The 72089-nt window shown below is 45.5% G+C and overlaps 5 protein-coding genes and 1 pseudogene across 5 annotated transcripts; 2 read left to right on the top strand and 4 right to left on the bottom strand.

Moving 5' to 3' along the window:
- The first annotated feature begins 1690 nt into the window (after positions 1 to 1690).
- On the top strand, positions 1691 to 3506 carry LOC109746679 (anthocyanin 3'-O-beta-glucosyltransferase). The gene has a single exon (XM_073498310.1). It carries the CDS (start codon positions 1846 to 1848, stop codon positions 3316 to 3318), a length of 1473 nt encoding a protein of 490 aa, XP_073354411.1. The 5' UTR covers positions 1691 to 1845; the 3' UTR covers positions 3319 to 3506.
- Positions 3507 to 14733: 11227 nt separating this feature from the next.
- On the top strand, positions 14734 to 23799 carry LOC109746668 (anthocyanin 3'-O-beta-glucosyltransferase-like; annotated as a pseudogene).
- A 2730-nt stretch (positions 23800 to 26529) lies between these two features.
- On the bottom strand, positions 26530 to 27332 carry LOC109746670 (non-specific lipid transfer protein GPI-anchored 5). The gene has a single exon (XM_020305781.4). The coding sequence runs from the start codon at positions 27193 to 27195 to the stop codon at positions 26677 to 26679; it is 519 nt and encodes a 172-aa protein (XP_020161370.1). The 5' UTR covers positions 27196 to 27332; the 3' UTR covers positions 26530 to 26676.
- A 1024-nt stretch (positions 27333 to 28356) lies between these two features.
- LOC141023085 (protein MAINTENANCE OF MERISTEMS-like) lies at positions 28357 to 31238 on the bottom strand. The gene is made up of 4 exons (XM_073499393.1): positions 31132 to 31238; positions 29172 to 29268; positions 28500 to 29087; positions 28357 to 28413 (listed from the first exon to the last, which is right to left on the bottom strand). Exons 1-4 carry the CDS (start codon positions 31236 to 31238, stop codon positions 28357 to 28359), a joined length of 849 nt encoding a protein of 282 aa, XP_073355494.1.
- A 5571-nt stretch (positions 31239 to 36809) lies between these two features.
- LOC109746667 (non-specific lipid transfer protein GPI-anchored 5) lies at positions 36810 to 37671 on the bottom strand. Its single transcript, XM_020305779.3, has 2 exons — positions 37205 to 37671; positions 36810 to 37129 (listed from the first exon to the last, which is right to left on the bottom strand). Exons 1-2 carry the CDS (start codon positions 37557 to 37559, stop codon positions 36978 to 36980), a joined length of 507 nt encoding a protein of 168 aa, XP_020161368.1. The 5' UTR covers positions 37560 to 37671; the 3' UTR covers positions 36810 to 36977.
- Positions 37672 to 46476: 8805 nt separating this feature from the next.
- Positions 46477 to 47554, bottom strand: LOC109746666 (uncharacterized). The gene is made up of 2 exons (XM_020305777.4): positions 47109 to 47554; positions 46477 to 47007 (listed from the first exon to the last, which is right to left on the bottom strand). The coding sequence occupies exons 1-2, from the start codon at positions 47461 to 47463 to the stop codon at positions 46814 to 46816; spliced, it is 549 nt and encodes a 182-aa protein (XP_020161366.1). The 5' UTR covers positions 47464 to 47554; the 3' UTR covers positions 46477 to 46813.
- Between the last annotated feature and the right edge of the window lie 24535 nt (positions 47555 to 72089).

Here is a 72089-nt window from a genome sequence, read left to right as displayed (position 1 = left end):
AACATAGCTAGTGACTCATAGTATGAGTAACATCGCAAATACCAAGGCAAAATAAGTCTACAAGCTAATAAATGAAGTATTGCATGACACCACACATATGTTACTCCCCACTATAAAAATATTAACATAGACTAGTAACATGTTTAACATATGTATGTTACTACCAGTCTAAATTACTACCCATTGCGGCTGAAATATGCATGAGAGCATGGTTAATAGTATAGCCAACATCCGGCTATATGAAGTTGCCACATCATTTAGAGCCAACCTAATAGCCTGCTAGTACAGTAGTTAGTCATACTAGTATAGTATACCATTAATATGTGGCCCCATTTTTTGTCTTTGAAGTTAGTGCTAGAGCCAACTACAAGTTTACAGCCCGCTTTTATTCTCTCTCCTTTAACTAAGCACAAATATTATAGTTAAATTTTTATAGCCTGTTTATGTCACATTATTGTACTTGCTGTGAGAAGGCGATGCTCTAACTCGCGGGCGGCCCACTGCAGGGTTTTGATTAGAGTGCCTTCCCCACTCCTCACCTGAAATCACGGGGTGGAGAGATTAGATGTGCACTAGCAATTGGATGGGCCGGCATGCATGGATGTGCTGACTAGCCGTTTCGCTGCGCGTACGACTGCATCCACTTGACGGGCCCCAACGAAAAAGGTTGGTCGGCTGAGTACTTCGCGTTGGACGAATCGCTCGCTACAATGCGCCCGCGTGGAAAAGTCTTTTTTGCATGAGAATGTCACTAGAATCAGTATGATGAAGTCATTAGTGACATAAGCATGCAGACACGTCAAACTTTTTGTATACCCCCATGTGTTCTCGATGGGAACCCAGGGAGGAAGGAACTAAAATAAAGATTTGCAGAGGTAAATGCATGCAACATCCATGGTCTTGGCACAGACAACTTTTTATGTCGGGCATCTGAACCCTACATGTAGGATTTTGTTTTTGATGGAATTCCGAATGGATCGATGGAAAACCAAGATAGTTAAGGCTAATTTTGCACACATTTGCATTACAAATATTTATTCGTTCATGGTTTCAGGTGTGCCAAAAATGTGGAAACGCCCAAAATCTACAAACTGCAGTACTCTATATGAGTATTTCATCCAAAAGCTTCCTAACATGTGCCGTTTTCCGGCCACACAAAAATAGGTGTTTACGTCTGTAGATACGCTGATGGTTTGTCTACATATATCGTCCAAGCTTATCGAATGATGCATATAATTAATTAAATTTCCATTTGATGACGATCTTTGAAGAAAATGACAGTGGCACTTTTTAAGCCACAATAACAGTGAACATTGCTGTATATGCTTTGCGGTATGAAAATGAATTGTCGCGATGGATGTTTTTTCCACATCAGTTATGTTTGCTTGGGGAACATTGTCATGATAGAGAGTGATTTTTCCTTCGATGAGAGAAACAGACAGTGACTGATTTAATTTGTACTAAAAAAGATCATTATGGTACATCCGAACAATTGCAGATTGAGTGGATTTGTCAACGTTGTAGCATATCCATCACAAAAGGGGTTCAAACCCTCATGCCAAGATACCAAAATCTTGAACGTCACTCCAAAGTCCAAACGCTTCGCTTCTGGAAGACGGAGATCACCAAGCCTGAAGCCACTTCTCCCGCCCCCCTTCCTCGTTGGTTCCATCAGACAAACGAGAGCCCAAACTTTTACGTATGACTTTATAAATAGTCCTCTACACGGCTCTTGTCTTAATCGCACCGAAACTTTGCGTCTGATCTGCATTTGTACTCGATCTCCTCCTCCACGTCGGCCGCAGTACTCTTCGTCGGTCACGGGACGCGGCTAGCTCACCAGCCATGGCTGTCCACGACGAGCCGCTGCACATCCTCTTCTTCCCGTTCCTGGCCTCCGGCCACCTCATTCCGATCGCCGACATGGCCGCACTCTTCGCCGGCCGCGGCGTCAGGTGTACCATCCTCACCACGCCCGTCAACGCCGCCATCATCCGCTCCGCCGTCGACCGCGCCAACGACGCCTTCGCCGGCGCCGGTTCCCCGGCCATCGACATCGCCGTCGTGCCTTTCCCCGACGTCGGGCTCCCGCCGGGCGTCGAGAACGGCACGGCCCTCAAGTCCCAGGACGACCGCGACAAGTTCTACCACGCGGTCAGGCTTCTCCGGGAGCCCTTCGACCGGTTCCTGGCCAACCACCGCACCGACGCCGTCGTTTCCGACAGCTTCTTCCAGTGGTCCGTCGACGCCGCCGCGGAGCGCGGCGTCCCGCGGATCGCGTTCCTCGGCAGCAGCATGTTCGCGCGCGCCTGCAGCGATAGCATGCTGCGGCACAACCCGCTGGAGAACGCCCCCGACGACCCCGACGCCCTCGTTTTGCTGCCGGAGCTGCCGCACCGCGTCGAGCTGAGGCGGAGCCAGATGATGGACCCGCCGAAGATGCCGTGGCACTGGGAGTTCTTTAATAGCATGAACGCCGCCGACCAGAGGAGCTTCGGCGAGGTGTTCAACAGCTTCCACGACCTCGAGCCGGACTATGTCGAGCACTTCCAAAAGACGCTCGGCCGGCGCGTGTGGCTCGTCGGGCCGGTGGCGCTCGCCAGCAAGGACATGGCTGTGAGAGGCACCGACGTGCCCTCGCCGGACGCGGGCAGCTGTCTCCGGTGGCTGGACGCCAAGCCGTCCGGCTCGGTGGTGTACGTCTCCTTCGGCACACTGACCAAGTTCGCACCCGCGGAGATGCACCAGCTCGCCCGCGCCCTCGACCTCTCCGGCGTTAACTTCGTGTGGGTGATCGGCGCCGCCGCAGGCCAAGACTCTTCGGAGTGGATGCCCGAAGGCTTTGCCGACCTGATCGCGAGCGGCGACCGCGGCTTCATGGTCCGTGGCTGGGCGCCTCAGATGCTGGTCCTGAGCCACCCCGCCCTCGGCGGGTTCGTGACGCACTGCGGCTGGAACTCGGTGCTGGAGGCCGTGACCGCCGGCGTGCCGATGGTGACGTGGCCGCGGTACGCGGACCAGTTCAACAACGAGAAGCTCGTGGTGGAGCTGCTCAAGGTGGGCGTCAGCATCGGCGCCAAGGACTACGCGTCAGGCATCCAGGCCCACGAGGTGATCGCCGGCGAGGTGATCGCCGAGTCCATTCAGAGGTTGATGGAGGGCGACGACATCCAGAAGAAGGCCAAGGACCTCGGTCTAAAGGCAAGGAGCGCGGTGGAGAAGGGAGGATCCTCGTACGATGACGTGGGCCGGCTGATGGACGTGCTGACGGCCCGCCGGAGCTCCGTCAAGATTGGAGAAGACATCCAGGCCAGCTGATTGGTATTGGTCCGACGCAGTGGCAGAGCTTGGCTGACATAACAAGGGGTAAACATGCAAATTATAAAAGTATGGAGGTGCCAAATGAGAATAGTTTCTTCCATCTATACACAGCTGTGTTTCGGGCAGCTTTGGCGTTCCTTTTGGCTGATTAAGATCATGGTTAATATTATAGCCAACATTCGGCTTCGTCTCTGCTACGCCGACATGTTCTCCGGTGTTGATGGGAAGCCGGTGGAGTCATGCACAGGAGTTCTCGGGCCGGCATTGGTCACCCGTGCGGTGGCCGCGGCGGCTGGCGAGAGATTTGGTGGCCCGGCACTCGGGTGGTGGTTTGTGGCGGCAGATCTGGTGATTCTCCCTCGACTTCATCGATCGGAGGTGCCGGAGCTTGAGCCGAGGATTTGCACGGGGACGTTCCTTGGTCGACGTGCCACAGCGGTTACGCCTCACCGTTCACGATGGAGCTCATCTTCGACTCAGAAAGCCGTCTCTGGCAATGGTGTGCCCTTGGTTTAGGGCTTGGTGGTTTCCGGTGTCTTCCGTTGTTGTTCGGCTCGACGGCGGCAGCGGCTGGTGTTGGCTCTTTCTGCGTTAAGGCCCCCTGGGACCGGATTGTACTTTCTCTTTCTTTGGGGTCTTTTTGCATTTATGTTGGCACACCTGCGGTCTCGCGGCGATGTTGCGTATGTGCTATGTTTGTAACCTCTGCTGGTTAAGAAATATGCAGCTATCCTAAAAAACCCGGCTATATGGAGTTGTCATGTCACATATAGTCAATCTAATAGCCAACATGTGTAGTAGCTAGTTGCTAAGTAGCACTACTTTGTTAATGCATGGTCCACCGTACACTCTCACAATGTTTCTTGGAACCCGTGTTGTAGCTGGTTGTTAATCTATAGCCCGCTTCCCTTCTCTATTCTCTTCTCTCATCCAACTCAACACATATATAATTGTTTAAACCTTATAGCCCGCTGATTTTACCTTATTATACTTGCTCTAATGGTCCCTAAATCCAATGGCGATCTTTGCCACGACAGCCATGACCCACGGCGTCTTGTTTTTCTTTGGAAAACAAGCTGCCTTTATTATTGGACGCTGATAATGTTGGGAACGTAACATGCAATTTCAAAAAAATTCCTACGCTCACGAAAGATCTATCTAGGAGATGCATAGCAATGAGAGGGGGAGAGTGTGTCCACGTACCCTCGTAGACCAAAAGTGGAATCGTTAGATTAACGCGGTTGATGTAGTCGAACGTCTTCGCGATTCAACCGATCAAGTACCGAACGTACGACACCTCCGAGTTCAGCACACGTTCAGCTCGATGACGTCCCTCGAACTCTTGATCCAGCAAAGTGTCGAGGGAGAGTTTCGTCAGCACGACGGTGTGGTGACGGTGATGGTGAAGTGATCCGCGCAGGGCTTCGCCTAAGCACTACGTGAATATGACCGGAGGCGTAAACTGTGGAGGGGGCGCCGCACACGGCTAACAATTGTTGGTGTGTGTTCTAGGCGCCCCTCCCCATGTATATATAGGTGGGAGGGGGAGGGGAGCAGCCTTGGGGCACCCCAAGTAGGAGGAATCCTACTTGGGGCCTCCTCCAATTCGGCCTCCCCCTTTCCTTATCTCCGGAGGGGGGAAGGAAAGAGGGGAGAGGGGAAAGGAAGGGGGAATCCTATTCCCTCTATTTCCTTTCCTCCTCCCCTTTTCCTTTCTCCACTTAGATCTGCCCATATGGGGGCGCACTAGCCCACTAGGGGCTGGTTTGTCCCACCCTTGGCCCAATAAGGCCCATATCTTTGCCGGGGGGTGCCCGGAACCCCTTCCGGTGACCCGATACGTACCCGGTACCCCCAGAACACTTCCGGTGTCCGAATACTATCGTCCTATATATGAATCTTTACCTCTCGACCATTTTGAGACTCCTCGTCATGTCTGTGATCTCATCCGGGACTCCGAACAACATTCGGTCACCAAATCACATAACACATATAATACAAAATCGTCATCGAACGTTAAGCGTGCGGACCCTACGGGTTCGAGAACTATGTAGACATGACCGAGACACCTCTCCGGTCAATAACCAACAGCGGAACCTAGATGCTCATATTGGTTCCCACATATTCTATGAAGATCTTTATCGGTCGTACCGTAATGACAACATACGTTATTCTCCTTGTCATCGCTATGTTACTTGCCCAAGATTCGATCGTCGGTATCTTCATACCTAGTTCAATCTCGTTACCGGCAAGTCTTTTTACTCGTTCCATAATGCATCATCCCGCAACTAACTCATTAGTCACATTGATTGCAAGGCTTATTATGATGTGCATTACCGAGAGGGCCCAGGGATACCTCTCCGATACTCAGAGTAACAAATCCTAATCTTGATCTATGTCGACCCAACAAACACCTTTAGAGATACCTATAGAGCATCTTTATAATCACCCAGTTACGTTGTGACGTTTGATAGCACACAAGGCATTCCTCGGTATCCGGGGGTTGCATAATCTCATAGTCAAAGGAATATGTATATGACATGAAGAAAGCTAACGGATGGGTCTTGTCCATCACATCATTCTCCTAATGATGTGATCCCGTTCATCAAATGACAACACATGTCTATGGTTAGGAAACTTAACCATCTTTGATTAACGAGCTAGTCTAGTAGAGGCTTACTAGGGATACGGTGTTTTGTCTATGTATCCACACATGTATCAAGTTTCCTGTTAATACAGTTCTAGCATGAATAATAAACATTTATCATGATATAAGGAAATATAAAATAACAACTTTATTATTGCCTCTACGGCATATTTCCTTCAGATAAGTACCACACGTTCGGTCTGGGCACCTCTTAGACCAAACGATTGTTCAGTACGAGGGGATCGATCCCCCGAACGGGTTTGTTCGGTAGGGGGAATCCACAGCCCGAATGCCTCCCTCACGCCAGGTCTTTTCCGTGTAATAAACAAAAAAAGAACAAAAAGCCTGCTAATAACGAATTAAATGAAAAAGCCCAGATTTTGGTTTTTTTCCTATGTCAGAAAAGCCCAGATTTTGGGTTTTTTTGTGACAAATAAAAGCCTATTTTTTGCTCAGCTGTGAAAAAATGGCATCAGCTTTAATAGCATAAAAAATGAAAATTCCAAAATAAAATTGCCATTCAAGTTTGACCAAACTATTTATAATTTGCCATGATATATTTTTTACAATGGCAAGGTTTATAAAAACATATTTGATTCCCTAATGAAAGCATGGCAAATGTGCCATGACAAAAAATCAAATTGCCATGGCAAAATATATGTTCGGAAAATGACATGGCGATTTTCCATGTGTGTCCAACACCAAACATCGCCGTGGAAATTTTGAAAAACACAATGCATGTGTGTCCAGGATCAATTTTGCCATGGCGAACTTCAGAAACACCATGCATGTGTGTCCATGAAAGTTGCACAAACAAAAAAGATTGATCAAGTTAGCACAAAACCTATCCAAATCATGGAAAAAATGCCATGGGAGAAAAAAAACTAAAGTGGATCACAATTTTGCATGGCAAAAAATCATCAGTAGTTGATGTTGTGTTGTTATAAACTTTTCCAGAATTGCCATGGCAACAATATTATGGCAAAGAAATAGAATAAATAAAAATAAACATTACATGAACTATATTTGCCCATCTATGTGAAGAAAAAATTTCCATGACAATAAAAGGTAAAATTGCCATGGAAGTTTAATTAAAATTTTCATGTTTTTAATGAGGAATTTCCTGTGTGTGAGAAAGACACAAAAATTTGAAAATGAAGTATGAAAACAAGAAAATTGTCGTGGTAGGTTCGTATCAAAAATTGCCATGGCAGATTCATATCAAGAATTGCCGTGTTTTGTTTGAGGAAATTGCTGTGTGTGAGAAAAAACACAAAGAGTTGAAAATCACGCATGAACAAGAAATTTCCATGGCAGATTCGTATCAAAACTTGCCATGGTAGATTCATATCAACACTTGCCACGGTGAAATTCATGTAAACTAAATTTGCCATTATTTGTAAACTAAATTTTCCATGATCAATAAACTAAATTTGCCATGGTTAAGTAAGAGAAAAACATATAGATTGCCATGGGAGTGTTGCAAAAAATTCCTAAATTTTCCATGTTTAGAATACAAAAAATGTTGTGGATTTACCGTGTGAATTTAGAAAATATTTCTAAGTTTTCCATGGGTAGAAAAAAATTGACATGTGAACATTACAGGAAAAAAAATTAAAATAGCCATTTGACAAGTTTTAAATATTGTCATGTGAACATTCCCCATGTATTTTCCCATGGTCTAATTACTAAATTTGCCATGGTATAATTAAATTATTTGCCATGTTTGAGAAATTGCCATAGTGCTAAATTTGTATGGCCACCTCTAAAATAGTTTACATGTGAGAACATTTATACAATTTGCCATGGATAATTTAAAAGCAAAGTGCTATGAGTTTGCCATGGGCAAATATAAGAATCAATACGATGAAGTTCCCTAAAAAAGAATCAATATGATGAAGTCACTAGTGATGTAAGCAAGCAAAAAAGTCAAACATTTTGTGTATCCTCCATGTGTTCTCCATCGGAACCAAGGGAGGAAGGAACTAAAATAAAGATTTATGTAGATAAATGTTATACACCATCTATGGTCTTGGCATAGATAACTTTATGTTGGGCATGTGGATGCCTCAAACTACTTTTTGTTATGGGCCATCCAAAACAATAAGGTACGCATCATGGGCGCCTCCTCGCGCTACCCACATCATCACGCCCGCACTGTTTGTGGTGGCGAATGGTGAGAGAACTTTGCGCTGGTCAATAGACAAGCTGGGCGTGTCCACGTCAGACAAGGTAGAGACAAAAACGCGTTCGCTTCATCCAAAAGAAAGACCGAGGAGCCTCTGCCACTCCACCCCCACACGCAATCTCTCCTCGGCCTCTTCCTCCGGGCAGCGAAGGGCGGGGTAGGATGGGCATCCAAATCTCCGCCGGATCCGGCAACGCCGGTGAGTAACCAACCAGTTTCCCAATCCTTCTTCCCCTCATCTCTTGATCTGTCTTCATGCCCATCTAGCGGAGGCCCGGGGAGTGGCGGCGGTGACCAGGCCTGGTGTTGACGGGATGATGAAGTGGTCGGAGGCGCTGCATCGGTGGCCAATCAGTCTGCAACGACAGCAAGACGACGGAGATCGGGTACCAACGGTGCTAAAGGTGCGCCGCCTTCCCCATACCCCCTTCCTCGCCCTCCATCCTCGACTGCCCGTGGTCTCCTTCCTGTCCCAGCCTCGACCACGTCATCCCTGCCGGTGAGTCCGGCCTCTGCGGCAGCAGCCCCCTGGCCGCCAGTTTGTGGAACGGGAATGTCCATTTGTTCTTCCAACACTAACAGAGGTTCCCTGTTTTTTCACTCCATTGGAAAGTCTGGCCACACCATTTACTTGTCTAGGCGTGCGGAGATATTCTTCCTTCTCTTGTGTTTATATGATTGGATATTTGCAGATGCCCAAATGTTTTTACAAAACCCATGACGATGGGATGGTTTCGGCAATGAAGTTGACTTGCAACCCAGATTTATTTATTTTTCATTCCCATCTGTTGACGGGTCTTTTGCGTAGTGGATTACTGTTGTTGTTAACCTTGCATAGTTAATTGCATTTCAAAGAACAATTCAAATGCTCAAAACGACTGGCATGGGGCTTGGCGGTACAGTCCCTGACCTTCCAGTCAGGCAAATCATTCAACACTAGATTTACATTGTCCTTGATCTTAGGATATTTTAATCATACATTCATGTCATATGGTGTTCAGAGAAACTGACAAACATATCTCTGCTGAATAAAATAAGTGAATTTGTGAATTGGAGGATATATTCTCACCTTCTTAGTGCTCACATCCTATTCCCTTTCATTTGAATGCTACTTAACCAGCTTCCATTGCCAGCAAATGAAACTGTCTCTTGAGCATTAGACTATTTTAGGCCATTACATAGTGTTAAATTGATTTAAAGGCAAATTTGACCAAGGAAAACTAAACCATCTTACTATTATGTTAAATCTATAGATTTTGTAGATACGAAAAACATGATGACAAGGGCACATATTACATTTGAGTTCTCAAGGCCCACAAGAAACATGATTTGTTCTTGGTTCTAGAAAACACTAGAAGGAATTTTAGCTATGTATGAAGCACAAGAAACATGGCATTTAGATATGTGAGTAATTATCCATAAAATTCTGTGTGTGCCGAACTATCGAAGCAATCATCATTTTTCTTTAATACAAAGTACCTCCTATAATGTGCAGTTGGCCCGTGAATTTGTGGATATGAGGGTTCAACATTCTCACTGCACATTTGCCTATTTAACTCCAATTATAATTTAACTCATTGCCTTATGTTATTCCGACTGCACGATATGCAACAGCCTTCAGCTTATAGGATCTGAAATAGCTCGGTGATATTTCTTCCCACATCATCTCAGAATTCTTTTGATTTTTCTATCATTCTCACTACCAAGGGATCGATATATGAACTCACTGAAGCATGTGGGGAAATTTGTATTAGTCTTGTAGGAATGCTAAAAGATTCAGGGCTTTGCTGTATGTCTCTAGATGATGATTTGCAGTTTTGCACTGTTGCCTTCTGGAGAATGCTCAATGGGTTTTTGTTCTTTGCTAATAACACCTATGAGTGCAGGGAGGTATAAATGATGCTCTTGGAAACATGAGTGAAGATGACTGGAGCTGGCATAAGTATGATACAGTCAAAGGAAGTGATTGGCTCGGTAAGTTTACATGGAGAAATAGTTTAAGAAATGCATGACAATGTTTCAACAACATAACATATTTTTTTCTTTGACCCCTTGACTTTGAAGCTCTGACATGATATTGTTATTCATCTCCAGGTGACCAAGATGCATTCAATATATGTGCAGAGAAGCACCAAAGGCTGTTATAGAGCTTGCGAACTATGGATTACCATTTTCAGAACTAAAGAAGGAAAATTATCAACGCGCTTTTTGAGGCCAAAGCTTAGATTTTGGAGAAGGTAATTTGCCTTCCATCATCAATCTGAGGTTGCAAACAGGTAGCTGCCATATATTTTTTATCTTTCTTTGTCTAATTAATCTTTAGGTGGTCAAGCCTATCGATGCGCATGCTCTGCTGACAGAACAGGGCATGCTATGCTACACACACTTTATGGTCAAGCGATGAAGCACAATACTCAGTTTTTTGTTGAATATTTTGCACTGGACCTTATCATGGACAAAGAAGGTACATATTTGTTTATCGTGTTCTGGTACCATCCAAGGCCCGGGATATGTATCCCTCTACTAGATTTGCCTACTTTCATGTGGTATATCTTAATTTTTATGTCTCGATATATCTTAATTTGAGGTACCACTACTGTGTTGTAAATGATAGATTAGATTGACATATGTGTTGGACGTTTCTCATCTTCGCAGCTTCATCTTTGTTACCCAATACCTAAGGTCCAAACCCAATTAATTTTTTGTGTGTGCTGCAGCAACTGCTCACATCCATCCTCTCTTTATTGATGCCCTGAAGATTTTTTATGAGGGGAATCAAAGGGCCGCAATTTCTGAAATTTCTTCCCCAAGTGAGCTGCAACTCATACAGCTAGACAATGTGGAAGTGTAACACCGTGATTCACTTACAGAGGTGATTGGCAGGCCAGACAATCGAGCACTTCAATATCACCATACCATGTTTTCCTCTCTAACCCATTCATAATTGATTCTGAAGTCCTGGCTTACATGGCATATATGTTAGTTGGAGCCCGCACAGTGAGGTAAACCATTATACTTGAACTTTTTGCAATACTTAGCTCTAACCTTTTTAGTCATACTATACCGTCTTATGTAAATCGTTGTGCCAAAAATTCAGGATACACTCAACTATTAGCCTCACAAGCCCGAGAAAGAATGTTTTTGAAATTATCCTGTTCTTGTTAGTAATCCTCAAGCAATGTGTAATGTATATACACATGTCAATCTTTACGCAGTATGTTCTGCAAATGTGTTCTGGTCGTCCTAATTTTCTGCTAGATAAGTTAACCATTTCCCTTTCTATGTTTTACTGAGAGGCCTATAATGTTTTTGTTGTTGAAATCTGCATTCCTTATAACTTAGTAAGCATGGTTTGCAAGAGATTGTTGTGGATCATCCATGACAATTAATAATCATACATTGAGCACGGCTACAGTATATTGGTTATGTAGTTTTGTGGATAAGGGTAGAGTTCATGCCGTTGACAGTTTCTTGCAACCATATTATCATAAGTATCATGATGTGGCTTATCTAACTTTTCATGTAATATCCTTTTAGGAACATTCTTCCAACTTCTATGCATTACAAAAAGGAGCAGCCCCATTTAGTATTTATAAATGAAAAGGTGTCTTTTTAAGGCATGGTCGTGAAAGATGATATATCTTGGACAACAGACAATGTCACCGCTAGATAAATGAACTAATATGGAGCTCATGTGTTCTTTTCTAATTGTCTTGCAATACTTTTCTACTGAATCAGGGAGTTGCTGGACTACGAATTAGGATGCTTATTTGAAGCTTCCATATCTCAATCCAATTTCTGAAATGTATTTTTCATCTGCACCTTACGCAGATCTTGAGCTTGATGGCTTTCGTCCACGACCGCCATCACCACCATGATCCAGCGGCTGTTACCAGAGGAACTGGCCGAGTTTCGAATGTTTCAAAAGTTTATTGTCAATCCTCCTTTTACTTTCAAGGGCATTTATTAGTAATTGAATTTTTTAGGCAACCTAGACTATAGAAATAATATGTTACTGGCAAAGCTAGCTAAATCATAGTCTTAAGAGCATCTCCACTCGTTTGCCCCCCCCCCCCCAGGAGCCATTTTTTCAGCCGGTTGGGGGTTCATGCCGGCGAAAATTTTGGCATGGGGTGAAAACGTTTCCCAGCCGTGCCCCACCCAACAGTAAAAGACAAGAGAGATGAGAGGAAAAAGAGATGAACAGTGGGCGAGCTGGAGGCATGCACATGGGTGGGCCTGTTGCAGTGGGCCTGTTGCATGCAAGGGAGAGAGAGGGAGTGGGAGGCTGACAGTTGGCCTGCTGCGTGTAAATAATAGCGTCGGCGCCCCCGGCAGACCCCCGACTCCTTGGGTTTGGGTTGGGATCGCCAGATGTAATTTTGGCCAAATCCGACGCAAAACGAGATGGCGGGGGCGTGACTGGGGTAATTTTTCACTGCCGGCGCTAAAAAAGGCTCCGGGGGGCGTCCTGGGGGGCTGGGTGGAGATGCTCTAACAAGTGCCATCCCAATGATAGAAAAATAAATATTATTTGCATTAGCATTCCATAAGTTGATGCATTTTGTATTTGCATGCATCAGTTTAAGTTATGATACTCACATGCAAGCATCAGTATGTCTTTCTCCTGACTTAGCCTTGCTTTCTGAAATCTGATTTTTTACATCAAACCTGAACTTCAGTTTAAGTTATGATACTCACATGCTGCTGTCACCCAACAATGCAAATGCCCAGCTCAAAGAAAGAAATGTCTTTTTTCTTTTCACATGCAAACATTGGTATAAGCCTACTAGGTTTGCCCTTTATGTATTTGAATTACATATGCCATTAGTTGCATTTATATATTCTACTGGATAGAATTGATTGAACCTTTTGTTTGTCTCTACTGCTCCCCTGATCGATGCAGTTCCAAGGACTCGACGAACGCCTTTTCGCTGATGACATCTACCTTGCCAAGCTCGCTGTAGAGTGCAGCATCAGGTATTGCCAAGGTCTACGTCGACAACCACTAATACTTCTTCTATGACACCCGTGAGAGGGACGTTGTCTACGTCCTACTATGATGGTGAGCCACGATGGTGCCAATGAGAAGTTGCTTGAGCGGGTAAAGGCGAGTGTCGGGGGGCTGCTAAGGGTAGTGACAGTTATAAAAGTTGTCTGTAATGCATTTGACTTGCCATCAGGTTGTATCTCCATATGTGCCACACATGCCTAATGTCCTCCATACATGTGCACAAAGTATGTTTGCTTTCCTAAAAAATATTAATCCATGATGAACTTACAAGGCTGCTGATTGGGTGGCAGCAAATCAGGCACCGCCCAACTCCCTTTCAGGAGGCGTCACCGGGTGGCGCCCCAACCACTAGTCTCTATCCATATGCCACCATTGTACATGCCCTTAGAAAGCTTTTGGATGAAATACTTGCTCATAAAAAGTACTGCGGTTTGTAGATTTTGAGCGTTTCTGCATTTTTTGGCACACTTGAAATCATAAACGTATTAAGGATTTGTAACGCAAATGTGTACAAAAATAGTCTTAGCTATCTTGTTTTTTCCATCGATCCATTTGGAATTCCATCAAAAACAAAATTCTATACGCAGGGCTACTCTATCCGAACTTATGTTTTCTGACATCCGATCCTACATGGCGTATGAGGCATCACCCTGGGGCTATGCATTGTACATGCCCTAACATGTGTCGTTTTCTGGCCCCACCAAAAAGAGATGTTCACAGATGGTTTGTCTACATGTATTTTCCAAGCTTATGAAATGATGCACATAATGATCTACAATTCCATTGATGATGATCTCTGAAGAAAATGACAGGGGACACCTTTTAAGCCACAATTAGAGTGAATATTGCTATATATGTTTTGCGGTCTAAAAATGAATTATCGCGATGGATGGTTTTTCTACATCGGTTGGGGAACATTGCCACGACAGAGAGTAGATTTTTCTTTCGTTGAGTCAAACAGACAGTGACTAATTGATTTGTAAAATTAATCATTATGATACATCTGAACCATTCAGATTGAGTGGATTTATCATCTGTCAACGTTGTAGTAGTATATTCTAACAAGATCCATCAAACAGGTGATGCCAAGGTACCAAAATCTTGAACGCCACTCCACAAGCTTCTGTTCTGGAAGATGGAGATCAGCAAGTAAGTAGGAAGCCACTTCTCCTGCTCGCCTTCCTCGGTGGTTCGATCAGACAACGAGATCCCAAACGTTTATGACCTTATAAATAAATAGTCCTCTGCACGGCTCTCTTTAATCGCACCGAGGCTTGCGTCTGACCTGTATTTGTAGTTGTACTCTGTTGTAACCGCTCTCTCACACGGATGAATGGAGGTAGAAGAAGGAGCACTTTTAGTGATCAACGCCCCGGCGTGTGTTCTTTTCTTCTCACGATACTAGCTGCGTCCCGCGCGTCCCGCCCGTCCCGCGCGCCACCGACACGCCCGACGAACCCGACGGCACAAGTGTGCCCGCCCGTCCCGCGCGCACCCGACGCGCCCGACGAGCCCGACCACACATGCCGTGGCTTATTCCAACATACTCGATCTCCTCCCCCATGCCGGCCGTAGTACTCTACTCTCCGTCGGTCGGTCACGGGACGCGGCTAGGCGGCTAGCTCGCCAGCCATGGCTGTCCAGGAGGAGGCGCTGCACATCCTCTTCTTTCCGTTCCTGGCGTCCGGCCACCTCATCCCGACCGCCGGCCGCGGCGTCAGGTGCACCATCCTCACCACACCCGTCAACGCCGCTATCATCCGCTCTGCCGTCGACCGGGCCAACGACGCCTTCACCGGAGCCGGCTGTCCGGCCATCAACATCGCCGTCGTGCCCTTCCCCGACGTCGGCCTCCCGCCGGGCGTGGAGAACGGCACGGCGCTCACGTCCCATGACGACCGCGACAATTTCTTCCACGCCGCGCAGCTGCTCCGGGAGCCCTTCAACCGGTTCCTGGCCAACCACCGCACCGACGCCGTCGTGTCCGACAGCTTCTTCCACTGGTCCGTCGACGCCGTCGCGGAGCGCGGCGTCCCGCGCATCGTGTTCTGTAAAACTTAGGTTTTGGGGGAACTGGCCCAACCCTCAAAGGGGTGGCCTATCACATATATATTGATGACATACAAGTCCAATACCAATATGGTATGGTTTACAGAGTAGGGCTACAATAAAAAGTCTAACACCCTCCCTCAATCAACTCACTCATGTAGTATTTAGGAGGTTGAGATTGCGCCTACAGACCTCAAACATGGGAGAAGGTAGAGGCTTGGTGAAGATGCCTGCAAGTTGATCTTTTGAAGAGATAAATCTGACTTGTAGTAGCTTCTGTGCAACACGTTCCCTCACAAAATGATAGTCAATCTCAATGTGGTTAGTCCGTGCATGGAACACCGGGTTTGATGACAGAAACGTAGCACCGATGTTGTCCCACCAAAGGACCGAAGGATGTGGCTGAGCAACTCCTAGCTCTCGAAGTAGGGACTCAATCCATATAAGTTCGGCAGTCGCATTGGCAACCGACTTGTACTCAGCTTCTGTGCTGCTGCGGGAAACAGTGGCTTGCTTGCATGCACTCCAGGCGATCAGATTAGGACCCAAGAACACAGCATGTCCCCCCGTGGATCGCCTGTCATCTGGACACCTAGCCCAATCAGCATCAGAGAATGCAGAAAGAACTCCGGAGGAACTAGGGCGCAGGTGAAGACCAAAGGAGACAGTGAGACGCACATAACGCAGTGTGCGCTTCACAGCAGACCGGTGTACATCAGTAGGAGCATGAAGATATTGGCAGACCCTGTTAACCGCAAAGGAGAGATCAAGACGCGTGATCGTCAGATACTGTAGGCCACCAACAATACTCCTGTACTCAGTAGCATCCTCAGGAGAGAGAAGAGCACCATTAGCAGCTGAAAGAGTGTCAGTGGAGGACATGGGCGTTGGCGATGGCTTGCACTTGAGCATACCAGCACGGCGCAGGAGATCAAGAGAGTACTTCTTCTGGGTGAGAGCCAAACTACCATGAGACTGATGAGCAACCTCAATATCCAGGAAGAAATGAAGCTGTCCCAAATCCTTAACTGCAAAATCACGACCAAGCGCAGTCACAAGAGCATTAGCAGCCGTCGGGGATGAGCTCACTAGGACAATATCATCCACATACACAAGGAGGTACATGGTCACACTCGGTCGCTGAAACAAGAACAGTGAAGTATCAGCCGTCGAAGGAATGAACCCATGAGTGCGTAGAGCTGAAGCCAGGCGAGCATGCCAGGCACGAGGAGCCTGCTTCGGTCCATATATAGTGTTCGTCAGACGACAGAGATGATAAGGCCGAGTGTGATCAACAAATCCAGGCGGCTGCCGCATGTAAACCTCTTCTTCAAGCAATCCATGAAGAAAAGCGTTCTGCACATCAAGCTGGCGGAGAGACCATCCGCGAGAAACTGCCAGAGACAGAAGAAGTCGAATAGTGGTAGGCTTAACAACTGGGTTGAATGTATCCTCATAGTCCAGGCCCTGACACTGTTTAAAACCCTTAGCCACGAGGCGCGCTTTGTAGCGCTCAATGGAACCATCTGCATGTTTCTTCACCTTGAACACCCACTTCAAATCAATGATGTTGACGCGAGACAGAGGGGGAACAAGTGTCCAGGTCTTATTCTTCATAAGAGCATGATATTCTTGTTCCATAGCAGCCCTCCAGTGTGGAATACTCATAGCGGCTTGATAACTGCGTGGTTCGGTGGTTGGATCATCCACAGCATGAGCCAGACAAGCAGCAAGATATGTGATCGTACCATCATGGCGCTCCTTGGGACGAACAATGCCACTGCGGCTGCGAGTGTGAGGATGCCACGGAGGAGCGAACACCGGGGCCGGCGGTACGCCCGGAGCAGGTGAGGCCGATCCAGGGGACTCCAGCACCGGTGAGACGTCCGGACCAGGTGACGGCGGGCCAGGCGACAGTGAACCAGGCGACGTAGACCCCGACGGCGTGTGAGCCTCGTCAGACCCGGGCGAAGGAGGCAGCGGGGACGCCCGCGCGGATGGCGGTGGCGACGATGGAGTGGAGTCCGGACGAGGAGGCGGCGACGGAGGCTGCTCAGAGGAGGCCGTCGCAGGCTCCAACCCGGTCGCAGTAGTCAGCATGGGCTCCGGCCCAGGTGTGGTTGGAGACGGGCTGCCCGGCGCGGGGTCGAGGGCAGGAAGCGGTGCATGCACATGCACCGGCCGATCGACGTGCGCCACGGGCGACGTAGCGGGTCCGTCAGGGAGGAGTTCCAGGCAAGCTCCACGTCCAATTCCTGCACCATGATTAGGTAACAACACAGGCGAATATGCAACATCTTCAAATTGGCCAGGCATAAGAGGAGATGAATGCATATATGGTGCTGTGGTGGATGACTGAGGCATGGCAGAAAAGGGGAAGACGGTCTCATCAAAAACGACATCCCGAGATATGTAGACTCGATTGGTTGGGACATGGAGACACTTGTAGCCTTTATGGAGAGAACTATACCCTAAGAACACGCACTTTTTGGAGCGAAACTCAAGTTTCGATCATTATAAGGACGAAGATGAGACCAGCAGGCACACCCGAACACCTTAAAAAAGGTATAGTCAGGAGTTTCACCTAAGAGAAGCTCAATAGGAGTTTTCATATTAAGAACATGCGTAGGTAATCTGTTAATGAGAAAACACGCGGTAGCAAAGGCATCACTCAAAAAATGAAAGGGTAAAGGAGCATGTGCAAGATGTGTGAGGCCGGTCTCAACTATATGACGATGTTTGCGCTCAATAGCGCCATTCTGCTGATGTGTATGCGGGCATGATAAACGATGAGAGATCCCAAGCTTATTAAAGAAAGTTTTGAGGTTGCGATATTCGCCCCCCCCCCAATCTGACTGAACATGGATAATTTTATGCTTGAGTAGACGTTCAACATGCAATTGAAACTGAATGAATATATGAAACACATCCACGTGAAGCGACTATAGGCATCAACAAAACTGACATAATAGTTGTGACCACTAATAGACATTTGTGCTGGACCCCACACATCAGAAAACACAATTTCAAGAGGGTTCTTTACTTCTCTAGTAGATGAAACAAAAGGTAGCTGATGACTCTTGCCTTGTTGACATGCATCACACACGGACATCTCTTTATTGCTAGACACTAATGGCAGCTCATGACGATGGATTATGTGTCGAATGATGGGTGAGGCGGGGTGACCAAAGCGAGAGTGCCACTAGGAAGGCGACACACGAACACCGCTGAAGACACACGGGGCAGATGGATCCTCCAAACGGTACAAGCCTTGGCTCAACCGACCACTAAGTAGAACGTCCCGAGTTGCTCGATCCTTAACAAAAAGATTAAAAGGGAGAAATTCACATAGGACATGATTATCAAGGGTGAGCTTAGGGATAGATAAAAGATTACGAGTTACCGAGGGTACCCGTAAAACATTACGAAGATGGAGCTGCCTAGAGGGATGACTAGTTAAAAGAGATGCTTGACCAATGTGAGAGATGGGCATACCTACGCCATTGGCGGTGTGAACCTGATCGTGCCCGTAGTAGGGCTGGTAGGTGGAGAGTTTGTTGAGCTCGTTCGTCATGTGATCCGTGGCGCCAGTGTCCATGTACCAGGCTGGATCAACAGGGTAAGATGGTGTGTATCCTTGCTCAATGCACTGGTCCTTGCCCTTGGCGGCGATGTGGGCAGCCGGGGCGGCCGCGATGTGGGCGGCCGGGGCGGTGACAGGGGGACCAAAGTCTGCCATGTCAAACTGGCGCTCATTGCCCTTGCCGTCATTACCGATGCCGAGAAAGCTCCTCTGAAAGCGGCGGTGACACTTGGAGGCGACATGGTGTTCACGACCACACAACTGGCACACCACCCTAGTGTTAGGGCCCCACCTAGGGATGATGCAGGGGGCGGGGGGATCTTGCCAGACGACGGGGCAGGAGGGCGCTGGCCGCGAGAAGCCCAGAAGGCCGCCGGCTGGGCGGTGATGTTGGTGGAGGCGCGACGAGCCTCGACACGTTGCTCGGTGAAGAGGAGACGTGGGTAGAGCTCGTGAGGAGGCATCGCTGGCTCAGCGTTGTGAACGGCCTCAGCGAGATTGTCATACTCGGCGTTGAGACCTTTGATGACGAAGCTGGCGAACTCCTCATCGCTAAGCGGCCGACCAATGGAGGTGAGCGTGTCCGCCAGCACCTTCATCTTGTTGAAGTAGGTCGTGGCGGAGGAGTCCAGCTTCTTGATGTCGGCGAGCTCGCTGCGAAGGGCCATCGAGCGGGAAGTGGAGACCTGGGAAAAGGCGTGCTCAAGAGTTGTCCAGGCATCCATGGAGGTGGCGGCGAAGAGACATAGGCCAGCAACTCCGTCGCCTAGGGATCCCTGGATGGCGGAGAGTATCGCCTGGTCCTGCTGCACCCACATACGGTGTTCGGGTTGATGGCCGGGCCGTGGACGGTAGGGATGACCTGCGGAGGACACGGTAGCGAACCATCAACAAACCCTAGAAGAGACCGGCTAAGTAGCAGCGGTAGGACCTTGGCGTGCCAGAACAAGTAGTTGTCCGGCGTGAGTCTGATGGCGATCAGGTTGTCGAAGTGGAACGGCCTGGCGGGCGTGACGACGCCAGCAGCAGGGGCGGCGATTGGCAGAGCCGCAGTGGGGACCATAGTTTCGACCGATGCCGCGGGTGGCGGCGCTGGAACGATCAGGAGCACGGTCGCGGGCGGTGCCATGAGCGAGGCCGCGGGTGGCTCCGCGGGCAGCGTCTCCCCCGAGGTCGCCGAGATGACGGCAAGTGTTGAGGATGATCCAGCGGGGGGCATCGCGGGCGGCGGCGGCGCGACTGGTGCGGAGGCCGTCGCAGGCGGTGACGGTGGGATCGACGCTGAAAATATGGAGCCGACGGTGGTGGTGCCGAAGAACTCATGCACTGACGAATCCAGAGGGCGAGGGGGTTGAGGAGGGCGGCAAGCGACGCAGGGATAGACCCGGAGCTGGCGGCGCCCGAAGCGGAAGCGGTCATGGTGCCGACGGCGGCGGCCCTAGGATTTAGGGTTTCAGGTGCGGCGGCGGCGGGTGGGGTGGAGGTGGAGGACCTAGGTTAGACTCGATACCATGTAAAACGTAGGTTTTGGGGGAACTGGCTCAACCCTCAAAGGGGTGGCCTATCACATATATATATATAATAATGACATACAAGTCCAATACCAATACGGTATGGTTTACACAGTAGGGCTACAATACGAAGTCTAACACGTTCCTCGGCAGCAGCATGTTCGCGCGCGCCTGCAGCGATAGCATGCTGCGGCACAACCCGCTGGAGAACGCCAACGACGATCCCGACGCCCTCGTTTTGCTGCCGGGGCTGCCGCACCGCGTCGAGCTGAGGCGGAGCCAGATGATGGACCCGGCGAAGATGCCGTGGCACTGGGAGTTCTTTAATAGCATGAACGCCGCCGACCAGAGGAGCTTCGGCGAGGTGTTCAACCGCTTCCACGAGCTGGAGCCGGATTACGTCGAGCACTTCCACAAGACGCTCGCCCAGCGCGTGTGGCTCGTCGGGCCGGTGGCGCTCGCCAGCAAGGACATGGCTATGAGAGGCACCGACACGCCCTCGCCGGACGCGGACAGCTCCATCCGGTGGCTGGACGCGAAGCCAGCCGGCTCGGTGGTGCACGTCTCCTTCGGCACACTAACCAAGTTCGCACCGGCGGAGCTGCACCAGCTCGCCCGCGCCCTCGACCTCTCAGGCGTGAACTTTGCGTGGGTGATCGGCGCCGCCGCCGGCCAAGACTCTGCTGAATGGATGTCTGAAGGCTTCGCCGAGCTCATAACGCGCGGCGACCGCGGCTTCCTGGTCCGTGGCTGGGCGCCGCAGATGCTGATCCTAAGCCACGCCGCCCTCGGCGGGTTCGTGACGCACTGCGGCTGGAACTCAGTGCTGGAGGCCGTGACCGCCGGCGTGCCGATGGTGACGTGGCCGCGGTACGCGGACCAGTTCAACAACGAGAAGCTCGTCGTGGAGCTGCTCAAGGTGGGTGTCAGCATCGGGGCCAAGGACTACGCGTCGGGCATCGACGCCCACAAGGTGATCGCCGCGCGAGGTGATCACAGAGTCCATCCAGAGGTTGATGGAGAGCGACGCCATCCAGAAGAAGGCCAAGGACCTCGGTCTGAAGGCAAGGAGCACGGTGGAGAAGGGAGGATCCTCGTACGATGACGTTGGCCGGCTTATGGACGTGCTGACGGCCCGCCGGAGCTTCGTCATGATTGGAGAAGACATCCAGGCCAGCTGATTTGTATTGGTCCGACGCAGTGGCCGAGCTTGGCTGACATAACAAGGGGTAAACAAGCAAATTATAAAAGTATGGAGGTGCCAAATGAGAATAGTTTCTTCCATCTATACATAGCCGTGTTTGGTGCGGGAAATCCAATTTGGCTCTCGGGTCCAGATGCTCCCGCAATCTGGACCACACATGTGCCTCGCGATTCACGCATAGGAAAGTATTCTCTTGCGTATTTGGGTTTAGAAAATGTACCCTGACCCACGCGTGAAATCACGTGGCTCGCTAACGCCGTTTCGGTACAGACCGGGGGGTGACGGACACGTACGGTTCTGGGTTCTTCTCCCCCACTAGTCTACCTCCGCCGCCCAGCCGCACCACACGACGCTCCCCATCGCCCCCGCCGCACACGCCGCCTTGATCCCTCCTCCCCCCAGGCCCATGCCGGAGCCGCCTCCTTCCCCCATGTTGTGCCGCCGCCGCCTGGTTCCAGATCTGAAGGTTGGATTTTGCGCGGTGGACCAACGGCGCGTCCATCCCCAAGGGCCCCTGGCCATGGCAGTCGTCGTTCATGTCCACCTCCACTACCATTACCCCCCTCCTCCGCCCGTCGCCTCGCCGACCCGGCCTCTTAACCTCGCCATGGCGCTCCCCCCACCCCCGCGCTCCTGACTACCCACCTGCGCCCGCCCCCACCTGCCACCTCGCCGTCACCAGCACAGATGAGCGGGAGGCAGATGAGGAGTTTGTGGTGGTCACATACAATCTGGTGCCCGTCGACGACCCCCGCGCACCACTCCACTACGAACAATCACTTATTCAGGTACTTGGATGCTTTTCAGGCTTCTCCGGCATTAACCGGGCATGCTCTCCAGTACGAACAATCACTTATTCAGGTACACTCAGCATTTTGTTGTTGACGGGACTCACGAACACCCACTTCAGTATCTTCATACATTTAGAGCTGCTGATATTAACACAACAACCTGTTAGGATTCAGGACCTTCAGGTTTGTGTCGAAGTTGATGTGGGTGGATTCAGTACCTTGACAAATTTTAGAGCTGTTGATATGGGTTGGGTACTAGTTTCAAACAACATCTCAGCAAAATGACAATGGCAGTTTAACTGAATCAGGGAGAGTTGTTTGAAAATTGGTACTGTGAAATCAAATTCTAGTGAACCTAGACTGAATCATGCACACACAGAAATGAATGAAACTTGATAGTCAAGTTTAACTTGTCATTCTGGGTGAAACTTGACTAAATCACAATGTGTACTGCAAAATCAAATTCTAGTGAAACTTGACTGAATCATTCAATGACAATGACAATGACAACGATATGGATGAAACTTGACTGAATCAGTCAGTGACAATGACAATGACAATGATATGGTGAAACTTGACTGAATCATGCAAACACATTCAGTACTTCACTTGTTCTCATCTCACTTTAATTGCAAGATGACAATTCTGGTCAAACTCAAGAACCCTTATTTGTTTGCTGGTTCGATTAGCCAGCAGAAACTTATTTTCCTGAAACCACAATGACAACGACAATTCTTGTGGTTGTTCTGATCTCACTTCCACTCAATTCTTGTACTAAAACCACAATGATAATTTGGTTCGGAATAACCTCTGCTATATATGTCTAGTAGGATGTACTCTTGCAAGCCAGAACCAACTCAAGAAGTAGATTTATTAGATCTCAGATTTTTAGAACCGTAGATTTTTGTTGTGAGTTCACTAGTTCATTAGCATATGTTCAGTAAATTCAGTCACTGTTTTAACACTCTTGACTGTATATTTGACTGTTCATTGTATATTGACTGTATATTCAGATCATACACTGACACTCTTGACTGTACAACAATAATCTGCGGCACGGGCAGCCGAAGCGGACGAAGTGGCTGGTCCTGCGAGTGGCGGTGGTGGTCGCCTACGTGGCGCAGGCGGGCGGCGGGTGTCGCCCCCGTGGCAGCAGCGCAGGTGGGCGGTGGCGTTGGGCCCGACGGTGGATGCGTTGGTCGCTCCTGTGGGTGACGGTGGTCGAGCTGCGCAGGTGGCCGGAGGTGGTCGCCTCGGTGGCGGCGATGCAGGTGGGCGGCGGCGTTGGACCCGATGGTGGCTCACGCGGGCGGCGGAGGCGGCGGTGTTGGACGATTTTTTTGTTGTTGTTGCAAAAATCACAATGAACTACGGTCTGCGACAAGCTTTTCTTTAGTTTTTATGTCTTGACTCATACTCGTATCATGTTTTTAATTTATTTAGTTGAACGAGAAACCGAATCAGTATTTCTATCTATTATCCTTTATTGCATTCACCTGACATGTGGGGATGGCTGACGCAGGGGCGTCCAAACAAACTAGCTGTACCACGTGACCAGGTACAGGTCTAGAGTACAGGTGCGTCAGAGCCCTTAACAGAGCCAACGTCCGTCCGCTCCCCCGTCAGGAATCGTCTGTACGTACGCCGTGCGCCTGCACTGTATAAATCTTTTTCAATTCCTGTATTTCTTTGACAGTGACCTGCAGCACAGATCTGAATGCTTGTCTGGGCGGCTCAGATTTCGGGTTCATCTGGACCCGAGAGCCAAAACGCCACTCAGGCACAAGTTTTATTTTAGCTTTTTTTCACTTGAAACAAATGCATCAACTATTTTATAAGTTAAAACACTTATGGTATATTCTTATAAGTTTGTATTTCCTTCTCAATCAAAATGTATTCACGCACCTTTACTAAGGAAACATAATGTAGTGATACTTATAAAAAAGTTCGTGCATCGTCCATATTACAACATTAGAATATGAACGGCTCAATATGCTAGAGAATAGTTTGGCCATATTAAGATACTTAAGGCTCCGTTCGGAAGCTCTCCAAATCCACAACTCCAGCTTCACTCGTCTGATTCCAGATTGAGATAAATGCACTCGTGGTCATTGTATTTGAAGCGAAAGCACGATACGGTCGCTGAACTTCGAAATACGCTCATTACGGTCACTGCATACACGAAGCGGTGATTATACAGTCGCTGACTCGCCGTATAGCATCGCATTGAAATCTGTTGACCAGTTAAATGGCTCTGCTGACCGGTCAAATAATCTGTGTGGCAAATATTGTAGTGGGCCATGCCTGTCAGTGGGTCAAGAAATTAAGCAAAGAGGATTCGAACCGGCGCCCTTTCACACGAGCCGACTGCGCGGAACCGCTGTGCCAGATAAGTCAACTTGTCATTTAGTAAGCGCTTCATCACCTTTTAAACAGCACAATTCACACAATGCACACAAGCGATCCAAGCAGTCCTAAAAAGTAAAACACGCACATATTCCGGACAGAGGCATGTTTATAAAATTATTTTCGTTTTATAAAATTATATAACTTTGCCAAAACAATGAAACCTTTTTTCATTCAACTTTGAAAGTGTTTGCATCTTTAAAAAAAATCATGCAATTTTTGAAAAAAATGTTTGCATATTTTTTAAACTTTATGTAATTTTATATTTAAAATTCATGAAATATTTCTTAAAAACACATGATTTTTATGGAAACGGACGGACATTCTAATAAAGGTAACACTACTTCACATTACATGAGTATTACTCGCAATTTTTTTTACATTACATGAGTATTCTAAAAATGCGTGCACAATTTTAAAAATCGTATGAACATTTTTTTTAATTAAAGAAGCACCTTTTGGACTGCATAAATATCAATATATTAATATAAAACTGAATATTTTTAATCAATTATGAGTTGGCGTGAATATTTTTTGCTTGTGAATTCTTTTACGTGGCACATGCTTGCGTGCATGTGTGCTGTTTCAAATCAACAAACTAAGCTTCTGCATGTTATCTTAACAGGGTGTGGCTCAGTTGGCTGGCGTGCCTCGGATTTTTGCGCGAGGATCAGGTTTTCTTTATTTCTTCGGTCCATTGACAGGTCGGACCCACAGGACAGCAAGAAATGCACGGTGACGAGGCTGCGCTAGGCTGCGGGCATGCTTTTTATATAAACGTGAGCGCCTAAGCGTAAACAAACCGTTTCGACGGGTGTACTGGCTACCACGCGCGCGCCTGGTGCGCGAAATGCTCGATGGCTCAGGTGCGTAAATACACTTGTTTGTTTCAAGTTTATTTCTTTGACCCACTGACAGACAGGGCCCACTGCAATATTAGCCACATAAGTCTTTGACTGGTCAACAAAGCTAGACCATTTGACTGGTCAACAGACTTCAATACGATGCTATACGGCGAGTCAGTGGCCGTATAATCACCACTTCGCGTATATAGTGACCGTAATGAGCGTATTTCAAAGTTCAGTAACTGTATCGTGCTTTCGCTTCAAATACAATGACCACAAGTGTATTTATCTCTTCCAGATTCTGCAAGGAGCTGCATGCGTTTGGGAGGCTGTGGCAGCTTTTCTCCATGTTGCATGGGCTGGCGCAGCTCGGGATAAAATGAATCGAACCGGTACGTAAGCGGTGGCACTCCCGGTGTAATTTGGACCAACTCCACGATTTGGTCTTCGCGAAGCTGGACTTTGCTCGCTCCACGGATTTGCACTACGTTCGGCTTAGCTCCTCGCGTGGAGCCGGAGAGTTTCCGAACGGCTCCTTAGTAGGTACATAATTTACAATGAGTCAAAACTACACCTATTATTTACAGATAGATCAACAATACTTCCTCTGTTCCTAAATATAGGTTTTTTTAGAAATTTCATTACGAACTACATACGGATGTATATAGACATATTTTAAAGTGTAAATGTCCGCTGTCTTGTTTAATTTAGTAGATAGGTATTTCTGAATATTTCAGACAACTTCTGTGTTAGAATTAAACAAGGTGACAATGTCCCCTGTCTTGTTTAATTTAGTAGATAGTGTGTTTGCTAAAATATAGGAAAAATGCTGCAATCACAATATCATTAGGGGCATTCTACCACATATAATCCTATTGGTTTTGTCATCACTCTCATTTCTTCTTGAAAAAAAAAATTCGATGTTTACCGTTGTTGATCATATACTGAGACTCAAAGAAAACAACCAATAATAATATTACATATGTGGAACAGAGCACCCTACAATATAATCTTCTCGGTCCTCACCAATCACCAATGCCCAATGCTAAACCCAATAGTAATACCGAGAAAGAAATACATTTTTGAACTACCATCCAGCTAGCGCGCCCCCAGACGCTCACAGAGAGGACACGGCGTAGACCGCAGCAGCCGCGAGGGCGAACACCAGCCCAGCCGGGCCCTGGAGTGACGAGCCGCCGTTCTCCTGCAGGTACGCCGACGGGGTCGTCTTGGATCCAGAGCCAGCCGGTGCCTGCACCTCGGGAGTGGTCGGCGTGGCGGCGCCCGGAGCACTGCCACCACCGTTGCACTTGCTCGCCGGCGGGGTCTGCACGTTGCACGCCTTGGGGAGCTCGAGCGCGCGCGTCTTGTTGATGGTCATGCCGCCGAGCGACGACGAGTCGCCGCCGAGCGCGCTGCAGAGGCACTGCGGCTGGGACTGCACGACGGAGCTCAGCTGCGAGCAGCAGGACTTGGTGGGCGCCGTGTCGTTGCCGCTGATGTAGTTCAAGCACGGGTAAAGGCCGACGAGCGCTGCCGTGCACCCGGACTGCGCCGATGCCGACGCCACCAGCAGCGCCGCCACAGCCGCTGCCAGGAGGATGCTGCTGCTGCTTGACATGGTTCTCGGCGCCATTCGATGAATCCTCTCCTTGGATTACTAGTGGAAGACAGATGCTTTTTCTTGGCTGGAGGCTTTGGGGAGCTAGATGCTGTTTGTGCTTTTGGCATTCGAATTGGTGTGTTCTTATAGGAGTGGTTATTGTTGGGGAAGGTGGATTTAGTTGGGTTTGTTGTTGAGCTACTTCCTACTCTTGCAACGAAATGATTTCTTTCTCTGAATTCCTGCAGTTGTCGTGCACTACTTCAGAAAACTATTTGATATGTGGCTGCTAAAATAGTTGTGTTCAGACAGAAAGATGGATCAGGCCGGTGCTGGTCCATGCCGTGTTACACGAAGCTAACAAAGGTAGTGAGTGTCGTGGTGTGGTTTTTGTTGGCTATCTCTTGTATTTTCCTTCCTGTTAGGAAGTGCTCCAGTAACTTGCTTTGTTATCCCGACATGCAACCAATGGATCTGATGCTTGCTCGCGGCAAAATTTCGTGTCTTGACCCTTTTCCGATAGAAATTTAGGATCTGACCCTGGTTTGAAAACAATTCGGGATTTGACCATTTTGCTACCGCCAGGGGCCTGGCGTCAGGGTTAGACAGCCTACCGCCAGGGCCTCTGGCGGTAGGGTGCGACGGAGGGGGACGGCGGCCGTTTGCTTGTGCTGACGTGGATAAGTACCCTACCACCGTCCCCCCGGCGGTAGGCTGTCTAACCCTACCGCCAGAGCCCCTGGCGGTAGGGTGTGGTTGGGTTTTGCCGTACAAACCTTCTGTAACGAAATATGCAGGGGCCCTGACAGATCATGGGCACGATGCACCGCCAAAGACCTCTGTCCGCATCGCACATCATGTTCAGATCGAAGTCCCACTCTCGGTCATACGGCCACCAGTTTACCTATTACATATACATTGGTAAGTTCCCACTCTCGGTCAAAAGTGGAACCAAAGAGAAATGTGTTTAGCGAGTTCATATACCTGTGTATGCGTCAAAGCGTCCAACTCGTTGGTGTAGGTCTTGTACAAAGTCTTGTTTAGGCCCGTGTAGAGTTTGACAACGTCCCGCTCGTAAGCTACGGTGGAGTGTCGAGTCTCGTCACCGTCTTCGCTATAGGCACCCCATGGGCGTCTTGGCATCTTCTCCGGACACCCCACCGGCAGCCGCTCCCACATCCAAATGGAGAAGGCCTAGACAAAGCCACCCATATTGGACTTGTCTCCCGTCCTCTGCATTGCGTTGTCAAGCTGCAAAACATCAAATGAGGATCAGAGATAACAAAATGTCATGGACACACTTTCGTAGGTAGGTAGGCAATTAGATACTCTCTTACCGAACGGTATAGGTAGGCGAGAGATGCGGTCCCCCAACTGTACCCTGCATCCCAGTCCGCTAGGAAGAAGAGATACGACCAGTTGGCAGAGTTCCCGGAGCTATCTGGAAACACGACCTCCGTGAGAATATACCACAGGTAGGCCCTCGCGTACCACTCCACAGTCGTCTCGTCGGCGCCTTCGGGCCATGTCTGCCGGTGCTCCGAGAGCCAGGTCAACGGCACACCGGATGTACGGTTACCCTTAGCAGCGGGGCAGTCGCCGATGAGGGTGGCAACCCTCTGCTGCCAGTTGGTCCTCTCCACTTGCCCGGTGAGTGCATGACCCTCGATCGGCATGGCAGTAATCATCGCCCAATCCTCGAGGGTCACCGTCATCTCCCCGCATGGCAGATGGAAAGAATGGGTCTCCGGTCGCCACCGGTCAATCAACGCTGTCAGAGCTGCGTGGACAAGCGTCGGCGGCTGACGCTTGAACTGCAACACAAAACCCAACAGACGGGCTTTCTTGAAGAACGGCGCATAGCACTCGTCGTAGTCCATATGCCCATGAACCCCGTGACCCCTCATGCGCAGTGGTTGGAGCATCTGTCAAAAAGTGAACGCCAAAAGTTAGGAAATTATTTTCATCAATTCGAAAACTTTGATGAATATTTCATTCATATCACTTACCTCTCCGTTCTCTATGAAACGGGCACGATGACCCTTGTCGAATGCCCAGTCCAGCATGGAGTACCGTGGGCCGATGTTGTCCGCAAGAGGTGGCCGCCTTAATAGAATTTCATAAACAAAAGCATCATAAGCATAAGCATACATAAACAAACAATGAAATCAAATCATATCAAAATCATATCAACATGCATCATATCAAAATAAAATCTTAAGCATATTCGTCCAACAACATCTACTACACATGATGGATCAAATCATATCAACATGCATCATATAAAAAAAATCCTCCAACATACATCATATCATCATATTTTTAAATATTTTTTCCAAACAACATCTTCATATCATCATATCAACATGCATCATAAAACTAGGGTTCATCTTCACACTACATCATATCATCATATCAACACGCATCATCAAACTAGGGTTCATCCTCATATCAACATTACATCATACTTTTTTTAACAAAAAAAATTATGAACTAGGGTTCATCTTCACACTAACATATGAACTATTGATTAGAGTTCATATTCAATACCACTAGTTACTAAAGAACTAAGAACTAGAACTACAATCAAGCTAAAACAATCTTAGGTAAAAAAAATCCAATCTAAGTTCAAAGATATGAGGGATTTCAGGCAAATAATGCGTCGAATCGGAAACAAGTTTGCAAAAACTAATTGGAGGGATTGGAGGAGCTTACGTTTCTCTCTTCGGGGCCATCTTGATCCGCAAAAACGATGAAGAAACGGTGAAGATCCGAGGGGGAGAGTGGAGGAGATGAGAGAGGGAGAGAGGGGCGACTTGGGGGAGAAAAAGAGGAACTGCCGACGGGGGGGGGGGGGGGGGGGGGGGGGAGGGGGAGGGGTGGGGAGATGGGCAGGGGCGTGGGGTCTCGGGCGAAATAACTGCCCGGACCCTACCGCCATGGGCTCCAGCGGTAGGGTTAGACAGCCTACCGCCAGGTGTCCTGGCGGTAGGGTGCGACGGAGGGGGACAGCGGCCGTCTTCGCGTGCTGACGTGGATAAGTACCCTACTGCCAGGGGCCCTGGCGGTAGGCTGTCTAAACCTACCGCCAGAGCCCCTGGCGGTAAGAAAAAGGGTCAAATCCCGATTTTTTTTAAACCGGGGTCAGATCCTGAATTTCTATCGGAAAAGGGTCAAAACACGAAATTTGGCCCTTGCTCGCTAGACAAATGCAACCAATGGCGAGAGGAAAAAGTTTTTTGAACTCGACCGAGAGCACAAATCACTTCTATCAAAATATAGAGGATCTCACTTCGATAATCGAGGTTATTTTCCATAGATTATTGTATCAATACAACTGTAGAAAAGAATGATGACATTGTCTATCAACTTAAGGTGATTTATGAGATCGCTATGTAGAATTTAAGCTTAATTTTGTTTCAGAACTTCATGATGCGATGAAACTATCTAGTTACCCTACACTTACGGAGGCTGTGATATTTATCTTGCTACTAATAAACATGGAGCATCCTTGACATGATAAAAAAATAGAATGCTCATTAGAGCATCTCTAGGAACCTACTTCTCGGTTTTAAGAAATTGTCTACAAAAACCCAACTTTCTGCTCCGAAAGAGTATACTTTTTAGGGACTCATCCTATATTCTAAAAACAGTACTAATAAATCTCAGTCGACTGAGACTTTATTATGTCTCAATCGATGCTATATTCATGAGCTCTTACAATGAGATCCATGCAATTTTTCTTTTCAGTTTTTTCTTTTTTTTCTTACACTTTATAGCAGCAAGTCGACTGAGACCTAGCCACACACTTTAAAAAAGCCAACCAAAGTAAAGGGTGAACACCTCCACGCCTTATCGCTTGGCGGACTGAACATTCCACTCCCGCTCTACCCATTGACCGGTTTGGTGCCACCGCCACCTCATGGACCTTGCTGCCAGCTGGAATGGAGGCACGCCACCTCCCATTACCAGAGCACCGCCTCTTCTGATAGGCATGGAAGTACAGTGCCAGCCACCACGAAGGTTGGCGCATGGTCCAGGCCAAGGTGGAGAAGCATGCCTAGGAAGTTTCCCATGTCGAGTTGGAGGTCATGTCATCGCCCTATATTGACTATAGTGGTTGGAGTTTTGTATACTCCTCTATGTACTTGTACTTAGACCGACTACAGACAAAATCAGCACACCCCCCCCCCCCCCCCCCCCCACACACACACACACACACACACACACACACACTTTCTGCCCTCATTTCGAACCAGTAAAAGATTATCCCCTATCTCACTTCATGTTCCAACCAAGTCAATGAATATCACCTCCTAAAATCCACCCACTAGTGTTTTATTGATTTCATATAACTACAGGACGTTGTTCAAATTTTAAGAACAAAGATTTAGAAAATGAGAAAAAATTGAACAAGAAAAAACTGATAAAATAATTCCATTCTTTCTAATTTTTTGAAGGTTTCCATAATTTTAGTGGGTACAAAAACAATGTGTACGTAAAATATTCAAATATCCATAATTTTAGTGGGTACCAAAATGCTTTTGAGTGAATTTTTATTGGATTAATTTTGGAATTTTAAATCATCCATCCAAATATCACTATCTCTCACTACAGAAAATATTCAACAATTTTTTTATGCATTTGCCTCCTCTATAGCTAGTCATTAGTTTTGATTCGTACAAGGAGGGATTTGCCTGCTTGTTTGCATTTTTCATTGGGGAATTTTTTGGTTCAAAATCATAAACCTTCTGTTTTGCCAAGTAGTTTTCCCTTTTCATATGAATTGCTCAACTTAAAACTTTAGTAGCCCATCGGTACAACCCGACATTTGTTGCTGCTACTACACAACTCCCACCCCCCCAACCCCGACCGCCAACTAGTAATGGGAAAAACCACTGTGGAAGGACCTACAAATGTTAGGACGCACCTTTCATGATCGGAAAAGCAGACCACTCTCGACATTAATAACCACCCGCGATAAAATAAGGTTACATGAAGAATAGGTTGGCGGCTACTTAGTCGCTCTGTGGAGTATCACTAGATATATGCTTGACCACCATGTTGTTATTTGATCGTCGCCGGCACATATACTTCCTAGAATGTTTTCTTCTTCTCATCGGGCCTCAGTTATGTTGTTGCTTATAAAAGTGAGGCCACTTGTGCATGTAACATCATCATGGCTCAAGGGAGCCCCTTATGGACACCATCATCCCTCTAGCAAGTATTTGGTGGTTGTCGAAGTTAGATAAGTGCTATGGAGATGTCAGATTCTAGTTGAAGACGAAGAATAACAATCAAAGATGTCGAATCTCTGTTTAAAATGAGAAAAAAAAAATCAATTGAAGAGTAACGTTATTATTTTGTTGAATATAAAAGTACTATTGCTTCTTTTATTTTATCTTATGATTCAAAACTATAATTCCTTTTCCTAGAAATTGTCGACTAGCAGTATATTACTTGATCTATAAGCCCCAACATGCCAAGAAATGTAGCACGATGGTACATTACATTGATGGTTTCTCCAACAATAGTTCGTTTAGAAATCTTCTCTTGAAATGCATGTATTTTGATAAGTTGGGTTGGTTTGCAATGTCATTTTGGTTTTCAACATTGTTGTGCAGTCTAAGCAAGTTGATTATATGTAAACTGAACCAAGTAAGAAAATTAAACTTAGACTAGGTTCTGCATTACTATCATGTTACAAAATTTGGTATTATGTGATCTTGGAAGGAACACGAGTGTCCACCGACAAAGTATAAACTATGAAGGGTAGGCTGATAAGATTTTATCACAAAATAATGAATGAACGAGTAATTCCAACAAGGGTGGGAGGTTGTACAGAGAAATTGGTTTAAGAAGAAACCACTTGTCGACATCCAATTGTACTCATCAAATATTGGCTAGGATATTGTTAGAGTAGCACTATATTGTAGAACCCTGTTTACATAAGTATATTTAAAGTACCACATAGTCATAAACATACATAAACAATTAGGGTACACATAAGTGGCACATATTATTATGTGAAGATGATTATTACCAACTTTAATGTTTTTCCACCATTTAAATGTGGTTTAGCTCATCAAATAGTCTAAATGTCTAAGTATACTATAAAATTCTAGGACATAGTTGTACTGTAGGATTGTATTGTGGTTCATCTTATTAATAATAACAATTTAATATTATGATAAATGATGAATAAATGAAAATATAATTAAGATTTAGCAAAAAAACAAGTTGTAAAAAAACAAAGATATTTAGTATAAATAATATGTTTAGTGGCATAAATGTTATGTCAAAATGACGGGATAAAATCATTGAAAATAACATCAAAATATAAATATATAAACACAATTTGAATGCTCTTAATAAGAGAAAATGCCAAATTTTTGTGATTGTATTTCTCATACATATTCTGTAATAGCATAAATGAGTGTCTTTTTCTTCTTTTGTTCACACACGCTGTGAAAACATGTTTGCAAAATGAAAAATCTAGACAAGAGCAAGTAAGTTAACACTGGGTTATGTTGTAAATCATTGCATTGTAAAGCTAATAACATGTTGTATTAGAAAATAGAATTGTGACAATCTTCAGAACTCATATACATGACACTCGCATATAGATCAAACATGTATTGTCGTATAAACTAGGTTAGTTGGTCGATGTCTCCTCTTGACTGTGTAAGTTACACTATTATTATTTTTAGTCCTCCCCAATACATGTATGAAGACCATGTGTGCACTAATTATTAATTTTGTTTAGGATTGCATGTTTAACGGTTGAATATATAATGGAATGGGCCACTTTTCATCCACTTGAGGCCCCTCGATTTTCTCCACATCAATGCCTAGCACTAAGATACAACAAAATACTAACTCATTCCACCTTACCTTTAACATCAAATCGTCTCATCTCCTAAAGTGGCGGAGATTTTTTTTGCCAACTCACATACTAGCGCTATGCATGTTGCTCGTACACCATGGCTATGCTTTGGGATGCAAGTGGATAATGTCACAACATATTGCATTGCTCAAAATAACAACTTGTACCTTTTGTACCAACAAGCTTTCTTAAAAAAATTCTTCCTCGATGCTCTCCCTCTCTCTATCATGAGAGGACTACCAAATAAAAAAGACAATTTTCTCTCTAGGACCATATCAAGTCAGTTTACTAATGTAACCCAAAAACCTATCCAACATTTATCCATGCTGCACCCTTCCAACTGTATAAGGCAAGTTATTTTCCAACTCTCTCTCTCTCTCTGTGTGTGTGAGAGAGAGAGATGTTATCATTGAGTGATGGTGACATGTTTTTGTTAGTTCAGGGCATGTGAAACACCCTATACCATTTGTGTAAAGATATCAATACTTAGAAAGTTAATGCAAAAATGCTTCAACGGAAACTAAATGGTCGAATATTCATTTGGAGGGCTACCAAAAATACATCTCTTCTAAAAAACATGATATTTTGGGTGCACTCTCTAAATAACATCTGGATGGTGAGGATGAGAAATCAAGACCGCCACTTGAGGATATTTGAGTACTAACAAGGACTTCTTCTCGACGTAGTTCTAAGGATAGAAAAAGTTAGGTGTTGTCATGGACCTCCAATACTGATATCGTTGTTCTCTTAAGCTCTTTCAAGACACTTCCACTTACTTCTCTTGGGCTAAGCCCCTCGTCATGGAGGTTCTGATACATGTCAAGTTAAATCCCATCAAACTAGTATAAAAACTTGGCACTTGTGGACAACGGATATCCGTTGCATCCAAAAACTGAAATCGGTTCTTTGCAGAAGGGGAAGAAGAAAAACCTAGCCACCCCTCTCAAGGGCGTGGCTGCAGTCATTTGTGAGAAGGGTGGGAGAGAACACACAAGAACACAACTACGCATGACTAGAGGGGAAGAAAAAGGAGAGGTGCTTATGTCTAGATTAGGTTGCTCCAAATATGCTTTGATTGACACCAAACTTGGTGATCTCGTTTCTTACTTTAAGAACTTCGATCGGGTTATCTCATTTGAACATTGGGTTAGTGGAGCATGAGATTAGTTTTGGCAGTCAGGTTACTACAATTCTAGCACATAAAATTTTGGTAGACAAACTGATCGGGTAGGCAAACAATGTTCAACTGAGCTAAAATTTGGATTAGTATGTTGGAAAGTCGTGTGAGTGATTCTCTACCAAAATTCATACAGTTTGGTTTAGACATTAGCTCACAGATTATCAAAGAGGACAGAAACTATGCTAACTCTGCTTCGGCGAGGTGGGACTAAACTCAGCTCTAACATACACATAGACGAAAAAGTCCCATTTATTAACGCAAGGGAAATAACGCTTTGCTGAGTGTCAAGTCACGGCCTGCTCAGTAAAGCATTGCCACCATCACCGAGCCGTTATCCACTACCGGATGTGCTACGTGGCACCACTTTGCCGTGGGTTTACTATTTGGCTCTCGACAAAAAGAGCGTTTGCTGAGTTTCGTCCTTTTGTCAAATGTGTTTTGCACGTAGTATCGATAAATTTCTTTGTTTGCCAAGTAGCATCTGTTGCCGAGTATTCCTCTCAGCTTACTTCGCTTTACCGAGTGCTCGTGGTTTGGTTCTCGGCGAAGATCTAGGCACTCGGCATATGAGGAAATTCCAGTAGTGCTTGTGGTTGTGGTTGTTGTGTTGTTGCTTTCGATTGCGAAGTGTTGAGTGTGTTGTAAATCTCTAGAGGGCTCATTGTGAAATTGTGCAGACCGGTCGGTCCACAGTCACAGTGTTTACTCCTCAGGAGGTTATTTCACATTAAATCAGACATCACATGCGCATGTCGCTTGTGTTTATTGCAATGTTATTTGTAGATGAAAGTTGTCCTCAAAGTTCACTAGAGATTAGGGGATATTTGTGTATCGTGGATGCATTCTTATTCTCCAACAAGCTCTTGGGAGTTAAGAGGAGAACCCCAATCCTAACATCTATTTATTAAGGATTGTTTTGACTATCTAGCAAATCACATACAACATGTAAGGGAATAATTTTGATGGCTTTTATATTGGCCCTACAGCCCAACCCTTATCCGGATTAACTCCTCGAAATGTTTACTCCTCATGCATGTCCGCTGCCGTCTATATTTACTCGACCAACGCCGCTTCTCACGAAAAAATTCCCCTCCCCCACCGCACCCCTTTCCCTTGCTTGTACCGCATTGACGTCGCCGCCGCCTAAATTCAACTCGCATCCTCCGCAAGCACTCCCGCCCGCGCCGCAACCACCCGCACCTCCCGCGACACTTCCAATCGGTCGGAGCCGCCCCGACTCCCTTGAAATGGCGGATCTAGCCGTCGGAGGCTGCTGTCACTGATCGCCGCAGCACGCAGCCGACCCAAGCACGTGATGGCGGCCCCCCTCCCCTAACTACACCGGCCTGCTGCCACCGCCGAAGAGGAAGTACCACAGCATGGGGGTGTGGGTTTCGGAAATAAAGGACCGGGACACCAACCACCACTAATGGATTGGATCAACTTAATACTATACCTTAATTTCAGTAGTATGATGTATTGTAAAAAAATCTCCCAAAGAATCCTAGAATGATGTTGATCTTTCTTTTACGTGTTGATTTTATTGTGACTGCAGCAAAACAACCAATAATGTTACAAATGTGGAACACGACGCTGACTCAACATTCCTCTTCAGTCCTCACTCCTCATCATTTCACCAGTGCCCAGATCAATGCAAAACCAATAGGAAACCCAAACACTATCACCCAAGAAACACAACCTGAATCGCCAACCAGCTAGTGCTTCAGACAAGGCCGAGAGCCGGAGACCTCACACGGTGGACACGACGAAGATCGCAGCAGCCGAGAGCGCGAGCACCAGACGCGCCGTGCCATGTAACGACGACCCGCCGCTCCCCTGCAAGTACGCCGTCGGCGTCGTCTTCGATCCTGAGCCAGCGCCCGGAGCACTGCCACCTCCAGCTGCAAGCAAAAAGGACAGGTCCTTCGTCAGCAACCCAGGGAGCAATAACAGTAAATATGCTGTCGAGCGCTTACCGCCGTTGCACTTGCTCGCCGGCGGGGTCTGCACGCTGCACGCATTGGGGAGCTCGAGAGCGCGCGTCTTGTTGATGGTCATGCCACCGAGCGACGACGAGTCGCCGCCAAGTGCGCTGCAGAGGCACTGCGGCTGGGACTGCACGACGGAGCCGAGCTGCGAGCAGCAGGACTTGGTCGGCGCCGTGTCGTTGCCGCTGATGTAGTTCATGCACGGGTATAGGCCGACCAGCGCCGCCGTGCAACCGGACTGCGCCGACGCCGACGACACCAGCAGTGCCAGTGCCACCGCCGCGGCCAGGAGGATGCTGCTGCTGCTGGACATGGCGGCCACCGCTCTTGCTCTCGCCGCCATTGATGGACGTTTCTTCCTCTTGGTTTGCTAGTGAAAGCAAGAGACTTTTTCTTGGGTTGGGGATGCTTTAAGGTTAAGCTAGCTAGATGCTGCTTGCTTACGCAGATCAGGCCGTGTGTTTGTGCTTTTGACCTTAAGAGTTGTGTGATTTTATATAAACGGTTTCTGTTGGGGAAGGTGGAATTAGTTGGGCATGTTGGTGAGCTACATGTCCCTACTTCCTACTCTTGGCACGAAATGATTTGTTTTCTCTGATTTCCAGCAGTAATCGTATCTTATTTATTTCAGAATAATATTATTCATGTGGCTGCTAAAATAGTTGGTGTTAGTAGCTGAACCAGGTGTTGGTCAACGCCGTCTTAGATGATGCCAACAACTGTATTGAGTGTCACGGTAACTTGCTTTTGTTATCGTCACAATGCAACCACAGGATCTGATACTGTATAGATACTTTGAGGCCGGAAATCCAATTTGGCTCCTGCACACGTAAAATAATTTTTGAAATGTCAAAAAAATTCCAATATTTTTTTTGTATTTATAGTCATATCTAAATGGTACCTGCAAAGTTTTAGGCAAGAAGGTTAAACATTTTGGCCTGTGCAAAAAAAAAAAAAAACGAATTTGAACACCAAATGTGACCTCAAAATGTCACCGTTGTTTTTTCCATCGACGAAACACTACTACTCCATTTCGCATGAAAATTGTCAAGCATGCTTGCGACACTAACACAAACATCCACACAAAAATTCAGAATTTTTTTAAAACATTTTACCATTTTTGTGGTACTGTTCATCCGGGAGCAAATGCTCCCGGGAGCCAAACGCCCCTCCCCTTTGAGGGGAAATATTTTGAAATTGTGAGCACAAATAACTTTTTTTATAAAGGATGCTTTTATATAATTAAAATGTAGCATCAAACGGGTACAAAATATGACGAGTGACACCTGGCCTCTGCATAACTAAGATGCACATAACCAAAACTAACAGTCGGACACTAGTAAAAAGCGACATATTGACAACTGTAAAGTCATATAGAACCGACACTATGCTTATGTCAGAGTAGGTGGTAGGCTGATCCAGAGATTATGTTGTCACCCATGTTGGGTAAAAACCTTCCTAGCCATCCGCTCCAATCGTATACTCGCCGCTCGAATAACGGGTTGGTACTCCATTCGATGTAGCGTAGACGAACATACGAAGCCAATGTCTGCTAGATGTTCGACCGATTGTCCCCTTTCTTGTTTCCTTTTTCTCAATTACACATTGAATTAGGTCATTGGAAAATGCAGGGTCTAGATGAAGAGGCTATTGGAAAAGATTTTCGATGACTCGTCGGAGTAGGAGGAAGAAGAAGAAGTTGATGATGACTTTTAGATGGGATTGGTCGTGATAATGCAAGAGGCACTAGTAGAAAAATGGGCTTTCGTTCGGGCCTGGCCAGCCCATTAGTCCCGGTTCTTATACGAACCTGGACCAATGGGTGCATTCGTCCCGGTTCATGAGCCCAGGAGGCCGCCCGGGGCCTCGCGGGCTTTGGTCCCGGTTCGTCTGGACGCATTTGTCCCGGTTCTAGGAACGAACCGGGACCAATGGGCCTCGCTCCTGGCACATAACCATTGGTCCCGGTTCCAGCCACGAACCGGGACAAATGATTTGCCTATATATAGCCCATCGCCAGCGAGCTGAGCACTCCACCGTGCTCTGTTTTTTGCTGGCCGGCGAGGGGAGGGCATTTGGGTGCTCTAGCTCACCTCCTATGCACATGAGGTGTTCGATGAAATGTCCGAGCCACACTAGTTAATATTTCTTCTCTCGAAACTCGACCTCCGAGCTTCATTTTCCCTGAGATTTTTCTAGGTTTAGCGGTCCATCACGTCACGTCCCCGTCTTCACCGCCGTCGATCGCCCGCGCCGATCTCGTCGCCGGCACCACCGTGGTGAGCCTCTTGTTCTTATCTTCTTTCTGAAAGAAAAAAAATTCTTACTTGAGATGGATACTTGTCTAATTTTCTTACTTTTATTATTCCTTGTTATTATATAGTGCGATGGTTCTGGTATCCGCCCCTGTTGGCCCTCGTCCTGTCTATGATTCGGATGTGGTATATATTATCTTTTTATAACTATTTGGTTCATTTATTGTTTATGACAATTATGCTGACCAACGTGACATAGATTTTTTTTTTATGTAGGAGGTGGTTGAACCGGAACTTCCAACCGACCCTATTGTCGAGAGGTTAAATTTAGTCGAAGACGAAAACAATTACTTGAAGGAAAAAATTAAAAAAATTGAGGAGGAGAAGATGATATTGGAGTTGCATGTTGCGGATGTCGTCGATGATCACAAGATCAAGATGGATGCAATGCGGTTGAAGATTAGAAAGATTAGAAAATATGCCATTCATACCGAGGCTTGGTATTATTATGCCGTTGGATCAATTGTTACCTTAGTTGTGATTATGATCGCATTTGTTGTTGCATTGAAAGGTTTTACATAGTTTCAATGTATGGTTTAACTAGATGCTCTGGAGAGCTATATGTTGTTCAATTTGAACTATGTATGTACTTTGGTTTTAATGTGATGATGAACTACTATTAATTTGGTCACTTATCATTATCCAGCTAAAAAAATCAGTAAATGCACGAAAAATAACAAATGAAGTCAGAAAGGATTGAAAATTGATGATGTGGCTTTGAATGGTGCATTTTGAACACAGAAAAACTATGGAGTTCAAATAAGTTCAAAAAAAATGAAATCCCTTTGTAACAGACGAGTTTCTGTATGAAACCCTGATACTTCGAAAGAGATTGTCCGTTTTGTACACGAAGTGCATCCAGTTTTTGCCGTAAGCCTCTCTACTTTCTTGTACATGCTATGTGGGTGAAATGATGATACCATGCCAACTTTCAACCTTTTCAGAGTTCATTTGTAGTGCTTTTCAATTTGAGGGTCTTATAGCTAGAAAAAAAAATCAGTAAATGCATGAAAAATAACAAATGAAGTCAGAAAGGGTTGAAAATTGATGATGTGGCTTTGAATGATTCATTTTGAACACAGAAAAACTATGGAGTTCAAATAAGTTCAAAAAAAATGAAATCCCTTTGTAACAGACGAGTTTCCGTATTGCCAGAGGCGGGAGGCAATACAGATACGGTCCACCTCTCAAGCCTCTAGGGAAGTTACCGTACGAGATGACCGCGGAAGAAAACGCGAGGATCGTGCGGACCGAAGTGAAGGACTTCTTTGAAGGGTTGAAAGCAAAGAGACATCCACCTCCGGAGGAGAAGGTAGATCCGGTGAAAGCAAAGCGCACTATCGATGCCCTGAGGAAACCACCAAAGTCTCCACCGAAAACCAACTATGAGTGCATTACTGAAAAGGCATATCTCGAAGCGGAGCGTTCAGGAAGTACTGTCAGTGATCAAAGGTTAAAAGAACGAGCAGCTGGGAAAAAAATTGCCCAGCTCGGCGAACAAGCAAACCAATCGTGCCCCCCGCTCAATGTGTCTAACGACATCGTCGCTAATGCTCTGGGGATGGTGCCCGGTTATAGCAATCTTGGAGATTACCTGCCTGACGATGTACATTATGATTTCTTGGAGGTGGACGAACACAGATACGAGTACGGGAAGCCTCTCGTCAAAGATGAAAAATCTCTAACAACGATGATGCGAAGATTCCATAATTGGTACATGAAAACCTGCAGAGAGTCTGGGGGGACGAATACTTTGTATCTGAGAATTAAAGAGGAGCACGACCTCATTGGAACTGATCTGTTGCATGTTCCATTTGAGGAGTTCTTCCAGTTCTTCAATCAAAAGGCCCTCGATAAATTAACGGTCACTTGCTACTGTCTATAAGTACTACTTCTGTCATTAAGTCTCTATATATAGCTCAGCTCTTTCATTGCATGTATTTATAATTATCCTCACTATATTATGCAGATTGAAGATCGTCGAGTGCAGAAAAGCAGAAATGTATGATATTGGGTTCATTAACACAAATCTCATAGACGAATTTCAGGTTACAAAGAACGCCGAAGAGGCCGAGGCCAACTTGCTCAAATCATTGTTAATAAATCAAAACAAAGATTTAATACTCTTTCCTTACAACTTCAAGTAAGTGTTACTGTCGTGTGCATATTCGGTTTCCCTTATTACTCGAGCGAGGTTATAGTAATGTAATTGATGAGTTATGCATGCGTGCGCAACTTCCACTATATTCTTCTGGAGATTAAGCTTGAGCGGGGACTAGTAACCGTCTTAGACTCGAGACGAAAAGATCCCGAGACCTATGCGGACATGACTAAAATTCTCAACAAGTAAGTTCAATCGATCATTATCGCACCATATCGGCAACTTTTTGTTCATTTCTTGATATCTCAAGTAATAATTATTTTCTTTGTCTTGCAGGCTTTGGAAACAGTTCACCGCAGAAGCTCCGGGACTGCCGAAGGAGCTGCGATATACATACCCGAAAGTAAGTACTACTAGCTAGCTAGTTGCGCGCATCTCCCGTTGATTCTATAGCTACTTTCATCAATGCCATTTATAATGCTTCATTATCAGTTTGATTGACCTCTATTTCTCGTAAAGTGCTTGTGGCAGGAACAAGGGAATGATTATTGTGGATACTACGTGTGCGAGTTCATCTACAACGCGATTTTGAAAAATAAGCGGAGCTACTCTAAAAGACAATATGAAGTGCGTAAGCAATAATATTCACAATTTCATTTTATTACACCATCATTTATGTTGAGTTTCATTCATATATATGTATTAACCCCCTTCTTCAAATTAGATGTGGCAGATGCGGAATGAACTCCTACCACAAGATCGCATGAAAGCAATTCAAGAGGAATTGGCGGGATTCTTTCTTGACCACGTCATCAATAAAGCCGGAGAATACCATGTGGAAGTTGATTTCAAATGCTAGGGGATTGTAAGAGATCTTACATATTGTATACGAAAACTTGTTGTTCGACCAATCTCTCGGAGAAGGAGAGGTCGATCACTTCTCTCGGTATGCATGACGAACTTCTGTACTTAATGGTTTCCTTCATTTTCTTACTAGCTAGCGGGTCGAGGGCCTCTCTATGTATAGTACGTAGCATCGACCAAGCACGGAGATAAGAGAGGACACTTCTCTCTATTAATTAATTAGCTACCTAACACAATATATGAAACACCTTAATTAACCATACAAAAGCCCCAAATCCACCCCCCCTTTCAGAAAAAAACAAAAACCCTAGCCCCTGAACAGCTGACGCGTGGATGCCTATTGGTCCCGGTTGGTGCCACCAACCGGGACTAAAGGGCCTCCTGCCTGGGCTCGCAGCACCGGCCACGTGGAGGCCCATCTGTCCCGGTTAGTATAAGAACCGGGACTAAAGGCCTAGGCATTAGTAACGACCCTTTAGTCCCGGTTCCCCAACCGGGATAGATGGGCCTTATGAACCGGGACAATGGCCCTTTTTCTATTAGTGAGGAAGACGGGGAAGAAGAAATGACTTGGTTCTCAATTCGGCCCTTGTCGCATCTATCGCAATAGGGCAGGATGACGTCTCGAAATTTTCAGGCATTACTTTGTGGAGAATTTGGTCTATTCGGAAAACCTTTTCAGGCGGCGATTCCATATGCACATTTATCTATTTGTGCGTGTTGCACAAGATGTGGAGAGGCATAATCCTTAGTTCATGTTGTGAATGGATGTAAAGAGATCGGTGTGTATCAGTCACTTGATGAAGTGTACCACGATAACTTGAGTGCTTGTATACAGAGTGGCCGCCGGCATTATTGAAGAGTACATTTGCATTGGGCAAGATACCATCCTCAAGTGTGTGAACTAACTAGAGTACTTGAGAGTACAAAATGATGAAGACATTGTGAGTTATCGCTATAGGTGATACAATAAATGGACATGGATGCTTGGATCCATTTATTTTATGAATTGGACATGAAAGAATTTTGTCATGCCGCATGGAATGGGTAGTATAGAGGGTACTTTCATCATCGAACCATCATTTCTCGAAGCAATTGCATCGGAGGATTTATGAATTTGGCATTCATACCTTGGGATGTCTGGCTCTCACAACGACCTCAATGTCTTGCAGAGTCTCCTCTATTTGGGAGGCTTGCTATCGGCCAAGCTCGACCTTGAAACTATGTTGTCAAAGGTCAACAGTACAACATAGGGTGCTATCGATAACATCTCTCATGAACCATATTTGTGAAGACAATTCAACAACCGAAAGGCAACAAGAGATCTCGCTTTGCAACATGCCAAGAAGTCACGAGAAAAGGTGCCGCAACGCTTTGTTATTAACCGTGACTATGTTGCACACTGGGACAAAAATATACTGTGGGTTGTGGCAGATCATGACAACATGTGTAATCTTGTATTGTGGTATACATTGTGAGAATTAACTATGATGAGATTTCATGGTAATGATGTGGCAAACATGCATTACTTGCCATGTGGATGGGTTGCATGTATGTATATGAAAAATATGTTGGGTAACGTAGCAGAAATTCAAAATTTTCTACGCATCACCAAGATCAATCTATGGAGTAATCTAGCAACGAGGGGAAGGGGAGTGCATCTACATACCCTTGTAGATCGCGATGCGGAAGCGTTGCAAGAACGCAGATGAAGGAGTCGTACTCGTAGCAATTCAGATCGCGGTTGATTCCGATCTAAGCACCGAAGAACGGTGCCTCCGCGTTCAACACACGTGCAGCCCGGTGACGTCTCCCACGCCTTGATCCAGCAAGGGGAGAGGGAGAGGTTGGGGAAGACTCCGTCCAGCAGCAGCACGACGGCATGGTGGTGGTGGAGGAGCGTGGCAATCCCGCAGGGCTTCGCCAAGCACCGCGGGAGAGGAGGAGGAAGAGGGGTAGGGCTGCGCCATGAGGGAGATGTGTTCTCGGGAGGGAGAGGGAGGCGCCAGGGCTTGGGTATTGCTGCCCTCCACCCCCCCACTATATATAGGGCCAAGGGAGAGGGGGGGGGGGGGCGCAGCCTTGGCCCTTCCTCCAAGGAAGGGTGCGGCCAGGGAGGAGTCCATCCTCCCCAAGGCACCTCGGAGGTGCCTTCCCCCTTTAGGACTCTCCCTTTATCTTATCTCTTGGCGCATGGGCCTCTTGGGGCTGGTTCCCTTGGCCCATATAGGCCAAGGCGCACACCCCTACAGCCCATGTGCCCCCCCGGGGCATGTGGACCCCTTGGTGGACCCCCGGACCCCTTTCGGCACTCCCGGTACAATACCGATAATGCGCGAAACCTTTCCGGCGACCAAAACAAGACTTCCCATATATAAATCTTTACCTCCGGACCATTCCGGAACTCCTCGTGACGTCCGGGATCTCATCCGGGACTCCGAACAACTTTCGGGTTACCGCATACTAATATCTCTACAACCCTAGCGTCACCGAACCTTAAGTGTGTAGACCCTACGGGTTCGGGAGACACGCAGACATGACCGAGACGACTCTCCGGTCAATAACCAACAGCGGGATCTGGATACCCATGTTGGCTCCCACATGCTCCTCGATGATCTCATCGGATGAACCACGATGTCGAGGATTCAATCAATCCCGTATACAATTCCCTTTGTCAATCGGTATGTTAGTTGCCCGAGATTCGATCGTCGGTATCCCGATACCTTGTTCAATCTCGTTACCGGCAAGTCTCTTTACTCGTTCCGTAACACATCATCCCGTGATCAACTCCTTGGTCACATTGTGCACATTATGATGATGTCCTACCGAGTGGGCCCAGAGATACCTCTCCGTTTACACGGAGTGACAAATCCCAGTCTCGATTCGTGCCAACCCAACAGACACTTTCGGAGATACCTGTAGTGCACCTTTATAGCCACCCAGTTACGTTGTGACGTTTGGTACACCCAAAGTATTCCTACGGTATCCGGGAGTTGCACAATCTCATGGTCTAAGGAAATGATACTTGACATTAGAAAAGCTCTTAGCAAACGAACTACACGATCTTGTGCTAGGCTTAGGATTGGGTCTTGTCCATCACATCATTCTCCTAATGATGTGATCCCGTTATCAACGACATCCAATGTCCATGGTCAGGAAACCGTAACCATCTATTGATCAACGAGCTAGTCAACTAGAGGCTTACTAGGGACATGGTGTTGTCTATGTATCCACACATGTATCTGAGTTTCCTATCAATACAATTCTAGCATGGATAATAAACGATTATCATGAACAAGGAAATATAATAATAACCAATTTATTATTGCCTCTAGGGCATATTTCCAACAAAATAAATAGTGGGGTGGAGCATGCAAGTGAAATATAGGAAAAATAAAACAATTAATTTGGTAGCATCTATGTTGAGGTGGCATGTATGCATATTGAGAGAAATATAAATAGTGCGTGAGTTGCCATCGTTAACAATAGTGGCAGGAAGAAATGGCCACTCAACAAGTTGCTCCTGTCCCAGAGGTTATCGCCTGTCGTGTTGGCGGCAACATTACCAAGGAACAAGCCTTCAAGTACGTGCCGGTGCAACAGCTTGGCATGCCGGTCAAGAAGACGGAACCAAATGTGTGCCAAAGGCGCCGCCATGAAGCTAAAGAAGCAGAGGAATCTTCACATGCATCACTTGCCAAACCGAGACGCGATGTATGACTGGGCATGCGTGGAGCCTGACCGAAGGACGAAAATCGCGCGAGAGGGCGAGCGCTGAGGAGAAACCAACCGCAAAAGAAAACCACACCACCACGTGTGCCTTATACGACCGGTTTGACAGCACATGCTTATCAAAAAAATAGGTAAAGTATGGGATAAAGTTTGATTAAAAGGGGTAAAATGGAAAAAATCGTTTAAACGGGGTAATCCATATAGAAATGACAAAAAGGAGGTAAAAAGTGAAATTGAATCTTCTTATTGTGTCCGCAGCAAAACAACCAATAATTACATCATGTGGAATATTCTTCCTCAGTACTTCCCAGTGTGTGGCATAAGTTTGATTAAATGGGGTAAAATGAGGAAAAAACGTTTAAATAGGGTAATCCATATAGAAATGACAAAATAGAAAGTAAAAAGTGAAATTGACTCCTTATTGTGTCCGCAGCAAAACAACCAATAATTACATCATGTGGAATATTCTTCCTCAGTACTCCCCAGTGCCCAATGATAAACCAATAGGAAACTCAAATATACCACAAAACAAACATATTTCTGAATCACCGGCCAGCAAGCGTTCCAGTCCAGTAGCCGGGACGCTCAAACGGCCGACACGGCGTAGACGGCAGCGACCGCGAGGGCGAACACCAGACCCGCCGGGCCATGAAGCGACGAGCCGCCGCTCCCCTGCAGGTACGCCGACGGCGTCGTCTTCGATCCCAAGCCGGCCGGTGTCTGCACGGCCGGGGTGGCTGGCGTGCTGGCACTGGCGCCCGGAGCACTGCCACCACCAGCTGCAAGCAAAAAAGACGGCTCGTGTCAGCAACCCATTATTATACGTGCAGTGCAGCTCTTGACTCTTGTAACTCGTAAAATACTAGTGTCGAACACTTACCGCCGTTGCACTTGCTCGCCGGCGGGGTCTGCACGTTGCAGGCGTTGGGCAGCTCTAGCGCGCGGGTCTTGTTGATGGTGATGCCACCGAGCGACGAGGAGTCACCGCCGAGCGCGCTGCAGAGGCACTGCGGCTGGGACTGCACGACGGAGGCGAGCTGCGAGCAGCAGGACTTGGTCGGCGCCGTGCCGCTGCCGCTGATGTAGTTCATGCACGGGTACAGGCCGATCAGCACAGACGTGCACCCGGACTGCGCCGACGCCGACGCCACCAGCAGCGCCAGTGCCACCGCCGTGGCCAGGAGGACGCTGCTGCTGCTGGACATGGCGGCCACCGCTCTCGCTCTTGCCGCCATTGATGGACGTTTCTTCCCCTTTGTTTGCTAGTGAAAGCAAGACGCTTTTTCTTGGGTTGGGGCTGCTTGGAGCTAGATGCTGCTTGCTTACGCTGATCAGGCTGTGTGTTTATGCTTTTGACCCTCCAGTCGTGTGACTTTATATAAACGGTTTTTGTTGGGGGGAGGTAGAATTAGTTGGGCATGTTGGTGAGCTACATGTCCCTACTGCCTACTCTTTTTTGAAATTTTCACCGGGGGAGGGGGGGGGGGGGGGGGGGGCCTCAACCACCTGAATATATTCCATCGAATTTGCCTATAAGCCTCGCAGCTCCATACAAGATATGTTCAAGTGAACCAGAATACACGGGGGAAACAAGAGGAGACACAACCGAAAAAAACACACACACACGCACGCACGCACGCACACATCCCAGCCGAACCTCCAGAAGACCCGCCGAGGAAAGGGCACAGAAGAAGGCCTTTCGATGATCCGAAGCCGGACGCACCAACACCACCTACCGCCATTCCAGATATCATCAGCACAACCAGCAAGGAGGAGGACCTCAACTTACACCTTCATCTGACCAAGCAAGAAGAAGAGCCTTGAACGTTGGCCGTCTGGTCGCCAACCAACAGCCCCCCCGCAGAGGTAGAGGTGCCATATGGGAACAAGGTGATCCATTGAGTAGGATAACGACCCCGCTAACCCGGCTTCGGATGAAAATCAGACCCATTCCGGCGCATGGCTGAGCCACGATCTCGCAGACAGAGCACCACCTCCTCACCAACAAAGCACACACCACCGTCAACCCCAAACTAGGTGCACCACCACCACCATCGAACCCACAGCGAGCAGCCCCCACATAGACGAACCGAGCTGAACCTAGATGATGCCTTCAAGAAGGGATGCGACACAAAATGCGCCGCCATCACCTGTTCCAGGAGAACCTGGAACATGGGTTTCCCCAGGTTTTCGGAGGGGCACTCACCATGACAGCGCCGCCTCCACGGAGGTTCACGGTGCTCGCAGGCATCGCTGGCTCCGGCAGGAGCAGAGCTTTCGCCCAAGTGAGCATACCACCTCCTAGAAGCATCGACAGGTCGTGGAGCACAGCCCCCTGCACATTGCCACAGAGAAGGGCCACTGCAGCCCCGCCGCCACACATGATTTATTTTTCTGAGTTCCAGCAGCTGTCGTATATTATTTATTATTTCAGAATAATATTATTCATGTGGCTGCTAAAATAGTTGGTGTTAGTAGCTGAACCAGGTGTTGGTCAACGCCGTCTTAGGCTGGTTGTAATAGGGAGTATCATAGACTAATATCATGCATATGATACTAGTGCATGGTACTACTTCCCTAATGCATAGTATCATATATTAGTATCATGTAGTACTTTATTTATTGCCATGCATGACACATACTAGTAACATAGTATTTATTATGATACAGTATCATGATATGATACACAACGCTCTCTTTCTTCATTTAATTCTATAACACTTCATCAAAATAACTTAGTTGGCATGTATGATACTACCATTAGGATCAGCCTTAGATGATGCCAACAACTGTATTGAGTGTCACGGTATGGTTTTTGTTAGTTGTCTCGTGTAAAAAGGGATTCTGAAAAGGACAACAACTTGCTTTGTCTTCCCGCAAAAAGAAAAAAAACTTGCTTTGTCAGCCTCACAAATGCAACCAATGGATCTGATGCTTAATTGATACTTTTAGAGGAAAGATTTTGAAATTGTGAGCACAATCAACTTCTTTTTTGATAAAGGATGCTTTTTATTAACTTAGAATGTACTAGAAGCATATGGATACTAAGCAAGATGAGTGACACCTGGCCCCTGCATACCTAAGACGCACGCAACCAAAACTAACAGTCTGACACAAGTAAAAAATGACGTATTGACAACAGAAAAGTCATATAGGACCGGCACTATGCCTATGTAGAAGGGGGTGGTGGATCAATCCAGAGATTATTCAGCCACCTGTATTGGGTAAAACCTACTTGACCACCCGCTCCAATCGCATGCACACCACTTTGATCAACGGAAGGTACTCCATTACGTTTATGTAGGCCAGCGTACGATGTCAATGCCCGCGAAGTGTTCGACCGACTATCCGCAAGGAAAACTCTTTTGTTTTCCTTTTCCCCCTTTTTACAATGACACACTGAATTTGGTCATTGGAAAATGCAATGTGTGGATAAGATGCTATTGGAAAAGTTTTTCGATGACTCGTCGGAGAAGGAAGAAGAAGGTGATGATGATTTCGAGATGGGATTGCCAGTGATAATTCGAGAGGAAGAGGGGGCACTAGTAGAAAAAGGGTCAAATGTTCAGCTCATTAGTGCCGGTTTGAATTTGAGCCGGCACTAATGTGTCCATTAGTGCCGGTTCCAAAGGCTAGCCGGGCCGCTCTCATTAGTACCGGTTCGTGCCAAACTTTTAGCACCGGTTCGTGCCACGAACCGGTACTAAAGAGAGTGGTGGCAGGATGTTGTCAGTCTGGGGGCCCTCCAGCACCTTTAGTACCGGTTCGTGGCACGAACCGGTACTAAAGGTCGCCCTATATAAACCCTTCGTCCACCCGAGCTCGCTTCTTCCCCCTTTCCCCTCTCCCCCGTTCTTCCCTTCCTCTCGAGCTCATCACAAATTTTGCCCAAATTTTGTCAAGATTTGAAGGCCCCATCCATTCAAATGATCACAAAGGTTAGCAACTTTCTCCATTTATCTCTCAATGCTAGATTAGCTCTTGCAATGGTTTATATAGTGATTAATTTGTGGGTTTTAGTAATTTGGGAGGAATTATATGTGGTAGTATTTGATTTATATGCAATTTGAGGTCAAAATAACACTTAGTTTGCATATGTAGGTGTGGTTTACTTAGTGCCTTGTAAATCTCCGTCGTAACCACCGTCGATCGCCCGCACTGTCCCATCGCCGGCACCACCTTGTGGTGAGCCTCTTGTTCATGAATTTTTTATATAAAAAATTGATGTTTGTGTGATTTGGATATATAGTTACTCATATAATTATCTTACCCGTACGTTGTTTGTTATACATAGTGCCATGGTTTTGATATCCGTCCCCGTCGGCCCTCGTTCTTGTTATGATTCGGATGTGGTATATTCTCTTTTAAAAATATTTGTGGGTTTTATTTTGGGAGGAATTATATGTGGTAGTATTTGATTTATATGCAATTTGAGGTCAAAATAACTCTTAGTTTGCATATGTAGGTGTGGTTTACTTACTGCCTTCCCGTCTCCGTCCTAACCACCGTCGACCGCCCGCACCGTCCGTCGCCGGCACCACCTTGTGGTGAGCCTCTTGTTCTTATCTTTTTTATATATAAAAAATCATGTTTGTGTGATTTAGATATATAGTTACTTGTATAATTATCTTACCCGTACGTTGCTTGTTATACATAGTGCCATGGTTTTGATATCCGTCCCCGTCGGCCCTCGTCCGGGTTATGATTCGGATGTGGTATATTCTCTTTTATAACTATTTTTTGCATTTCGTGTTTACGACAAATTATGCCCATCAAGTTGACATAGATATTTTTATCTAGGAGGTATGTGAACCGGAAATTCCAACCGACCTTATTATCGAGAGGTTAAATTTAGTTGAAAGAGAAAACGAGTATTTGAAAGAAAAATTGAAAAGAATCGAGGGGGAGAAGATGGAATTGGAGTTGCATGTTGCCGATGTCGTCGATGATCACAAGATCAAGATGGAGAAAATGCGCTTGAAGATTAGAAAGATTAGAAAATATGCCATTGATAGTGAGGCTTGGTATCATTATGCTGTTGGATCAATTGTTACCTTAGTTGCAATCTTGATCGCATTTGTTGTTGCATTTAAATGCTTTAGCTAGAGAGTTATTTGTTTGTTGCATTTAAGTGTTGTATGAACTTTATGTATGAACTTGTATTAATTTGGTCCTTTCGGTGTTGTGTAATGAAGATGAGCCGACAATGGATGTACGATGACCGATGCTCTCCCGAGTTCATTAATGGCGTGCAAACTTTTCTGCTTGCGGCTGAGGCAAACAAGCGGGAGGATGGTTTTATGCCTTGTCCATGTGCTGGCTGTAAGAATGATCACAATTACTCTAAGTCAAGAACCATTCACATCCACCTGTTTGAGTCCGGTTTCATGCCCCACTATAATGTTTGGACCAAGCACGGAGAAAGAGGGGTTATGATAGAAGACAATGAAGAAGAAGAGGACGACGACAGCTATCCTGGCCATGGGTTCCCTGAATACGATGATACAACAATGGGGGAAGAAGCTGAGCCGCCAATGCGGGAAGAAGCTGAAGAAGAGGCATCAGATGAGCCTGCTGATGATCTAGGTCGGGCCATTGCCGATGCAAAGAGAAACTGCGTAAGTGATTTGGAGAAGAAGAAGTTGCAGCGCATGTTAGAGGATCACAAGAAATTGTTGTACCCGAATTGCGAAGCTGACAAGAAAAAGCTGGGCACCACACTGGAATTACTGCAATGGAAGGCAAAGAATGGTGTATCTGACAAGGGATTTGGAAAGTTGCTGGTAATGTTAAAGAAGATGCTTCCAAAGGACAACGAATTGCCCGAGAGTACGTACGAAGCAAACAAGGCTGTCTGCCCTCTAGGGTTAGAGGTGCAGAAGATACATGCATGCCCTAATGACTGCATCCTCTACCGCGGTGAGTACATGGATTTGAACGCGTGCCCGGTATGCGGTGCATTGCGCTATAAGATCAGCCGTGATGACCCTGGTGATGTCGAGGGCGAGCGCCCCAGGAAGAAGATTCCTGCCAAGGTGATGTGGTATGCTCCTATAATACCACGGTTGAAACATTTGTTCCAAAACAAAGAGCATGCGAAGGCAATGCGATGGCACAGTGAAGACCGTAAGAAAGACGGAAAGTTGAGAGTACCCGCTAACGGGTCGCAGTGGAGAAAAATCAAGAGAAAGTACAGGGAGGAGTTTGCAGGTGACGCAAGGAACATATGGTTTGGTCTAAGCGCAGATGGCATTAATCCTTTTGGGGAGCAAAGCAGCAACCATAGCACCTGGCCTGTGACTTTATGTTTGTATAACCTTCCTCCTTGGTTGTGCATGAAGCGGAAGTTCATTATGATGCCAGTGCTCATCCAAGGCCCTAAGCAACCCGGCAACGACATTGATGTGTACCTAAGGCCATTAGTTGAAGAACTCTTACAGCTATGGAATGGAAAGGTGTACGTGCGTGGGATGAGCACAAACAGGAAGAATTTGACCTAAAGGCGTTGCTATTCGTGACCATCAATGATTGGCCTGCTCTCAGTAACCTTTCAGGACAGACAAACAAGGGATACCGCGCATGCACGCACTGTTTGGATGATACCGATAGTATATATTTGGATAATTGTAGGAAGAATGTGTACCTAGGACATCGTCGATTTCTTCCGAGCAGGCATCCCATAAGAAAGAAAGGCAAGCATTTCAAAGGTGAGGTGGATCACCGGACGAAGCCTCGCCACCGTACTGGTGCTGATGTACATGATATGGTCAAGGATTTGAAGGTAATCTTTGGAAAGGGTCCTGGCGGACAACCTGTTCCGAATGACGCTGACGGACGCGCACCCATGTGGAAGAAGAAATCTATATTTTGGGACCTGCCCTATTGGAAAGACCTAGAGGTCCGCTCCGCAATCGACGTGATGCACGTGACGAAGAATCTTTGCGTGACCCTGCTTGGCTTCTTGGGCGTGTATGGGAAGACGAAAGATACACCGGAGGCACGGGAGGACCAGCAACGTATGCACGGAAAAGATGACACACATCAGGGTCATGCCAGCTACGCTCTTACCAAAGAAGAGAAGGAAATCTTCTTTGAATGCCTGCTCAGTATGAAGGTACCGTCTGGCTTCTCGTCGAATATAAAGGAAATAATAAATATGGCAGTTCCAGAACCTAAAGTCTCATGACTGCCATGTGATTATGACGCAACTGCTTTCGGTTGCATTGAGGGGGCTTCTATCGGAAAACGTTCGATTAGCCATTGTGAAGCTATGTGCATTCCTCAATGCAATCTCTCATAAGGTAATCGATCCAGAAAGCATACCAAGGTTAGAGAATGATTTGGTGCAATGACTTGTCAGTTTCGAGTTGGTGTTCCCACCATCCTTCTTCAACATCATGACGCACGTCCTAGTTCACCTATGCGAAGAGATTAACGTTTTGGGTCCTGTATTTCTACACAATATGTTGCCCTTTGAGAGGTTCATGGGAGTCTTAAAGAAATATGTTCATAACCATGCTAGGCCAGAAGGAAGCATCTCGAAGGGCCATGAAAATGAGGAGGTCATTGAGTTTTGTATTGACTTTATTCCTGACCTTAAGCCGATTGGTGTTCCTGAATCGCGGCATAAGGGCAGACTGGATGGAAAAGGTACGCTAGGAGGGGATCGAATAATATGTATGGACGGGCATTCTCTCACTCAAGCACACTACACAGTTCTACAGAATTCCGCCTTGGTGGCTCCGTATATGGAGGAACACAAGAATTTTCTACGCTCCAAACACCCGGAGCAGTTTGACGACTGGATTACAAGTGGACAAACGGGGACTTTCGCCGGCTGGTTGCAGACATGTGCCATGCATGATGCCGCTATTGAAGATGACCTGTACTTGCTGTCCCAGTTAGCATCTTCGAATATAATGACTTTCAAAGGGTACGAGATAAATGGGAATACATTTTACACGATCGCCCAAGATAAGAAGAGCACCAACCAAAACAGCGGTGTCCATTTTGATGCACCAACCAAGACGGGAAAGGAAACATATTATGGTTACATAGAGGACATATGGGAACTTGACTATGGACGTGGTTTGAAGGTCCCTTTGTTTCGGTGCAAATGGGTCAATATGACACGAGGCGGGGTAACAAAAGACCCGCAGTACGGAATGACAACAGTGGATCTCAACAATCTTGCGTATGCAGACGAACCATTCGTCGTAGCCAATGATGTGGCACAGGTTTTCTATGTGAAGGACATGTCTACCAAGCTGACAAAAAGAAAAGATAAGGAAGCGAATGCATTATATGATGAGCCAAAGCGCCACAAAGTTCTTTCTGGGAAAAGAAACATCGTGGGAGTGGATGACAAGACAGACATGTCAGAAGATTATGAAAAGTTCGATGAAATTGCACCATTCACAATGAATATTGACCCGAGCATCCAGTTAAATGATGAAGATTTTCTATGGTTACGGCGCAAAGGGACACACACGAAGAAAAAGTTTCACACCCAAAGATCTGGGATGTGATCGCCTTCACTATCATCACTTTCTTCTGTGTTTCACACCCAGGAGGGAATCTTTGTAATAGTTAGGGTACTTATGTGTTTTGGCATTTACTGATTTTTTCAGCTAAATGACCCTGAAATTGAAAAACACTTCAAATGAACTCCGAAAAGGTTGAAAGTTGGCATGGTATCATAATTTCACCCACATAGCATGTGCAAAAAAGTAGAGAGGGTTACGGCAAAAACTGGATGCACTTCGTGTACAAAATTGACAATCTCTTCTGAAGTATCAAGGTTTCGGACGAAAACTCATCTGTTACAAAGGCATTTCATTTTTAAATAACCAAAGCATTACCAAATTGAATATAATGATAAAACACACTAATATTAAACATAAGAAAAAAGAACCATTCGGAAATCTATTTTTAAAGTTAAGTTATTCACAAACTAGTGATTCATACAAATTTCAAATAATTCAAAATTTAAACTATTCAAATTTGAACCTACCAGCACTAACAGAAAGTTTGTAATTTTTTATACCTAAAGAAAAAATATTCACAAAGAAACTCTAAATACAGCAAAAAATAACTCAGAAATAAATAAAAGAAAATAAATAAAGCAAAAAAGAAAAAAGCCCACCTACTGGGCCACAGCGGCCTGCATACGACTAGAAACCCGACCTGTTGGTGGGCCAGGATGCAGGCCCGCAAGGCCCAATAGGCCCACGGGGCAGCACAGCACAGGTAGGCCCAGAAGGCCTGCTTTGGAGAGGATCTCGAAGGAGCAGCCGCGGCTGGGTTTATAAACCAATGCGGCTGCCCTTCGCTAGGCGAGGTGGGACTAAACTTTGCGCCCCTCGCCTGGCAGCGCACCCCCTTTAGTACCGGGTCGTGGATCCAACTGGTACTAAAGGGGGGGGGTCTTTAGTACCGGTTGGAGCCACCACCCGGTACTAAAGGGGGTGCGCTTCCCGCCGCTTACCGGTTGGTGGCTCCAACCGGTACTAAAGGTCAATCCTATATAAGAAACACTTCGAAAAAACTTAGTTTTTCATCTCCCACTTCTCTCTGCCGCCGTCCCGCGCCATCGCCGCCCCCGTCCCGCGCGCCGTCGCCGCCCCCGTCGCGCCGTCCCCGTCATCGCCGTCCCCGTCGCGCCACCGCCCCGTCCCGCGCCGTACGTCACCGTCCCCGTCGCCGTCACCTCGCCTCGCCGTCGCCGTCGCCTTGGATCGACCTCGCCTCACTGTCGTTGTCGCCTGGACCTCGCCGTCGCCATCGCCTCGACCTCGCCCGCACGCGCTGTGAGCCCCTCCCCCGGCCTTGATCTCGTCCCTCCACCGCGCGCCGCCGCCGGCGCCGACCGCGCGCGCGTACACACACACTACACGCGCGCACACACACAATTTTTCTGTTTTATTTTTTATTTTTTTCTGTTGTTTCGGTTTTTCATACAAAGTTTTAGATGAATTAATTAATTAGATTAGATTAATGTCAAATAGTATATAGAAATGTTAGTTATAATATAATGTCAAAGGTTTTTTCTATTTTTTATACAAATGTTATAAATTTTAGTATATAGAAATGTTAGAAATTTTAGTTTTAGCTAGATGAATTAGATTAATTTCAAATTGTTAGACGATGATTGATCTTTTTTTTTGTTTCTTATAATTTTAGTTATAGAAATTTAGAATTTGTATATAAGATATCACAATCCAATAATTTAAAAAATGTTACATTTGCATATAGTTTTTGTTTTCGACGATGCCCAGCCCGCATCCTCGCCGTCGACCCGTTCGCGACGAGACCCATGTCCGGGACTGGGCTCCGCTGGGCTGGCACTGGGAGGTGCTACCTTCAGGGACGCGCCGCTTGGTGAGGAACCCGGCCCCGGGTCCCGTCGTCGACCCTGATCTCCTTTGGTGGCGTTTGCGTGGGCCACATTCGGTGCAGAGAGAGCCGACCCCGCCGGAGGTGGTGCGTCGCCGTGTCAGGGAGGAGGATGAGCACGTCCGTCGCTACATGGCTGTTATGGACGTCAGGTTCTCCTATACCTGGCAGGTTCTTTGGGCAGATGACCGGAGATATGATCCTTTGATGGTTCCTTCTCTTTGGGTATCCACCGCCCGCGCCTCAGGAACCGCGAGTGACCTAGATTCTTCTATAGTATTCAATCTTTCTTAGCTAGCTTGCTAGTGATGTATTCGATATATAATATTCGAGACGATGTATTTGAGATTATATATATTATTAGAGACGATGTATTCGAGATTATATATTATTCGAGACAATGTATTTGAGATTATATATTATTCGAGACGATGCATATTATGTACTATGATTCAGTTTTTCCTTATTGATTGCATCCATGCATTGTAATTTGAATACCAAATTGTTTTATATTTCTTCTGGATTAGTTAAATAAAAGCTATGGCGGACAATACCGGCAGAGAGGGAGAAGAGACCCTATTCGAGATCATACGCAGCCCTGATGTCTACTACGCAACTTTCTTCTTGTAGACGTTGTTGGGCCTCCAAGTGCAGATGTTTGTAGGACAGTAGCAAATTTCCCTCAAGTGGATGACATAAGGTTTATCAATCCGTGGGAGGCGTAGGATGAAGATGGTCTCTCTCAAGCAACCCTGCAACCAAATAACAAAGAGTCTCTTGTGTCCCCAACACACCCAATACAATGGTAAACTGTATAGGTGCACTAGTTCGGCGAAGATATGGTGATACAAGTGCAATATGGATGGTAGATATAGGTTTTTGTAATCTAAAAATATAAAACAGCAAGGTAACTAATGATAAAAGTGAGCGTAAATGGTATTGCAATGCTAGGAAACAAGGCCTAAGGTTCATACTTTCACTAGTGTAAGTTCTCTCAACAATAATAACATAACTGGATCATATAACTATCCATCAACATGCAACAAAGAGTCACTCCAAAGTCACTAGTAGCGAACAAACGAAGAGATTATTGTAGGGTACGAAACCTCCTCAAAGTTATCCTTTCCGATCAATCTATTCAAGAGTCTGTAGTAAAATAACACGAAGCTATTCTTTCCGTTCGATCTATCATAGAGTTCGTACTAGAATAACACCTTAAGACACAAATCAACCAAAACCCTAATGTCACCTAGATACTCCAATGTCACCTCAAGTATCCGTGGGTATGATTATATGATATGCATCACACAATCTCAGATTCATCTATTCAACCAACAGAACGAACTTCAAAGAGTGCCCCAAAGTTTCTACCGGAGAGTCAAGACGAAAACGTGTGCCAACCCCTATGCATAAGTTCACAAGGTCACTGAACCCGCAAGTTGATCACCAAAACATACATCAAGTAGATCACGTGAATATCCCATTGTCACCACAGATAAGCACATGCAAGACATACATCAAGTGTTCTCAAATCCTTAAAGACTCAATCCGATAAGATAACTTCAAAGGGAAAAAAGAGAGGAGAGGGGGAGAAACATCATAAGATCCAACTATAATAGCAAAGCTCGTGATACATCAAGACCGTGCCATATCAAGAACACGAGAGAGAGAGAGAGATCGAACACATAGCTACTAGTACATACCCTCAGCCCCGAGGGTGAACTACTCCCTCCTCGTCATGGAGAGCGCCGGGATGATGAAGATGGCCACCGGTGAGGGATCCCCCCTCCGGCAGGGTGCCGGAATAGGGTCCCGATTGGTTTTTGGTGGCTACAGAGGCTTGCGGCGGCGGAACTCCCGATCTAGGTTATGTTCTGGGGGTTTCTGTATATATAAGAGGTTTTGGTGTCGGGAACAAATTAGGGGGGTCTCCGGGCTGTCCACGAGGTAGGGGGTGCGCCCAGGGGGGTGGGAGCCCCTACCCTCGTGGGCAGCCCGAGACTCTTCTGGTCCATCTCCAATGCTCCGTGGGCTTCTTCTGGTCCAAAAATAATCTCCGTCAAATTTCAGGTCAATTGGACTCCGTTTGATTTTCCTTTTCTATGATACTCAAAAACAAGGAAAAAACAGAAACTGGCACTGGGCTCTGGGTTAATAGGTTAGTCCCAAAAATCATATAAAATAGCATATAAATGCATATAAAACATCCTAGATGGATAATATAATAGCATGGAACAATAAAAAATTATAGATACGTTGGAGACGTATCGAGCATCCCCAAGCTTAATTCTTGCTCGTCCTCGAGTAGGTAAATGATAAAAATAGAATTTTTTTATGTGGAATGCTACCTGACATATTTATCAATGTAATTCTCTTTATTGTGGCAAGAATATTCAGATCCATAAGATTCAAGACAAAAGTTTAATATTGACATGCAAACAATAATACTTCAAGCATACTAACAAAGCAATCGTGTCTTCTCAAAATAACATGGCCAAAGAAAGTTATCCCTACAAAATCATTTAGTCTGCTATGCTCTATCTTCATCACACAAAATATTTAAATCATGCACAACCCCGGTTTCAGCCAAGCAATTGTTTCATACTTTAGTATTCTCAAAAAATTTCAACTTTCACGCAATACATGAGCGTGAGCCATGGACATAGCACTATAGGTGGAATAGAATATGGTGGGTGTGGAGAAGACAAAAAGGAGGAAGATAGTCTCACATCAACTAGGCGTATCAACGGGGTATGGAGATGCTCATCAATAGATATCAATGTGAGTGAGTAGGGATTGCCATGCAACGGATGCACTAGTGCTATATGTATGAAAGCTCAAAAGGAAACTAAGTGGGTGTGCATCCAACTTGCTTGCTCACGAAGACCTAGGGCACTTTGAGGAAGCCCATCATTGGAATATACAAGCCAAATTCTATAATGAAAAATTCCCACTAGTATATGAAAGTGACAACATAGGAGACTCTCTATCATGAAGATCATGGTGCTACTTTGAAGCACAAGTGTGGTAAAAGGATAGTAGCATTGCCCCTTATCTCTTTTTCTCTCATTCCTTTTTTTATTTTCTCTTTTTTTGTTTTTTTATTTGGGCCTTTTTTTTTATGGCCTCTTTTTTTTCGTCTGGAGTCTCATCCCGACTTGTGGGGGAATCATAGTCTCCATCATCCTTTCCTCACTGGGACAATGCTCTAAAAATGAACATCACACTTTTATTTACTTACAACTCAAGAATTACAACTCGATACTTAGAACAAAATATGACTCTATATGAATGCCTCCGGCGGTGTACCGGGATGTGCAATGAATCAAGAGTGACATGTATGAAAAAAATTATGAATGGTGGCTTTGCCACAAATACGATGTCAACTACATGATCATGCAAAGCAATATGACAATGATGAAGCGTGTCATAATAAACGAAACGGTGGAAAGTTGCATGGCAATATATCTCAGAATGGCTATGGAAATGCCATAATAGGTAGGTATGGTGGCTGTTTTGAGGAAGGTATATGGTGGGTGTATGGTACCGGCGAAATTTGCGTGGCACAAGAGAGGCTAGCAATGGTGGAAGGGTGAGAGTGCGTATAATCCATGGACTCAACATTAGTCATAAAGAACTCACATACTTATTACAAAAATCTACAAGTCATCAAAATAAAGTACTACACGCATGCTCCTAGGGGAAGGGTTGGTAGGAGTTAATCATCGCGCGATCCCGACCTCCACACATAAGGAAGACAATCAATAAATAAATCATGCTCCAACTTCATCACATAACGGTTCACCACACGTGCATGCTACGGGAATCACAAACTTCAATACAAGTATTTCTCAAATTCACAACTACTCAACTAGCATGACTCTAATATCACCATCTTCATATCTCAAAACAATCATAAGGAATCAAACTTCTCTTAGTATTCAATGCACTTTATATTAAAGTTTTTATTATATCCTTCTTAGATGCCTATCATATTAGGACTAAATTTTATAACCCAAGCAAATTACCATGCTGTTTAAGACTCTCAAAATAATATAAGTGAAGCATGAGAGTTCATCTATTTCTTCAAAATAAAACCACCGTCGTGCTCTAAAAAGATATAAGTGAAGCACTAGAGCAAATGACAAACTACTCCAAAAGGTATAAGTGAAGATCAATGAGTAGTCAAATAATTATGCAACTATGTGAAGACTCTCTAACATTTTAGAATTTCAGATCTTGGGATATTATTCAAACAGCAAGCAAAACAAAATAAAACAAAATGATTCTCCAAGCAAAACACATATTATGTGGGAATAAAAATATAGCTCCAAGTAAAGTTACCGATGAATGAAGACGAAAGAGGGGATGCCATCCGGGGCATCCCCAAGCTTAGGCTTTTGGTTGTCCTTGAATATTACCTTGGGGTGCCTTGGGCATCCCCAAGCTTAGGCTCTTGCCACTCCTTATTCCATAGTCCATCGAATCTTTACCCAAAACTTGAAAACTTCACAACACAAAACTCAACAGAAAATCTTATGAGCTCCGTTAGTATAAGAAAATAAATCACCACTTTTGGTACTGTTATGAACTCATTCTAAATTCATATTTGTGTAATTCTACTGTATTACAACTTCTCTATGGTTCATATCCTCCGATACTACTCATAAATTCATCAAAATAAGCAAACAACACATAGAAAACAGAATCTGTCAAAAACAGAACAGTCTGTAGTAATATGTATCAAACGTATACTTCTGGAACTCCAAAAATTCGGAAATAAATTGCTGGACCTGAGGAATTTGTCTATTAATCATCTGCAAAAAGAATCAACCTAAAATCACTCTCCAGTAAAAAATGGCAGCTAAGCTCGTGAGCGCTAAAGTTTCTGTTTTTTACAGCAAGATCATAAAGACTTCACCCAAGTCTTCCCAAAGGTTCTACTTGGCACAAACACTAATTAAAACATAAAACCACATCTAAACAAAGGCTAGATGATTTATTTATTAATAAACAGGAGCAAAATCAAAGGAAAAAAAATTAAAATTGGGTTGCCTCCCAACAAGCGGTAATGTTTAACGCCCTTAGCTAGGCATGATGATTTCAATGATGCTCACATAAAAGATAAGAATTGAAACATAAAAGAGAGCATCATGAAGAATATGACTAGCACATTTAAGTCTAACCCACTTCCTATGCATAGGGATTTTGTGAGCAAATAACTTACGGGAACAATAATCAACTAGCATAGGAAGGCAAAACAAGCATGACTTCAAAAAATTTAACACATAGAGAGGAAACTTGATATTATTGCAATATGTAGAAGCATCTGACCCTCTCTCATAATAATTTTTAGTAGCATCATGAATGAATTCAACCATATAACCAACACATAAATCATTCTTTTCATGATCTACTTGCATAGAAATTTTACTACTCTCCACATAAGCAAATTTATTCTCATCAATAGTAGTGGGAGCAAACTCAACAAAATAACTCTCATGTGATTGAAAATTAAGATCAAGATGACAAGTTTCATGGTTATCATTTTTCTTTATAGCATACGTGTCATCACAAAAATCATCATAGATAGGAGGCATGCTTTCATCATAATAAATATCATATCCCCAAGCTTGTGGCTTTGCATATCATTAGCATCATGGGTATTCAAAGAATTCATACTAGCAACATTGCAATCATGCTCATCATTCAAAGATTTAGTGCCAAACATTTTAATGCATTCTTCCTCTAGCAATTGAGCATAATTATCGGAATCCTTATTTTCACGGAAGACATTAAAAAGATGAAGCATATGAGGCACCCTCAATTCCATTTTTTTGTAGTTTTCTTTTTTTAGACTAAACTAGTGATAAAACAAGAAACTAAAAGATTCGATTGCAAGATCTAAAGATATACCTTCAAGTACTCACCTCCCCGGCAACGGCGCCTAAAAAGAGCTTGATGTCTACTACCCAACCTTCTTCTTGTAGACGTTGTTGGGCCTCCAAGTGCAGAGGTTTGTAGGACAGTAGCAAATTTCCCTCAAGTGGATGACCTAAGGTTTATCAATCTGTGGGAGGCATAGGATGAAGATGGCCTCTCTCAAGCAACCCTGCAACCAAATAACAAAGAGTCTCTTGTGTCCCCAACATACCCAATACAATGGTAAACTGTATAGGTGCACTAGTTCGGCGAAGAGATGGTGATCCAGTGCAATATGGATGGTAGATATAGGTTTTTGTAATCTGAAAATATAAAAACAGCAAGGTAACTAATGATAAAAGTGAGCGTAAATGGCATTGCAATGCTAGGAAACAAGGCCTAAGGTTCATACTTTCACTAGTGTAAGTTCTCTCAACAATAATAACATAACTGGATCATATAACTATCCCTCAACATGCAACAAAGAGTCACTCCAAAGTCACTAATAGCAAACAAACGAAGAGATTATTGTAGGGTATGAAACCACCTCAAAGTTATCCTTTCCGATCAATATATTCAAGAGTCCGTAGTAAAATAACACGAAGCTATTCTTTCCGTTCGATCTATCATAGAGTTCGTACTAGAATAACACCTTAAGACACAAATCAACCAAAACCCTAATGTCACCTACATACTCCAATGTCACCTCAAGTATCCGTGGGTATGATTATACGATATGCATCACACAATCTCAGATTCATCTATTCAACCAACACAACGAACTTCAAAGAGTGCCCCAAAGTTCCTACCGGAGAGTCAAGACGAAAACGTGTGCCAACCCCTATGCATAAGTTCACAAGGTCACTGAACCTGCAAGTTGATCACCAAAACATACATCAAGTAGATCACGTGAATATCCCATTGTCACCACAGATAAGCACATGCAAGACATACATCAAGTGTTCTCAAATCCTTAAAGACTCAATCCGATAAGATAACTTCAAAGGGAAAAAATCAATCCATTACAAGAGAGGAGAGGGGGAGAAACATCATAAGATCCAACTATAATAGCAAAGCTCGTGATACATCAAGACCGTGCCATATCAAGAACACGAGAGAGAGAGAGAGATCAAACACATAGCTACTGGTACATACCCTCAGCCCCGAGGGTGAACTACTCCCTCCTCGTCATGGAGAGCGCCGGGATGATGAAGATGGCCACCGGTGAGGGACCCCCCCTCCGGCAGGGTGCCAGAACAGGGTCCAGATTGGTTTTTTGGTGGCTACAGAGGCTTGCGGCGGCGGTAATCCCGATCTAGGTTATGTTCTGGGGGTTTCTGTATATATAAGAGGTTTTGGCGGCGGGAACAAGTCAGGGGGGTCTCCGGGCTGTCCACGAGGTAGGGGGGCGCGCCCCTACCCTCGTGGGCAGCCCAGGACTCTTTTGGTCCATCTCCGATGCTCCGTGGGCTTCTTCTGGTCCAAAAATAATCTCCGTCAAATTTCAGGTCAATTGGACTCCGTTTGGTTTTCCTTTTCTGCGATACTCAAAAACAAGGAAAAAACAGAAACTGGCACTGGGCTCTGGGTTAATAGGTTAGTCCCAAAAATCATTTAAAATAGCATATAAAACATCCTAGATGGATAATATAATAGCATGGAACAATCAAAAATTATAGATACGCTGGAGACGTATCAAGCCCTCGCGGGCCAGATGATCAGAATGAAGACTATGACGGCTCCAAATATCTGAACAATACCGGGGAGGGTGATGATATGATATTCGATCGCGACGACCGAATTGATGAAGTCATGAACTATGATTATGATTATGAGGCCGACAATGTTGATCTTGAAATAACAGAGATCGGCGAGGTATATTTATATAAGCAGGCATCTGGTGATCATCACATGTTTTTTTTTAATTTGAAGATATATTAACGAATCGATCTTTCTTCTTTCAGCCCTCCGGATCGAGCAAATCTGTTTCTACAGGCAGCAGGACAAAGCGAGGCCCGGGCAAAAAGTTGAAGGAGGGTGTAAAGTACAACATCGATGCCATCAAAGCTAATGGCGAACCAAGCACGCCTAAGAACATTGCGAACAAGTTCATTCGCCAGTGCAGAGTTCTTGTGAGGGACCAACTCTCGGTCTCCATTCAAGAATGGAAAGAGCCAACAAAGAAACGTCCAGATCTTACTTGGGTCGACGACAGAGCAAAAAAAACGCTTTGGGAATCTTTCATGGAACATTTCACCCTACCAGATCATTTCATTGATGCAGATGTGCAGAAAGTCAAGGACGCTGGTCTTAGGAAGATGTCAAATTCATTCAACACCCACAAGAAAACTGTATGGGCCAACTACGTCGAAGGAGGAAAGAGGACTCCAGAATTCAAGGGAATACTGGAGAAGCAAAGAGAACACTGGCCCGCTTTCGTGAAATTCAAGGAATCAGAATTATCTAAGGAACGGTCGAGAAAAAACAAGGCCAATGCCGCAAAAAAAGAATCAGTTCCATAGTCTGGGGCCAGGTGGCTACGCGGTGGCAATGCCTAAGTGGGATAAGTCTGAGCAAGAGATGCTGGATGCAGAGGTCACTCAGGTGCAGAACTTGGTTCTATGCGCATGGGGGGGCGTTGGACCCGAAGACATGCCTGGTTTTGAAGAAGGCAAGTCTAAAAGGAGCCGAAGATAAGTTACTTGAAGCAATAGAAGATGCTCAAAAGGGGGTGTTCACGCCCAACAGAGAGAACGACGAGCTTACGCGCGCCCTGGGAAATCCTGAACACCCGGGAAGAACACGAGGCAAGGGCGTTGTTTCGTGGTATGAGGGCTTTTCGGAATGGAACGCCGACTACAGAAGCCGTGCAAGAAGGAAGATGGAGGAGGAGAAGAAGAGGAAGCTGGAGGAGGAGCAGAGGAAGCAGGAAGCACAACGCCTTCAAGGCCTAGAATCAGCGCACATGGACTTGGCACTCAAATTCCAGCGGCAGCAGCAGCAGATCGACTCACTTAGCCAGGAAAGGGGGTCTCAGCAGCGGCAACAACTAGAGGATGATGCAGCATTGGATAGCACCGTCCCATCCATGCCGAGAAGCAGCGTTGGTTCCGCCCCGGGCGACGCACTGCTGGATAGATACCCTGTGGATGACATCATGGAGAGCACTAACTGTGAGCTACACTTCAAAATGAAGAACATATCCATGAAGGCGGCGGACTCCATTGCTTATACAAATCTCCCCGATGCAACCTTCCATTGCAACCCGATTCCAGCCGGCTATGCTCGTGTCGTGGTTGATGAGGTGGTGGACCAATATTTGGGGCTAGAGATTGACATTCCTGGAGGTGACGAGGAGCACACACTGGGAGAGGCCATACATCGTATCATCCTATGGAGAAAGGATTGCATCATCTTTCGAAGGCCACCGACACCGCGTCGTCATCCGACTCCTCCTCGATGTGAGGCCACTCCTCCTCCTCCAAGTCTGGCACAACAGCACGCCACTCCTCCTGCTTCAAGTCCGGCACAGCGTGAGGCCACTCCTCCTGCTTCAAGTCCGACACCGCGTGAGGCCACTCCTCCTACTTCAAGTCCGACACAGCGTGAGGCCACTCCTCCTACTTCAAGTCTGACACCGCGTGAGGCCACTCCTCCTGCTTCAAGTCCGGCACAGCGTTAAGCCACTCCTCCTGCTCCAACTCAGCCACGTCAGCCGTCTCCGCCGCCTTAACAATTGGGGACGAGAGCCGCCGCAGCTATGGTGCGTAGCGGTACGAGTCGAGGTAGTACATGAGGTACAGACGGAGGAAAGCGATATAAATATGGTCCAAGCCTCGCTCCTCTTCCTCAGAGGCCTTACAACATGACCAAGGAGCAAAGCGCAGCCATAGTGAAGGCCCAAGTGGACGCCCATTTTGGACCGAAACCGGCACCGCCGCCAAGGGAGAAAGTGCCTGAGGAAAAGATTGACCACTTTATTCGTATGGATAGAACACTAGCTCCCAACCCTGTTGACTCAGACTATGAGCGCCAAATCAGGAAGGCACATCGAGCACGAGTACAAAAGGAGTCGAGCTCGAGCTCGAGCCAAGCAGCTGGCAAAAAATGCGGGAAAACCGTTCCCCAGCTAGGAGAACAGGCGGCGCAATCGACCCCCCCGCTTGTTGTGCCAACAACACATAAGAGTACCGGCACCCTATATATATGTGGGCAAACCGTTCCCCAGCTAGGCAATCTGGTAATAACCGAGGAGCATATAATGCAGGCTGAAATGCTCGGTATCACTGTTGGACAACTCCTCGAGATCGAGCCCATGTCTCCGCTTAGAGAGGAGGAAATAAAACGGAAATATGTCCGCGGCGAACCTTTGGTCGAGCCCGAGGAGGTCAAGGACCTCCCAAAGAGAATGTATGAATTGCATCAATGGTACATGGAAATTTGCAAGACCCACAATCGAGAGTTCCTCATGGTGAAAGTCAAGGAAGAGGATTACTTCCATAAGCTAGCTCTGTCCGTTGACTATTCAGAACTATTTCAGTTATTCAATTATGACGCACTCGACAAATCTATCGTCAGTTGCTATTGTCTGTAAGTGATTTCTTTCTGTAATTTAAGTCTCAAGCTAGTTGTAGTGCTCTCGTTGATCATTACCTGTAACTATCCTCACTATATTCTTTTCTGTGGTATTATGCAGGATGAAGATGTCCGAAATGAGAAAAGCTGGACGCTATGGCATTGGGTTCATTGAACCAAATACCATTAATGAAGAGACATGGTCATATGAATATTATAAACTAGAAGTAGAGAATAACATGCTAGAGTTCTTGAAGTGCCTCAATACCAATGCAGATATACTACTTCCTTACAACTTCCAGTGAGTCACACTGTTTTGTACTACAAATTCTGTTTTTGTTACTAGCGAGATGTTAATAAGTGTATAGGGTTTAGGATTAGTTGATGAGTGTTATGCACATGCCCGCTTAATTTATACATGCAAACGTGCGCATGCAGGTATCACTGGATCTTGTCAGACATTAAAGTTGAAGAAGGAAAAGTTGAAGTACTGGACTCACTGCTTAAAAAACCTAAAGAGTAGTCAATCGTGAAGGGGATAGTCAACAGGTAATTTCAATCATTATATATATGTCCTGATATCAACTAATTAATAACTCCTTTATTCATTTAGCAAAAGTTCATCAAAGACGTTCCAGGCCCGTTCAGAGAAAAGCTGTATTGGTATCGACCCACGGTAATTAATTAAGTAGTACTAGCTAGCTAGCTACCATGCAATCTCTTTAATTCTAGTTTCAATACCATTAATTATCATGCTTGATTAATTATTATCTGATTGAACTCTATTCTCATACAGGCCATGAAGCAGGAGCCGGGGAATGATTTATGTGCATACTACGTTTTCGAGAACATTCGCATGATGACGTTCGAAAGGAGCACATCTGATAGACAACTATGGGTACGTTTACCAGAACACTATACACAATTTTTACATCATTATCGATATCTAGTCACACAACTAATACATGCATATTGATCTCCTTCTTAACAGTTCAATGAGGTGCAGGAGAAGCTCCTACCAATGGATCACGTACGAGCAATTGCAGAGGAAATAGCGGGATTTTTGCTCGACCAGGTCAAGATCCTAGAGGAGGAATCCATTACCCACTACCGCAGTAATGCCTCCATGTAGGAGAAATTGTACATATATATATATATATATATATATATATATATATATATATATATATATATATATATATATATATATATATATATATATATATATATACACATACATGTGTATGTGTGAATGGTGGTGCGAGACATTGGATGATATATATATATATATATATGATCGGTTCTACGAGAAATTCTATATATATAACGTGTACAATATGTAGTATCGTAAAATACCAGCAAATAAAAAAGAATTAAATGGAAAACACAAAATTAAAGGAAAAAGAAACCCTGAATCCAAAACCCCCCAAACCTTTTAGTACCGGTTGATGTTACCAACCGGTACTAAAGGTCTCCCCGTCCCCGGCGCCGGCTCGTGCCACGTGGTGGCCCTTTAGCGGCGGTTCATGCATAACCGGTACTAAGGAGGGGGGGGGGGGGGCTTTAGTCCCCACCCTTTAGTGCCAGTTGCAGAACCGGCACTAAAGGCCCTTATGAACCAGTGCTGCAGCCCGGTTCTGTACTAATGGTAAGAAGAAACGACATGGTTCTCAATTCAGCCCTGTCGCATCTATTGCAATGGGGCAGATGGAAATCTCAAACTTTTTAGGATTACTTTGTGGAGAATCTGCTGTATTAGGAGAACCTTTTCAGGCGGCGATTCCGGATGCACATGGAACTATTTGTGCGCATTGCACAATATGTGGAGTGGCGTGATCTTTGGTTCATGGTGCAAAGACACTATTACATATTGGAATGGCACTGACCCCACAGTACTGACCGGCCAGTGGTCACGCGTCATATCACTTACAGGCCATCCTTGGCGCGTCAGTGATGAGGTATTTTGGGCTCTTGGATGTTTATCACAAACGAATCAGCCAGTGATCTTGTGTTTCGATGGCAAAATGGGAAGATATTTATCACTAACGGAGTTATGGTCACAAAACTTCCGCTTCCATTTTCATGCCAGTCAGTGTTGTACATGTTTTATATCTTGCCTTGCCCCACTCCATAACTCTCACGGTTGCCACCGTGCTCCTCTCCTGTTAGTTTTCACTGTGTTCGGTACTGATCAGTGCCAACGACGCCCCATCTGACGCCCTCACGGCCGGTCCCATGCCTTCCCGAGCGGCACTCTCTTGACGTGTATCGCATCGACGGTCGTAGCAGCATAGCCTACATCTGGTAAAGCCTCCATTCATCGTCCCTGGTTCTGTTCAGTTCGCCTTGCTGTTGGACATCATGTCTCCCGGCCGTCATGTGCGGTCATAGACCTGGCATCTCCGGCCTTGCTCTTCGGTCGTGGCAGCAATAACGGTGGTGTGCTCGGCTCCTTCTAACATTATAGCACTTTTAGGGTTTCTTGTGTGACAGGCCTTCGCGCCGATATAATTTTTAGGGTTAGAAGATGTACTTAGTTATAGAAATCATTAGGTATTGATGTATTTCAAGAGAATTTTTATAAGCTTTGATGTATTTCAACTTAAACTTTTTGTGGAGTTAGCTATTGCTTATAGAAAATATTAAGAATTTAGAGTTCAGTGCAATTATTCTAGTGGTGTAGCATTACGCACTTCCCAGTAGGCAGATGATGAAACTTATTACCTTTACACATAACTAAAGCATGGCTTGCTTTGACAACTATGTGTGGAAGAATAACTTAAATTTGTTAAGTCATGCTAGTCGAAATAGTTATGTCTTCGTTGTGGATAATAAGATTAATTGTGTTATCTGAGATTGTATTTTCTCTATGCATCTCAATATAAGTTGAAAACTACATAAAAACTATTCTTTCAAAATAGATATCCATTTTAATTGCACTACACGAAAAAACTATTTTTCTTTTTCGCGAGCAACTGGAATGATGATACTCCGAAAAAGGTGAACATGATATGGAAGAATTCCCGGAGTGTTATCTGTTCTAAACATGCCACTGTCTAAGTCGAGTACAAAGTTAACTAATTGCTTACTTCTTACAGTTTTCTTGCATTCATTTCAAATGATTGACTGATGAATATCTTACGTTCATTGCCTTGCTAATATTTGTTTTATGCAGAGTCATATTTCTGTTGTGGTTCACAAAAGAAGATGATGAGTGGTTCTACAAATTTACCTATTGGTGTAAGTGATGATGGGTATCATCACTACTTGCTCCACTGGTCTTGGATCGAAAAGTTTGACATAGATTGGTGAGATAATTATTCTCGCCATCTCATTCCTATTGAGTGGCCTTTAGTTCACTGCGAGGCATGATGTACAAACTACTCAAGATGATGAGTAGTTTAGGAATATTTATAATTATATTTATTTCCCTTTTCTGGTTTGATATGTGGCCCGGTGGATAGACTACTCCTTGTAATGTGGTAGAAGTATCTATGTTCCATGTATATGTTGAATGTGAAGTGTGTAAATGTACATGTGTATTGTTTTATGAAAAGCAACTTACTTGTGCAAATAAATGATGTATGCCTGCATATTCTGTTTTTGTTTTGACAATTCCATTTGCCTGGATGGTGCCTTGCTAAACCAACATAAATAAAGTCAAGCCATAAAATGGACCAAAATCCAGCCTGTGATGAACATTTATTATTGACCGACCGTCCGTCTATGGTGACGAAGTCGTCACCGAGCAGGAGGCACTGACAGGCCAGAAGCGCACCAGTGATGATATAAGTTGGTCGGTCAGTGCTATTCTGTTATGTAGTAGTGAGTAATGTAGTTTAAGAAACCAGGGCATATCCCTTGATGAAATGTACCATCATAGCTTGAGTGCTTGTATATGGACTGGCAACTGACATTATTGATGAGTGCATTCACATTGGGAAAGATACCATCCTCAAGTGTGAACAAACCCGAGTACTTGAGAGGACCCAATGATGAAGACATTATGAGTTATGGCTCTAGGTGAAACAATAGAATGGCCAGGGATGCTTCGATCAATTGATTTTATGTTTGGATATGGAAGAACTATGTCATATCGCATGGGCTGGGTAGTAAAAAGGGCACTATCATGATTGAACAATCATTCTTGAAATACTTGCATTGGTGGATCTATGGATTTGGCATTCACACCTTGGGATGTCCACCTCTCACAATGACCTCAATGTCTTGCAGAGATATCCTCTATTTGGGAGGCTTGTTGTCAGCAAAGATTGACCTTGCAAATATGTTGTTAGTGGTCACCATTACAACATAGGCTACTACCTTGTAGATGACATCTGCCCTCCATGAGCCAAGACAATACAGCAAACGAAAGGCAACAAGAGATCTAATTTTGCAGCATGCCAAGAAGTCGCGAGGAAGGGTGTTGAGGTAGCTTTTGGAGTGCTGCAAGCTCACTTTGTTATTATTCGTGACTTTGTTGCACATTGGGACAAAAATATATCGTGGCAGATCATGATGCCATGTGTAATCCCGTACTATGGTATATATTATAGGAATTAACTATGATGACATGGCATGTTGATGACGTGGCAAACATGCATTACTTGCCATGCGGATGGGTTGCATGTATTGGAAAAATATATAGTGGCGTGCGGCATGCAACAAAAAAAAGGAAAAACAAACATTAATGAGGTAGCATGTGTGTTGAGGTGGCATGTGATGTGTGCATATTGATAGAAATATAAGAAGTGGGTATAAGCTATTTAGGTACACTAGATTAAGTTTTTTTATACCAAAGCAATGATTAATAAGATTACTCATATTGATTGTAAACTTAGTCGTCCCAACCAAAATATCTTTGTTAAGGGTAAATTCATTTCATAAATTGTCATTTCTATTGATGAGCTTCTCCACGAAGTGCACATGGTATTGGTCTAATCCTTGAGTGACTATCTAAAGGCTTACA

This window comes from Aegilops tauschii, chromosome 5 (genome assembly GCF_002575655.3).
Source record: "Aegilops tauschii subsp. strangulata cultivar AL8/78 chromosome 5, Aet v6.0, whole genome shotgun sequence".
NCBI lineage: Eukaryota > Viridiplantae > Streptophyta > Magnoliopsida > Poales > Poaceae > Aegilops > Aegilops tauschii.
The sequence above is the reverse complement of the archived record's forward strand: the minus strand, read 5'-3'. Positions and strand labels throughout refer to the sequence as shown.

Coding starts and splice junctions, on each gene's coding strand:
- LOC109746679 (XM_073498310.1), top strand. CDS start 1,846: ATGGCTGTCCACGACGAGCCGCTGCACATCCTCTTCTTCCCGTTCCTG.
- LOC109746670 (XM_020305781.4), bottom strand. CDS start 27,195: ATGGCGCCGAGAACCATGTCAAGCAGCAGCAGCATCCTCCTGGCAGCG.
- LOC141023085 (XM_073499393.1), bottom strand. CDS start 31,238: ATGGGAAACTTCCTAGGCATGCTTCTCCACCTTGGCCTGGACCATGCG. Junction 29,269..31,131: donor TCAGAAGAGGCGGTGCTCTG/GTAATGGGAGGT, acceptor AATTCTATTAAG/GCGGCCACCTCTTGCGGACA. Junction 29,088..29,171: donor GTTTCATAGAGAACGGAGAG/GTAAGTGATATG, acceptor ACTTTTTGACAG/ATGCTCCAACCACTGCGCAT.
- LOC109746667 (XM_020305779.3), bottom strand. CDS start 37,559: ATGGCGGCGAGAGCAAGAGCGGTGGCCGCCATGTCCAGCAGCAGCAGC. Junction 37,130..37,204: donor GGCGAGCAAGTGCAACGGCG/GTAAGCGCTCGA, acceptor TTTTGCTTGCAG/CTGGAGGTGGCAGTGCTCCG.
- LOC109746666 (XM_020305777.4), bottom strand. CDS start 47,463: ATGGCGGCAAGAGCGAGAGCGGTGGCCGCCATGTCCAGCAGCAGCAGC. Junction 47,008..47,108: donor GGCGAGCAAGTGCAACGGCG/GTAAGTGTTCGA, acceptor TTTTGCTTGCAG/CTGGTGGTGGCAGTGCTCCG.